We start from the raw sequence: 72,089 nt of genomic DNA on the forward strand, positions 1-72,089 counted from the left end.
ATGGATCGCCCCCAGGCGCAGGGCAGTGGGGTACTCGGTACCGGGTCCCTCTGTCTCGGTTCTGGGGATGTCACGGTGGCCCGACCCGGTCCGTGGCCCTGCTAAGGGGCGCCCAATCAAAGGAGTAGTTTGTCAAGTGTTCGTGACGCCACCTGTGGTGTTCGGTCAGGGTGACCGACACTGCTAGGGGTCCGCTGGGGTGATGGAATGGCAGCTAGATGTTATACCTTCCCACAGGTGAAGTATGTCCCCAGGGCTTCCCTTCATGAGTAGGTGGTAATGGTGGATGTTGTAAGGCGCGATGAATAACGAGGACACAAGGTTGCAGTCTCTTTACCTTTTACTGAAGACTTCAGCATCCACAGTCCAGAGCACTGTTCACAGGGCAGGCAGAGACCGGCCGGTCCGAAGGCACATCCAGAGTTCCCTCTGCAGGTGGAAATCAGTAGCCTTCCTACTAGCGCCTGTGTGTTGTAGTACCTCCCTGCTGAGCACCACGGGATAGTCCTCACAACTGTTGTGTATGTTTCTGATATTCTCTCTCCGTCCCCCAGATGGTATGGATAGGACCACCCATATGATGGGGTAGGCCTGGAGCTATTTTATAGTGACCCTAGAGACGCCCCTCTCCCACAATTTGCTTCCGTTGTCTTCATTAGGTATTAAGGTCGGGCAGCCAACTTGGAATTGAACTGCCCGGCCGTAGTTCAGAGTAATGCGTAGAGTCTATTACTTTGTCGGTGTTCCCGGCCACCGGCTACGCGCCTCAGTAGGATGTTGCCGATCTCGGGGCACGACTCCTCCTGGTTCTATCTCCTTGTGCTGTGATCTCGTTTCTCACTCTCCACAATATACTTCGCTTCTTGTCCTTTCTTAGGATGCTGCCGCAATGAGGTGCAGGCGCGGCTCTGTAACGTTCTATCTCTTGCTAAGTCTCTGCCAGGATCCCACCCCTGACAGGGACCTCTGTCTGCAGCTCAGATGTTCCTCCTCCCCTGTCTGCCTGACAGGTCTTCTCTGGGTCAAACCCAGGTAGCTTCTCTCTAACTTCCTATCCAACCCCCAGTTTTACCCGAGTGTGAGGAGTGGCCTAATAGATAGAACCTTTTGCTCCCCCTGGTGGCCGGAGTGTGAAGTGTAGTGTGTGACTGATACCTGGTCAGGTGAACTCCTTTAGTACCATCAGACGTACCATCACTCCCTCTGGTGGAAGAGTGACAATACTGCAACGACCAGGACTCTGGGGCGCTGCACAAACAGTACAGAGATATCACCAGATAAGATCTGTAGCCCCGACTAAACCAGTCAAGACCCGAAGACCTGATCTACACCAGTCGAGACTCAGAGTCAAGACTGCGCCAGTCAAGGCCCGAATTCCGGTCAAGATACCGAAGCCTGACAATGTCAGTCAAAATCCTGAGCCCAGCCCCCTCCTCTCCAGATCCAGCAAACACCCGTCATCGGTCAAGCACCGAAGTCCCTGTGGAGACTCTGCCCGGAAGAGGATGCCTGTGGTTACAGAAGGGCGACACGAGTGAGCCGGGCACTGATGTACGGCACAGGGGTCGAGCTGGGCTAGGGCAGTGTGGGGGTCAATTGGAGTGAAGGAGGCTCATCGTGCATTGGTAGACTTTGTCAGGAGGACTTGCGGCTCAATCTGATGACCACTGCTAAGGCCACTTCTTCAGGAGTAGACAACATAGTAGCTCCCACAGTGAGGGTTGTATCACCTGTCAGAGGAACACTATATAATCCCCGAGAGATTTTCCTGCCGTTCTCATTGTACTTTATAACTCATTATATGTTCTACTTGTACTTACCCTGTTTACACTATTTAACTGTTTCTTAACTACTGCAATTTCTTACCATAGCGAGGGAAATAAATAGTTAATTGGCTGTTCCAATTGTGCGTGTTGCATCCGGTTACCTGCTTTACAGATACACAGACTATTGGTGCAAATAAAGCCACCATGAAAAACGTTGCTAATTACCTCTCACTTCAGAACTTTTTGATCAGATGTAGGGGGCTGTATCTTCACTACCTTTGTAGATGCTACAACCGGCTCTTTATTAAAGAGGGTGATGAATGGAAACAACCCTCACCACTTGGGACAGTCACAGTGAATATCTGGCCAGACTCTCTGGTCTCCACAATGCTCCAGCCGTATTCCAGCATTTTCTTAATTAATTAAACTTTCTGTGATGTTCTTTACCAGAATGTCCTTGTCTACCTGGATCAAGCCATCTCACCAGGTGGACAATAGCACTAGGATCTCCTAAAATCACCAGAGGTAATACTTTGCTAAAGCACAAGAGGTGATACAAGGACCCCTTAATCTATCATAGACCACCAGGGTTGATGCCATGAACTCTTAATCTTTCAAAGAATAGGGATGAGGGAACGTGCTTGGTGCTCGGTTATCACTCGGGTATCACGGTGCTCAGATGTGCTCTTTACTCGGCGAGCATTGGGTGGTGCTTGGTGTAAAACTTGAAGCCCCGCATCTTTTGCGCCTGTTACGCAGCCAATAAGCATGTGGTGATTTTACCTTTGAGTCACTGTAATGCGGTAGCCATCTTGGTTGTGGCATTACTGTGATGGGCTGCCTGTCTGACATCGTCAGAGGCTATAAAAGGACAGGTGTCACCTGGCTGGGCACACTGACACCATTGCACAGCTCTGTGACACTTCCTTTGAAGGGAGAGAGTGCTTGTCTAGGCCTGTGTGTACACAGTACAATGAATCAGAGGCCTGTAGTGTTGGTGCTGAAGCTGAGCCATCATACTAACAGACCTGCTAAGGGCTAATTGTTTCTATGACATACATTCTGCATGTAGCCTAGGGAGGGAGTGAGAGTAGCAGGAGCAGGGAGAGTGACAGAATCCAGTCTGTAGACAAGAATTAGTCCTGGGTAGTCCATTAGCAAATATAGAGCCGCAGTTTTATTTTGTGGGCAGGCTGAGAAAAAAGGAATATATTTTGATCCATAAAGTGTTATGTGCTTTTAAGTCCATTTTTGCATTATGTAACACTCCCAAAAATCTTTGAAACATTTTCCTGGGTTAAATTTCAATTCTTACCCATACACTTCCATAATGTGCAGTACATTTCTGTGATCTCTAAAACTGAAAAAAAGCATTTAAAAATTTTGTAGAGTTACATTTCTCAGCCATACAGTAATATATGGTCTGGGGTACGTTTCTGTTATCTATAAAACTGAAAAAAGCATAAAAAAAATTGCAGGCTTAAATTTCTCAGCCATACAGTTTCATATGTTCTGTGGTACATTTCTGTGATATCTGACACTCCAAAAAAGCGTTAAAAAAATTGGCTAGATTACAGTTCTCATCCATACACTATTCCGTGGTATATATAACACACCAAAATAGCATTTCAACATTTTGCTGTGTTAAATGTCTCACCCATACAGTATTACATGCTTTGTGGTAAATTTCTGACATATAACACTCCAAAAAGCATTGAAACATTATTCTGGATTGAATTTGATTGTCATTCATACACTTTTTTATTCTGTTACATTATGGTGGTACTCAACTCCCAAAAACCTTATTGACCGCTGCAGGTGAACAATTTTTTTTATTTATTAAAAACTAACTTCGTTTCAAGAGACCTAGCCATTGCTAGAAGTGGAAGTGCTGATCATGGTGCACACAGATACCGAGGACTTTGGGCAGGTGCGATTATGCCTGTTGCTGGAGCACAAGAAACATGCCCATCTACGACACATAAGTTATTGCCCCATTTTGCAGGGAGGCACAGTACACCACTTCTGAAGCCAGAGCAGTCTGAACAGGTGGTCGGTTGGATAGCAGATAATGCTTCCAGCAGGCTTGGAAGCACTTCCCAGTCTTCCACATGGACCAGTCTCACCAACCTAAAGTTTGGATCATTTAGTCCTCACCTTGATCTTCTTTCCTTCCACCATGTTGAGTCCTAGGTGACTAGTGATCCCACACTAAGACACTCCGTGGAGCTCTATACAAGATAATTTATTGATTGTGGTCTCTCAACCTGCATGTCCAAGAGGGACAGGGGGACATGCTGTTTAGTGATGAGCAAAACTTAGAACAGCCATGGCCACAATAAAATGATTGTGGGGAACAACAAATTTTGGCTAAGGAGGAAGATGATGATGAGATACAGTAGCCGTTAAGTCTTATTTTTGTTAAGTCACAAAGTCAGGAGGACCAGGGTGCGGGGGAGGAAGATGAGGTCGTGGATGATGAAGTCATCGACCCAACCTGGTCATGAGGCCAGCAGCGCTGAGGGGGAGAATTCATCAGCACCAAAACAACAGACAGGAAGAGGCAGTGGGGTGACCAGATTTAGAAAGCGGGCAACTGTTCCGAAGAGCACCGACACTCCTGAATTTCTCCATCTAAGGGTTAAATGTTCCCCTGTCGGGAACTTTTTTAAAGAGAGTTCTGAGACTAACAAAATGACCATTTGCAACCTGTGCCATGCCAAGATTAGCAGGGGCATGACCACTAAGAACCTAACCACCACCAGCATGATCTGCCACATCTAAAGTCATCTAAGTCCCCCAACTTGGTGGGCTGAATGCCTGGCTCCACGATTGATGCCATGGGTGACACCACTACCTCTTCTCCTATGCTAGGTGCTTCCCAATCCCGTGTCCATGACACTGGGGCAGATGCCTACAGCCATGCACCTATCCTTGCACATTCTGACTTAACATCATCACACACTTCCAAATCCTTTTCCCAGCACAGCGTTCAGCTGTCTGTACCTCAGGCCTTGGAACGAAAGAGAAAGTTTGCAGCCAAGCACCCACAGGCCCAAAAGCTAAATGGACACATTTCCAGGTTGCTTGCCTTGGAAATAATGCTGTTTCGGTTTGTGAACATGGATTTCCACAGACTCATGGCGACAGCCATCCCTTGGTACTCCACTATTTTCCATGTGTCATCCCTGTCTTGTACCAGCACGTGTCCAGGAACATCAACCATGCCCTTACCAGCACATTTACTGGGATTGTCCACTTAATGACCAGCACGTGGACAAGTGCTTATGACCAGGGATGGTACAGTTCCCTGTTGACACACTGGGTTAGCATTGTGGAGGCTGGTGCCGAGTCACACCCTGGTACGGCACATGTTCTCTCAATGCTGAGGATTGCTAGCCCTACTTCAGTGTTTTTCCACCTACTACAGCAGATGACCCCTCCTGCTCCTCCTCATCCTCCATCTGTGATGTCCACATCAGCTAGAAGCTCTGCAGCACTGCCTCAGCAAAGAGGCAACAGACTCTGCTGAAGCTAATTTGTCTAGGAGACAAACTGTACATCGCAGCAGTTATTTAGAGGAATAACAAACCAGACAGATTTGTGGGTTTTGCCACTGAACCTCCAACCAGTCATGGTCGTGTGTGATAATGAGCGTGTGGTGGCTGTGAAGCTTGGCAAGCTCACACACGTACCATGCTTGGCATATGTGCTCAACTTGGTAGTTCAGCGGTTTCTGAAGACCTATCCAGATTTGCCAGAGCTTCTAGTCTAGGTACGCCACATCACCACCCATTTCCTCAAGTCGGCTACAGCTGCCACTGCTCTGGCAGTGCTGCAACAGCGCATGCAAGTGCTAGCGCACCGACTAGTGTGTGGCGTTACCATGTTCAGGAACTCCACACCGCACATGCTTGCAAGTCTTTGTGAGCAGCACAAGCTAGTGATTGAGTACCAACTGCAACACAATTGTCGGTATTATGGTCAGACACCACACAAAAAAACTGAAGAGTGGGCATGGATGTCTGACATTTATGTGGTTCTCTAAGACATTGAGGACTCCACAAAAATGGTTAGCGGTTATGATGCCATAGTCTGCGTAACGTTCTCGCTTCTCTGCCTACTTAAATAGTTGCTGCTCACAATTACACATGAAGCTTTGCATGCGGACCAGGTGGAGATGGAAGACATAACATAGATTGGAGCGAGCCCAGCCTCATCTTATGGGCTCATTTCCACTGGCGAGGAAAACGGACGAGTGCAATCCGATAAAAAATCGGATTGCACTCGGACCAATGTTATTCAATAGGTGTCTTTTCATTTGCGATTTTTTTCTCAGCCGAAATCGGACTGAGAAAAAAATCGCAGCATGCTGCGTATTGCTGCGATTCTCGGACGAGACTCGCCAATGCAAGTCAATGGGTGCGAGAAAAAAATCGCACAGCACTCGCACCATGCGAGTTCTGTCCGATTTTTACGCACCGGAGTCCTTTGAAAAGCCGGTAATTCAGCGCGGTGTACAGTAAAATCACACTGACAGGTTAGAATAGAATAGATATATACACATAGAATAGGTATATATACATATATATATATGTCAGTGAGACACCTATATATGTATATTTATATTTAATGCAGCGCTAGATAGCATTAAAGCCGCTAATTCAATTGCCGGCTTTTCATTTCTCCTTCCCAAACCCGACAGGATATGAGACATGGTTTACATACAGTAAACCATCTCATATCCCCCTTTTTTTTGCATATTCCACACTACTAATGTTAGTAGTGTGTATGTGCAAAATTTCAGCGCTGTAGCTATTAAATTTAAGGGTTAATTCGCGGAAAAAATTGGCGTGTGCTCCCGCGCAATTTTCTCCGCCAGAGTAGTAAAGCCAGTGACTGAGGGCAGATATTAATAGCCAGGAGAGGGTCCACGGTTATTGGCCCCCCCGTGGCTACAAACATCTGCCCCCAGCCACCCCAGAAAAGGCACATCTGGAAGATGCGCCAATTCTGGCACTTGGCCACTCTCTTCCCACTCCCTGTAGCGGTGGGATATGGGGTAATGAAGGGTTAATGCCACCTTGCTATTGTAAGGTGACATTAAGTCAGATTAGTAATGGAGAGGCGTCAATTATGACACCTATCCATTATTAATCCAATTGTATGAAAGGGTAAAAAACACACACACACATGATTAAAAAGTATTTTAATGAAATAAACACACAGGTTGTTTTAATATTTTATTGCTCGCTCAATCCATGTGAAGACCCTCGCTTGGAAAAAAAATAAACCAACAATATACATACCCTCAGCTGAACCGTCACGTCCCACGAGGTAATCCATCTGAAGGGGTTAAAATATTTTACAAGCAGGAGCCCTGCTAATGCAGCTGTGCTCGTGCTTGTAAGCCCCGGGGAATGAAGGAAATGTAGGTCAATGACCTATAGTTACCTTCAGTCGCGGTGATGCGCCCCCTGGTGGATGTCCTCATGAACAGCAGCCTGGGAACTTTTTCCCACGCTCGAGGTCATATGAGGACATTGACCTACATTTCCTTCATTCGCCGGGGCTTACAGGCACGGAGCACAGCTGCATTATAGCAGGGCTCCTGCTTGTAAAATATTTTAACCCCTTCAGATGGATTACCTCGTGGGACGTGACAGGTCATCTGAAGGTATGTATATTGTGGGTTTATTTTTTTCCAAGCGAGGGTCTTCACATGGATTGAGCGAACAATAAAATATTAAAACAACCTGTGTGTTTATTTCATTAAAATACTTTTTAATCATGTGTGTGTTTTTTTTACCCTTTCATACAATTGGATTATTAATGGGTAGGTGTCATAATTGACGCCTCTCCATTACTAATCTGGCTTAATGTCACCTTACAATAGCAAGGTGGCATTAACCCTTCATTACCCCATATCCCACCGCTACACGGGAGTGGGAAGAGAGAGGCCAAGTGCCAGAATAGGCGCATCTTCCAGATGTGCCTTTTCTGGGGTGGCTGGGGGAAGATGTTTGTAGCCAGGGGGGGCCAATAACCGTGGACCCTCTCCTGGCTATTAATATCTGCCCTCAGTCACTGGCTTTACTACTCTGGCGGAGAAAATTGCGCGGGAGCCCACGCCAATTTTATCCGCGAATTAACCCTTAAATTTAATAGCTACAGCGCCGAAATTTTGCACATACACACTACTAACATTAGTAGTGTGGAATATGCAAAAAAAAAAGGGGATATGAGATGGTTTACTATATGTAATCATGTCTCATATCATGTCGGGTTTGTGAAGGAGAAATGAAAAGCCGGTAATTGAATTAGCGGCTTTTCTGCTATCTTGCGCTGCATTAAATATAAATATACATATATAGGTGTCTCACTGACATATATATATATGTATATATACCTATTCTATGTGTATATATCTACTCTATTCTAACCTGTCAGTGTGATTTTACTGTACACAGCACTGATTTGCCGGCTTTTCAAAGGACACCGGTGCGTACAAATCGGACAGTAATACGGATGTCATACTGATGTCATACGGATGGTGCGATTAAAAATCACATTGCACTCGCATGACACTCGCATGACAATCGCATACGCTACATCCCTTTTTTCGGTCCAGATTACGGACCGATTTGTCTCTCGCCAGTGGAAATGAGCCCTATCTCCTCATTACGGATTGGTTAAAAATGAGGTAGACACTAAGGAGGAGGAGGAATAGGAGCTAGTGGCAAGCACAATAGAGGCTGGTAGCAACACAACCTTTGTCCTGTCTCTCCTACGTGGATGGGAATGAGGAGGAAGAGAGGGGGAGTAGGAGGAGATGGAGAGTCATCATCGTGGTGGAGACAGTGCAGTGTTGGCTGTATGGAGCTTGGCACATATGGCTGACTTTATGTACCTCTGCCTTTCCCGTGAACCTCGTGAATTACATTCATCTTGGCCAAAAAAAAGTACAGGTTGTTCACCCAGCTAGACTCATGCTACAAGGAGAACTTTGCAAATCTTCTTCCTGAGGTGACGTAAATTTTTCATTTCATTTGGAAACCAAGGTCCCAGAGTCTGGAGGGAGAGAAGAGAGCCACACAATCCAAGCTGCTGGAGGTCTAGTGTGAAGTCTCCACAATCAGTGATGGTTCGGGGAGCCATGTCATCTGCTGGTGTAGGTCCACTGGGTTTTATCAAGACCAAAGTCAGCGCAGCCGTCTACCAGGACATTTTACAGCACTTCATGCTTCCCTCTGCCGACAAGCTTTATGGAGATGGAAATGTCATTCTCCAGCAGGACTTGGCCCCTGTCCACACTGCCAAAAGTACCAATACCTGGTGTAAAAACAACAGTATCACTGGGCTTGATTGGCAGCAAACTCGCCTGACCTTAACCCCATAGAGAATGTACTGTATAATAATAATCTTTATTTTTATATAGCGCTAACATATTCCACAGCGCTTTACAGTTTGCACACATTATCATCGCTGTCCCCGATGGGGCTCACAATCTAAATTCCCTATCAGTATGTCTTTGGAATGTGGCATGAAACCGGAGTACCCGGAGGAAACCCACACAAACACGGGGAGAACATACAAACTCTTTGCAGATGTTGTCCTGGGTGGGATTAGAACCCAGGACTCCAGCGCTGCAAGGCTGCAGTGCTAACCACTGCGCCACTGTATGGGTTATTGTAAAGAGGAAGATGAGACACCAGACCCAACAATGCAGACGAGCTGAAGGCTACTATCAAAGCAACCTGGGCTTCCATAACCCCTCAGCAGTGTCACAGGCTGATCACCTCCATGCCACGCCACATTGATGCTGTAATTGATGAAAAAGGAGCCCAGGCCAAGTATTGAGTGCTCCAAAAACAAAAGAAAAAAAGTGGTCAGCACTCACCAAACCCGATGCTGTAAAATGTCTTTATTTGGACATGGACAGGGAGAACATGGTGTCCAAGGATGACAGCTGTTTCGCGCTACATGCGCTTCCACAGATCCCGATGTCCGAGGGGGGAAGTGAGGCAAATAATAAATGATTGACATTTTACAGCATCGGGTTTGGTGAGTGCTGACCACTTTTTTTCTTTTGTTTTTGAATTATAAATATCTTTTTGGTTGAGCACCCCTTATGCCCATGCATTGAGTAGGAGGTATAGGAGCTGGTGCAGCGTATTGTAGCACGCCGATAGGTGATCGCAAAGGACAGCAGTGCGGGTATATATTGTTTCTTTTTTTGGACAAGTATTGAGTGCATTTACTGAGCATACTTATAAGGATAAGGAGGGGCCCTTTGCTGGGTGATGGAAGCGCGAGGCCCCCAGGGAAGTGGCCTTGTTGACGTCTCACCGTCTCCTGTTTGCTGTCACTGACCGCGCTCTCCCCAGGCCCGCTGTATTCTTCCACAGTTGCGGCTGCACACTCCGATGTTGACTGAAGTTCCGACTCGGCCTTCACTTCCGGCGTGAGCTCCTCCGAGGCGGTCGCTGTTTCCGGTCCCCGCTGAGTTAACAACTTTGGTTCCGGATGACGAGGTTCCTCTTTCTGGCACCGCAGCGCTGGCTCCGCAAGATGTTCTGGCTCCAGTGAACGTGAGGAGGACTGCTCTGCTCTCGATGTCTCTGGCCTGCGCGATGATATGGACTTTGCCGGCTGCAGACTCCGCGCTGAAGAACTCTCCGGGCACTGTTAAGTGGGGTGCTCTGCGATTTCTTCCCACTGTCTGACGGGCCGAGTTCTTACAGTCATGGCCAAAAGTATTGACACCCCTGCAATTCTGTCAGATAATACTCAGTTTCTTCCTGAAAATGATTGCAAACAGAAATTCTTTGTTATTATTATATTCATTTTATTTGTCTTAAATAAAAAAACACAAAAAGAATTGTCCTAAAGCCAAATTGGATATAATTCCACACCAATCATAAAAAAGGGGGTGGACAAAAGTATTGGCACTGTTCGAAAAATCATGTGATGCTTCTCTAATTAGTGTAATTAACAGCCCCTGTAACTTACCTGTGGCACCTAACAGGTGTTGGCAATAACTAAATCACGCTTGCAGCCAGTTGACATGGATTAAAGTTGACTCAACCTCTGTCCTGTGTCCTTGTGTGTACCACATTGAGCATGGAGAAAAGAAAGAAGACCAAAGAACTGTCTGAGGACTTGAGAAACCAAATTGTAAGGAAGCATGAGCAATCTCAAGGCTACAAGTCCATCTCCAAAGACCTGAATGTTCCTGTGTCTACCGTGCGCAGTGTCATCAAGAAGTTTAAAGCCAATGGCACTGTGGCTAACCTCCCTAGATGCGGACGGAAAAGAAAAATTGACAAGAGATTTCAACGCAAGATTGTGCGGATGTTGGATAAAGAACCTCGACTAACATCCAAACAAGTTCAAGCTGCCCTGCAGTCCGAGGGTACAACAGTGTCAACCCTTACTATCCGTCGGTGCCTGAATGAAAAGGGACTGTATGGTAGGAGACCCAGGAAGACCCCACTTCTTACCCCGAGACATAAAAAAGCCAGGCTGGAGTTTGCCAAAACTTACCTGAAAAAGACTAAAACGTTTTGGAAGAATGTTCTCTGGTCAGATGAGACAAAAGTAGAGTTTTTTGGGCAAAGGCATCAACATAGAGTTTACAGGAGAAAAAAAGAGGCATTCAAAGAAAAGAACACGGTCCCTACAGTCAAACATGGCGGAGGTTCCCTGATGTTTTGGGGTTCCTTTGCTGCCTCTGGCACTGGACTGCTTGACCGTGTGCATGGCATTATGAAGTCTGAAGACTACCAACAAATTTTGCATCATAATGTAGGGCCCAGTGTGAGAAAGCTGGGTCTCCCTCAGAGGTCATGGGTCTTCCAGCATGACCCAAAACACACTTCAAAAAGCACTAGAAAATGGTTTGAGAGAAAGCACTGGAGACTTCTAAAGGTGGCCAGCAATGAGTCCAGACCTGAATCCCATAGAACACCTGTGGAGAGGTCTAAAAATGGCACCCTTCAAATATCAGGGACCTGGAGCAGTTTGCCAAAGAAGAATGGTCTAAAATTCCAGCAGAGCATTGTAAGAAACTCATTGATGGTTACCGGAAGTGGTTGGTCGCAGTTATTTTGGCTAAAGGTTGTGCAACCAAGTATTAGGCTGAGGGTGCCAATACTTTTGTCTGGCCCATTTTTGGAGTTTTGTGTGAAATGATCAATGTTTTGCTTTTTGCTTCATTCTCTTTTGTGTTTTTTCATTTAAGACAATTAAATGAAGATAATAATACCAAAGAATATGTGTTTGCAATCATTTTTAGGAAGAAACTGAGTATTATCTGACAGAATTGCAGGGGTGTCAATACTTTTGGCCATGACTGTACGTCCTCCTGCCACCACCTCCATCCAATGCAGCCTAGGCTGCAGCAGCTGCATGCAAGGTTTTCTTCTGGGCTCCACCTGTTCCAGAATGGGGTCCCTTCCAGTCGATCCACCCATTCTCTCTCCAGTTGTCTCAGGAAGCGTGGGGCTAAGTGTCTTCGGCGCATTCTCCAGAGGCGCCGCCTGAAGGATCTTCATGCCATTTCCACGCAGTTACACCCACAAAGGGTGCAGGCACTGCAGTGACCTCCCATTTTGGCACCATTCTCCACCACCTCAGCCGCCATCTTAGTCATATCAGTCCTCTGTAAATTGGTAGTCACATCCAGGTTTCTGGTCACCTCCAGGGCATTCGTTCCTTTGGTCACATTCAGTAAAGTCTTTTCTCTCCTTTCTTCCGCTTTGGCTTCACCGCCATATGGGGCAGTGAGATCCTGCCGACTATGCCAAGTGTAGGATGGTGGGGCCAGGGCTGTAGTCATGGCCGACAATAATCCCTGTATCACCCTCTTGTCCCATCCCTCCTGAGTACCTCGGTACTGCTCCTCTGTACCATCTGGGCTCTCCCGGTACGAGGTTGTTTCCCCTGCAGATGGTTCCACAAAGAGTCACAGTCAGGCTTCACGTTAACTTCAACTTCTTTACTCAGCACAACATCATCCGAGGCACAATCACAGCCACAACGCTTTCTCTTGCCTCTTCTCTTTGTCACAAACCGTTCTTCCGGTCCCTCAGTGTCCTCAATGCCCACAACTTCTGCTTCTCGTGGGGGTATTCTCTGCCATCTCACCCCAGTCCTTAGAATAGCGGCCCACGCAAAAATCTGTAACATGTTGGATAACGTGCTCCCGTTCTGCTTAGCCTTCTACTAGCTACTTCAGTCCCACTAATACTGCACCGCTAGCACTGCTACTGCTGGACTCTCTTCTGTCCTCTGGCCTCCTTTATGCTGGATGCTGGGCCCCACTCTTAATGGTGCGGAGCTGCTGCTGTGTCCTGGGCCTATAGCCCATGTGGATCCTTTGGGCGCTCCCACCCTACTGAACTATTCCAGGAACTATTCCCTGGCTCACCAAACAGCAGCCCCTCCTATTGTTAACGATGTACTGTACTACAATTCCCCCATCTAATGACCCAGCTGAGGTAATGTTCTCTTCCCCCATCTAGTGGCTGACCTGGGGTAGTAAACTGTCCCTATTTAATACATACAAATACAGTAAATGGTAATACATATGAGATGTAGCAATACCAATATTACAAACAACGGTAACACATCTTAGTGGTGTAGCAGTACCACAGTGTATATATGTGTCAATTATTTGTAAACAAAGAACATTTGACAAAAATATAAATACAGTTTATCATATCCCCTACATCTGCACAGCCCCTCAGTTTACTCCCCCATCTGCTCAGTCCCTCAATTTATTCCACCATCAGCACAGCCCCTCATTTTATTCCCCCATCTGCACAGCCCCTCATTTTATTCCACCATCTGCACAGCGCCACATTTTATTCCCCCATCTGCACATCCCCTCATTTTATTCCACCATCTGCACAGCGCCACATTTTATTCCACCATCTGCACAGCCCCTCATTTTATTCTCCCATCTGCACAGCCCCTCATTTAATTCTCCCATCTGCACAGCCCCTCATTTAATTCTCCCATCTGCACAGCCCCTCATTTTATTCCACCATCTGCACAGCGCCACATTTTATTCCACCATCTGCACAGCGCCACATTTTATTCCCCCATCTGCACAGCCCCTCATTTTATTCCACCATCTGCACAGCGCCACATTTTATTCCCCCATCTGCACATCCCCTCATTTTATTCCACCATCTGCACAGCGCCACATTTTATTCCACCATCTGCACAGCCCCTCATTTTATTCTCCCATCTGCACAGCCCCTCATTTAATTCTCCCATCTGCACAGCCCCTCATTTAATTCTCCCATCTGCACAGCCCCTCATTTTATTCCACCATCTGCACAGCGCCACATTTTATTCCACCATCTGCACAGCGCCACATTTTATTCCCCCATCTGCACAGCCCCTCATTTTATTCTCCCATCTGCACAGCCCCTCATTTAATTCCTCCATCTGCAGAGCCCTCAGTTTATTTCCCCATCTGCACAGCCCCTCATTTTATTCCCCCATGTGCACAGCCCCTCGTTTTATTCCATCTGCACAGCCCCTCATTTTATTCCACCATCTGCACAGCCCCTCATTTTATTCCACCATCTGCACAGCCTTTCATTTTATTCTCCCATCTGCACAGCCCCTCATTTTATTCTCCCATCTGCACAGCCCCTCATTTTATTCCACCATCTGCACAGCGCCACATTTTATTCCCCCATCTGCACATCCCCTCATTTTATTCCACCATCTGCACAGCGCCACATTTTATTCCACCATCTGCACAGCCCCTCATTTTATTCTCCCATCTGCACAGCCCCTCATTTAATTCTCCCATCTGCACAGCCCCTCATTTAATTCTCCCATCTGCACAGCCCCTCATTTTATTCCACCATCTGCACAGCGCCACATTTTATTCCACCATCTGCACAGCGCCACATTTTATTCCCCCATCTGCACAGCCCCTCATTTTATTCTCCCATCTGCACAGCCCCTCATTTAATTCCTCCATCTGCAGAGCCCTCAGTTTATTTCCCCATCTGCACAGCCCCTCATTTTATTCCCCCATGTGCACAGCCCCTCGTTTTATTCCATCTGCACAGCCCCTCATTTTATTCCCCCATTTGCACAGCCGCTCAGTATATTCCCCCACCTGCACAGCCCCACATTTTATTCCCCAACCTGCACATCCCCTCAGTTTATTTCCCCATCTGCACAGCCCCTCATTTTTTTCCCCTATCTGCACAGCCCCTCATTTTATTTCCCATCTACGCAGCCCCAAATGTTATTTCCCCCATTTGCCCAGGCCCTTATTTTATTCCATCTGCACAGCCCCTCATTTTATTCCCCCGTCTGCACAGCCCCTCATTTTATGCCTCCCTGCACAGTAATATTAGAATTAATAAAACAAACAAACAAATGAGGCCCCATCTAATGTCTCCAACAGGGTGCAGGCCACGTCCATCCTGTGCCTTGCTGGAGATCCTGGCGGAACAGGTGGGATTACGTATCCTCTGCTCCAGTTCTGGACGGTGATCACAGCAATTGTATTCGCTTCTGACAGACGGGAATACAACTGAGGACTGGGAATAGTGACAGTGCCAGTGTCTGACATTATTCCCCTGTGCCCGCACCGGTCCTCACTGTGTCGGATGTGTGCGGTTGGAGGAAGGTGCTGGCCTCCTGCAGGGATTTAGCTATTTTTTTCCAAAGTGCGCTCCCTCGGGCAAGCAGGAGGTAGCACCCTAGGCAGGGGCCTTCTCTGCCTACGTCTAGTTCCGGCCCTGGTTGTCAGCCTCGCCCCTAGTGATGACATCACTGACATAATGACATCACACACGAGATCGCACCACTTTCTCTTCAGCACCAGTTCCTCATCTAGTACTGCTGACAACCAACCTGTATGCATGTAAGTGAGGTTGTCAGCCCTGCCCACCGGTGATGACATCACTGACATATAATGACATCACACACAAGGCCGCACCCTACACTGAGGACACCAGTGATTATCAGGCTGCTCCCTTTGGGGTGCGCCACCACCGATGCTATGTGATCTGATATATTAGGCAGTGCCCCCTGGTGGCTGGTGAAGGCTGTACAGAAGTCACATAGACTGGAGTTTTCCTCTCTGCCCATATTTATATGGACATTGGCATCAGACTTTCTGTAGTTTGGGGTTTTCTGACAATTCTGAACTAAGGAACCAAAAATCCTTCTCCTTTAAAAACCTGAAGATAAATAATAAATCTGCTCTCAGTTGTTCAGTGTTCAGCTGGCATAGAGAGGGCAGCGGGCACAGGGCGTGCGGCAGAGACGGGCAGTCATTGCGGGAGAGAACGCTGCTGATTGCTTGGTGTGAAATGATGGAAGAAGTCATAAAATGTGAGAAATAACGAGACCTCACAGTGCGAAACCCCGAAATATCCCGACACGAGAAGGTGCATAATATATACCGGCTGTACATCATTATATACAGGAGATGCCCAGGTTATACCGGCTGTACATCATTATATACAGGAGATGCCCAGGTTATACCGGCTGTACATCATTATATACAAGAGATGCCCAGGTTATACCGGCTGTACATCATTATATACAGGAGATGCCCAGGTTATACCGGCTGTACATCATTATATACAGGAGATGCCCAGGTTATACCGGCTGTACATCATTATATACAGGAGATGCCCAGGTTATACCGGCTGTACATCATTATATACAGGAGATGCCCAGGTTATACCGGCTGTACATCATTATATACAAGAGATGCCCAGGTTATACCAGCTGTACATATATAATTATATACAGGAGATGCCCAGGTTATACCGGCTGTACATATATAATTATATACAGGAGATGCCCAGGTTATACCGGCTGTACATAATTATATACAGGAGATGCCCATGATATACCGGCTGTACATAATTATATACAGGAGATACCCAGGTTATACCGGCTGAACATATATAATTATATACAGGAGATTCCCAGGTTATACCGGCTGTACATATATAATTATATACAGGAGATAACCAGGTTATACCGGCTGTACATATATAATTATATACAGGAGATGCCCAGGTTATACCAGCTGTACATAAATAATTATATAAAACACAAGATAGGGAGTACAAAAGTCCAAACCATTATTTAAAACAAAAACAACCTTTATTGATCAAGTAACAAACAATTTTAAAATACACATATCATAATCATATATAATAATAAAGCAGAGAAATCAAGAGGGAGACTCTGAAGGTAGCCGGGTCAGATGCACGCTGCAATGTACATCCCAGGTCTGAGTACTGGTGCAAATGGTGGGAAAAATTAATTAATTAACCTATGCCAGCTAGGACACAATCATAAATGTCCACTAACCATATAAAACGCTGTATACATAGCCCACCATTATAATGTCCTAATAGTAATAACTGCACACTCACCCATTGGTAATTCTAGCGGGGCGCAGCCTGCACTTCACCCGGCGGCCCTGGACGCGCGTTTCGCGGAAATGGCTTTCTCAACAGGGTTCACTTGTCTCTTAGTCCCCTGTGCTTATATCTACCGCGCACCGGAAGTGTGCTTGGCGATCGGCGCATGCGCAGTGGCTCCCCACATCAGCAGCACCTGAGGACCGTCAACACAGGACGCACAGGGGGCGGAAGTCCGCCGTGTGACGTCATGAACTGTGCGCCCCGCATGTAAGAGACGGTCGCCAGGGGAAGCCGATGCTAGGGGTATCCACCGCGCATGCGCACATACCAACGGCCATCTTAAAGGAGCCTAAAAGACGTGGCTATATCTGTAAAGGTATGGGAGCCTGGATCGAACTAAAGGAGACCAACTGTGAACTACCAATGTGGTAAAGTGTATTAACAGTGCAATCACAATATACATATGATAACAATACAAATCCTGGCATATTAATGTTACCAGCAAAGAGAGAAACGTATTAGAGTGCAGTGTTATATCTCCATAAGAAATATATAAATATATGTGCTATAAAAATGGAATGCAAAAATCATTTAAGACCATAATAACATATAAACATAATTAAACATAATTAAACAGTGCCATTGTGATAATAAGGTCTCCAAAGATCTTCAGCCTCCATCCAAAATCATCCAATAACATAGCCAACGTCCATAAAAAACATAGGGCTCAGGGCCGTCATGTGTCATGATAACAATATGCTAAAAAACACAAAGAACAAAATAAGCAAGTTAAAATGAGAACGGGGATATAAAAATCATAGAACTAGAGATAGGACATCCATATCCATCCCCAACTGGATTTAAACAACCTATACAGGACGGACGAAGCGGCGGTTGGAAAAGGGGACACACTGGCCTCCCAAGCATCATAGGAAAGGAGCAAAGCTGAGCTGTTCATTCAGCCCTTTTGGGGCCATGGTGTCCAGGGTGATGATCCACTTGCACTCACGCTGTGCAAGGATCATAGCCATATTACCACCCCTAATACCACCATGAACCCTATCAATACCTCTTACTTTAAGGCCGGCGGGATTGGACCCGTGACACAGGCGAAAATGCCTAGGAAGAGTTTTTAAACCGGATACATCCAAGGCCTCCTTTCCTGCCACTATATCCCGTACATGTTCGCGTGTCCTAACTTTCAATTCCCTAGATGTGAGACCAATGTAAATAAGAGAGCAGGGACATGTCGCATAATATATCACATGGGTGGTACTACATGATATATATTCGCGTATCTTAAATTCCCTGCTCCCATTAGATGTTTTAAAGGTCCCACATCTCAGGATGTTAGGACACGCGACACATGACCCGCACGGGAAACAGCCCTGTCTCGGGCCCCTTGTACCAAAAGGGCATCTGGTTTGAGCCACATAGTGGCTACTTACCAGATTATCCCTCAAATTTCTCCCCCTGCGTTGTGTCATCAGAGGGTACTTGGTTAGTTGGGAGGCCAAGATATTGTCCGTGAGTAAAATAGGCCAGTGTCTAGTGAGGCTATCACGGATCATCTCCCACCGACAGTTAGACGTTGAGATAAACCTTACTTCTGAATCCCGAACAGGTTTTTTAGATTTAGCTTGGCACAATAAATCCTCCCTACGTGCGCCTCTCGCCCTTCTATATCCTGCCCTAATGCACCGATTGCTGTATCCCCGGGCTTTAAAGCGTTCGGCAAGAATTGTAGACTGCCTCTCGAAGCGGGTCTCCGTCGAGCACACCCGTCTGTTCCTCAAGAATTGTCCAACTGGGATGGCCTTAATCACTGAATAGTTGTGTGCCGAGGAGGCATGTAGCAGGGCATTCACAGATGTCTCTTTCCTGTATAGATCTGTCTCAATAGAACCATCCTCGGCCACACATAGAGTAATGTCTAAAAAATCAATTTTACTCCTATGCCAAGTGTATGTGAATTTTAAGTTGAAACTGTTGTCATTAAGTTCCTGCATAAATTTGGTTAGGCTGGCCTCGCCACCGTTCCAAATCATAAGAACATCATCAATGTAGCGAAACCAGCCCACCACTGGGTCTGCGGCATGTGCCCCGTCACCCTGAAAAATATGCCGTTCCCAAAAACCCAAAAATAAATTTGCATACGACGGGGCACATGCCGCACCCATTGCAGTACCTTGTATCTGTAAATAAAACCTGTCCTTAAACACAAAAAAATTGTGAGTTAAAACAAATTCCAGCAGTTCCAAAATAAATTCCAAAAAATGGCCATCCCAGTTGGTACTCTCGAGGAAGAAACGGGCGGCCCTCAGACCATCCTCATGTCTTATTGATGTATACAGGGACTCTATATCAATAGTGACCAAAATCATCCCCGCCTCCAGAGACAGTCCCTCAACTCTCCTCAACACGTCGGTAGTGTCTCTGACATAGGAGGGCAAAGTCTCCACCAATGTCTTCAAATAAAAGTCTATAAATTTACATGCATTTTCACATAACCCTCCTATGCCAGAGACAATAGGGCGGCCCGGTGGATTCACAGCATCTTTGTGCACCTTGGGCAGGACATAGAAGGTGGCAATCTTAGGAAACCTAGGTAGTAATCCCTCTAATATCTTTTTGGGTATCAAACCTAATTCATAGGCTGGTGTCACGATGCGCTCCAATTTCCCCAAGAAAATCTGAACAGGGTTCTGAGTTAAGACACGATATGTATCCTTATTTCTGAGCTGCCTCAAAGCTTCTCTCTCATATTTCTCGACAGGCCAGACCACCACGTTCCCCCCCTTGTCCGCCGGTTTAAACACTACCGTGTCGAGGGATTGTAATTCCTCTAATGCCTCCCTTTGAACTGATGTTAAATTATCTCTATAGAGGCCTCTGGGTATCTTCATAAGGTCCTCAGAGACCAACTTACAGAAGATGTCTATCTGAGTACACATGGACAAAGGGGGAAAGGCGGTGGATCTGGACATAATAGATGTCGGAAAATTACCTACATGGTCAGGCTGTTGCTCCTTCAAGAGATCTTCTAATGCCAAAAGTGCCGTAGCCTCCACCTCATTTGATATATCACAGCCGGCATTTCTCTGACCATGTAGTCTCCTAAATAATTATATACAGGAGATGCCCGGGTTATACCAGCTGTACATAAATAATTATATACAGGAGATGTCCAGGTTATACCGGCTGTACATATATAATTATATACAGGAGATACCCAGGTTATACCAGCTGTACATATATAATTATATACAGGAGATGCCCAGGTTATACCGGCTGTACATATATAATTATATACAGGAGATGCCCAGGTTATACCAGCTGTACATATATAATTATATACAGGAGATGCCCAGGTTATACCGGCTGTACATCATTATATACAGGAGATGCCCAGGTTATACCGGCTGTACATCATTATATACAAGAGATGCCCAGGTTATACCAGCTGTACATATATAATTATATACAGGAGATGCCCAGGTTATACCGGCTGTACATATATAATTATATACAGGAGATGCCCAGGTTATACCGGCTGTACATAATTATATACAGGAGATGCCCATGATATACCGGCTGTACATAATTATATACAGGAGATACCCAGGTTATACCGGCTGAACATATATAATTATATACAGGAGATGTCCAGGTTATACCAGCTGTATATATATATATATATAATTATATACAGGAGATTCCCAGGTTATACCGGCTGTACATATATAATTATATACAGGAGATAACCAGGTTATACCGGCTGTACATATATAATTATATACAGGAGATGCCCAGGTTATACCAGCTGTACATAAATAATTATATACAGGAGATGCCCGGGTTATACCAGCTGTACATAAATAATTATATACAGGAGATGTCCAGGTTATACCAGCTGTATATATATATATATATAATTATATACAGGAGATTCCCAGGTTATACCAGCTGTACATATATAATTATATACAGGAGATGCCCAGGTTATACCGGCTGTACATATATAATTATATACAGGAGATGCCCAGGTTATACCAGCTGTACATAAATAATTATATACAGGAGATGCCCGGGTTATACCGGCTGTACATAAATAATTATATACAGGAGATGCCCAGGTTATACCGGCTGTACATAATTATATACAGGAGATGCCCATGATATACCGGCTGTACATAATTATATACAGGAGATACCCAGGTTATACCGGCTGTACATAATTATATACAGGAGATACCCAGGTTATACCAGCTGTACATATATAATTATATACAGGAGATGGCCAGGTTATACCAGCTGTACATAAATAATTATATACAGGAGATGCCCAGGTTATACCGGCTGTACATATATAATTATATACAGGAGATGCCCAGGTTATACCACCTGTACATATATAACTATATACAGGAGATGCCCAGGTTATACCGGCTGTACATATATAATTATATACAGGAGATGCCCAGGTTATACCGGCTGTACATATATAATTATATATAGGAGATGCCGAGGTTATACCAGCTGTACATATATAATTATATACAGGAGATGCCCAGGTTATACCGGCTGTACATATATAATTATATACAGGAGATACCCAGGTTATACCAGCTGTACATAAATAATTATATACAGGAGATGCCCAGGTTATACCGGCTGTACATATATAATTATATACAGGAGATGCCCAGGTTATACCACCTGTACATATATAACTATATACAGGAGATGCCCAGGTTATACCAGCTGTACATATACAATTATATACAGGAGATGCCCAGGTTATACCGGCTGTACATATATAATTATATACAGGAGATGCCCAGGTTATACCGGCTGTACATATATAATTATATACAGGAGATGCCCAGGTTATACCGGCTGTACATATATAATTATATACAGGAGATGCCCATGATATACCGGCTGTACATAATTATATACAGGAGATGCCCAGGTTATACCAGCTGTACATAATTATATACAGGAGATGCCCAGGTTATACCGGCTGTACATATATAATTATATACAGGAGATGCCCAGGTTATACCGGCTGTACATAATTATATACAGGAGATGCCCAGGTTATACAGGCTGTACATATATAATTATATACAGGAGATGCCCAGGTTATACCAGCTGTACATATATAATTATATACAGGAGATGCCCAGGTTATACCGGCTGTACATATATAATTATATACAGGAGATGCCCAGGTTATACCGGCTGTACATATATAATTATATACAGGAGATGCCCAGGTTATACCAGCTGTACATAATTATATACAGGAGATGACCAGGTTATACCAGCTGTTTAAGAGAATTCTTAGGTTATACCTGCTCTACATAAATAATTATATATAGAGGATACCCAGGTTATACCAGCTGTTTATATATCATTATATACCGATGATGCCCAGGTTATACCGGCTGTACATATATAATTATATACAGGAGATGACCAGGTTATACCGGCTGTACATATATAATTATATACATGAGATACCCAGGTTATACCAGCTGTACATAATTATATACAGGAGATGCCCAGGTTATACCAGCTGTACATAATGATATACAGGAGATGCCCAGGTTATACCAGCTGTTTATATATCATTATATACTGATGATGCCCAGGTTATACCAGCTGTACATATATAATTATATACAGGAGATGCCCAGGTTATACCAGCTGTTTAAGAGAATTCTTAGGTTATACCTGCTCTACATAAATAATTATATATAGAGGATACCCAGGTTATACCAGCTGTACATATTTAATTATATACAGGACATTATTAACACCAAGAATGAACACCAGGCCATAAAATATGAAAAGTACAAACTTTATTTTGAACATATCTAAAACCATATACCACACATAAAATTATGGAGCAACCAAAATACAGAGACAACTGACAGGTATGACTGGAACAGAGGCAAAGAACGATATATATATAATAGGAGTAACCTTCCAATCATTCATATAGTGCGTATATACACACCCACAAAGGATCCTGCAAGTGTAACCAGCCGTATCCCCAATGCAGCGGTCATAGATGACAATGCACAAAAATTATTTAAATAGAATATAAGAAATATGCATGTATTAGTGTTGATCGTTAATATATAAAAAGACTAATGAGAAATAAATACATGTTAATAACGAGTGCAGTGTCACTGACAACCGCAGCATCATGGACAACCGCCGTGCGGTCACCAAAATGTTCACAGTACATATAAAGGAAGACTGTGGAGACCTGGTGTCGTAACCAGTGCCTTCCCCCCTCCCATCAATCCCGTAATGAAACACACATAATCCTAGGTGGGTTGAACAGGTCGGTCACAGTTTATTAATTAAATAAGCTGAAAAGGGCAATTACATGTCGTAACGGCCGCTCGCGCCGAGCTCCTGTCCGTGATCGACAGGGTAATTGGACCAACGAGCGACTACGACCTTTGCCCTCCTCCGCTTCTTCCGCTGTGACTTAATAAAGGTTACCAGCATTAGTTATATCACGTACAAATATAATTTTTTTTTTTTTTTTTTTTTAAAGTAAAATATTACAATAGCATTTACACATTTACATCATCCCGCAGGTTAGTCTCATCTTTAGCCTTTAAAAAGGGAGGGTGGGTGGGACAATGCTTCCAGGTGTCCGCCGGGAGGAAAAGAGAAAGTTCCCGGCCGGACACCTGGATTTAACCCCTGTAGGAGTGGCCGTAGGACCCCTCCCCTCCAGTGCCCACTGGCCGGCCAGGGGTCTTCCAATTAGTGCATCACTAAAGGGGAGTGATGCCAGGGGGGAACAGGCACCGACAACCTTTCTGTGCTGCTCTATCTAGGTGCTCCCCAGTCAGAGACGCGCACCTTATACAGTACCGCGTCTGCCAGACTGTGGAGACCTGGTGTCGTAACCAGTGCCTTCCCCCCTCCCATCAATCCCGTAATGAAACACACATAATCCTAGGTGGGTTGAACAGGTCGGTCACAGTTTATTAATTAAATAAGCTGAAAAGGGCAATTACATGTCGTAACGGCCGCTCGCGCCGAGCTCCTGTCCGTGATCGACAGGGTAATTGGACCAACGAGCGACTACGACCTTTGCCCTCCTCCGCTTCTTCCGCCACGGAGGATCCCGTGTATTACCTACGCGGGACTCCGACCCCACCCATCACTTTTAGGGCCTGTTCAACCCCATCCTGTAAACCAGACAGAAAAATATCGAGGCCAATGTCTGTTAGGTGAACTCCGTCCGGTCGCAATTGTGGCGTGTTTTTCTTTTGTAGGTATTGGTGATGAATCACTATACCGCCTCTTCCTCTCACATATTTTCCGATTCGAGCGTTGAATTTCACCCTTGTCCGCTCTATGGCTCTCTTATCTCTTGCACCACGCCATTCGGCCCGTGGTGTTATCTCCGACCACACCAGTATCATGTTCCTGAACAGCCAGCTGAACCGTTCCATATCCGTTGTCACCCATTTGTACAACTCGGCCACCTTTTGTTTGCCCAGGTCATTGCCACCTGCGTGTAACACCAATATCACCGGGCGTTCCGCCATCCTTGCTATGCCCACCATCTCCTTGAACACCTGGTTCCACCGGAGGCCTCTGATACCCCTCCAGTTAACTTTTATTCCCGGGATGTAGAGATTTGTTCCTCCTGGCCGCAGTTTGGCCCTCTTTTCGGCCCAGTGTACGTAGGAATCTCCTACCACCCAAACATCAACCCCTGTAAGAGACAATACATGTTAATTAAGCAAGTCGGGCCTGATGTATCTGGCGAAGCATGCGGACTTCCAACGACCCATTCTCTGCACCTCAGCCTCTGACACTCCTGCCCTAGCTGCCTCTGTGGCCGCCCCTATCCGGAACGAATGTGTTCCGTACTCCTTTGGATTTGCGCCGGTTTCTTTCAAGCATCGCTTGAACATTGCCTGGAATTGGTACTTGGTCAGAGGGGACCCGTCTGTATGAGTGAAGAAAAATCTACCCTCGTGTCTTATTACGGCGTATCTTTTAACCATTTTTAGTGGGCAAGCTGGGCCCTCTGTAGCGTTAACCAGGACCCATGTGCCCCTACCGGTGGGATCGCATTTGGATTTTCTAACCCTGATGCGCAGGGCGCCGCTGCATATAACTATATCCTCATTAATTAAGCCTCCTTCCGATGCGGTTTTTGACCGCGGTAGCAATTCGCTAATACGCAGTGCTCCGAAAAAGACGGTCGCAAACGCTGCCGATATGAGGGCCGCCTCATATTGCGATGAGCAGACTGACGGGGATATCGCAATTAGGTCCTGCAATAGACTCAGAGAAATGGGGCGGCGACATTCTTGACTTGGCTGAAGCCTTTTCCAACCTTTTATGGCTTATTTTATGCAGAAGGATTTAGTTACGTCAACCCATCCCAATAATTGAAAGAAAAATGCAAGCCCCGATAATTTCCGTTGTGCCGATGTGCCCGACGACCCGCTTTCCCTCATCCGTAAAAGGAAATCAGTTGTCACTGCGCTTCGCGCTCCGTCGCTTTCGTCGACCGGCCTACCCTGAATTAGGGAGCACCACTCCTCCCAAGCCTTACCATACACCTGCCAGGTAGCTGGCGAAACGGATGCCCGGATTAAGGGCATCAATGATTGGCCACTGTGTCCCACAGGAACAGTGGACACAGAATACCACGGGGTTGCGAGTTGGGCTGCTGGATTCTGAAAGCCTGCCAATTAGAAAATAACAGTGGGTTAATGATATTATCATCTACTTCCGCCACCACTGTGGCTCTACACCAAATATTGTTTTCAAGGCAAATCAGCGCTAGTCGGCGCAAAAGAGCGAGTATGGGCAGGGATGAAGAAGACGTGATTTAAACTCTTTGCCGTTTTCGTATTTTTTGTTTGGAAACGAATGTTCGTGTTTCTCAACTGATCGGCCCATATGTCTATCGCAGCAACAACCGCAAATAATTCCCATAGGGACGGGTCTTGACCCCATTTTGTTGTCGTCCATCTCTCTGGCCAACCTGATTTGCACCATTGGTTTTTAAAAATTGCTGCAAAACCCTCTTTTTTATTCCACCCTACTGTCAGCCCTAAATCCTTGCTTGCGATCTCTCTCGCCATAATGCACGTGTGACCGTTGTATGATTGCAGGAACGTTTTCCACACTAGCCGATCTGCTTTTAGCGAACGGGTGAGCCTAATTCTATGGCCGGGCTGAGAAGCGCCTTTTGTTGCCAAAGATAGTCTGCGCGAGAATGCTCTGCCGACCGGCATTACGCGACAAGCGAATGTCAGAAGGCCCAGTAATGCCTGCATTTGCTGGAGGGTTACCTTGTTCACTTCTAGAAAGCCTTTCAACATTTGTAGGGTTTTTAATATTTTATCCTCTGGTAAACGGAAAACCATTAACGTGGTATCTATTTCGATGCCCAAGAAAGGCAATACATTACATGGTCCCTCCGTATTTTCGGGCGACAGTGGCACGCCGAATTTGAGTGCGATAGCTTTGAATGTTTCTAGCAGCTCGGAGCAAAGTTTAGAGTTTCTAGGGCCGACAAACAGGAAATCATCGAGGTAGTGAATTAGGGATTTACTGCCCGTTTCGTACCGAACTACCCAATCTAGGAAGGTGCTGAATAGCTCAAAATAGTGACATGAGATGGAACATCCCATCGGAAGGCACATGTCGAAGTAATAGAGCTGATCCACTTTGCAGCCCAGAAGGTGGAAACATTCGGGGTGCACGGGTAGTAAACGGAATGCCGATTCGATGTCAGATTTGGCTAGCAGGGCGCCGGGTCCGGCAGCCCGGACTAATTCCACCGCCTTATCGAAAGACGCGTATGAGACAGAGGCTTCTTCTGGGGAAATTGCGTCATTAACTGATTCGCCCTTTGGGTGAGATAAATGATGAATTAAGCGGTATTTACCGAGTTCTTTTTTTGGTATAATGCCTAGCGGTGATATTTTCATGTTTTTGAAGGGGAGCGACTGGAAGGGGCCTGCTATTCTACCCAATTCTACCTCCTTTTCAATTTTTTGTCTAAGTATTTCGGGGAATTCGCGAGCCGATTTTAGGTTATCGGATAGGGTTGGCGTTCTTGTTAGCCTAAAGGGAATAAAAAACCCGTCGGAGAATCCTGCTTGCAGCTGCTGAGCCGCTTTCTTATTGGGGTAGAGCTTTAGCCAGGGGGCCATCGCGGTTACGCTCACTGGGGTTCTGCCTTGTAGGTGCTTTGTAAGGCTGACGAGTGCACCTTGACGCTGGGTGTCCCCCCCCGCAAGCGGAGCAATCATGTCTGAATTTGCATAATGCGTGGAAGCGGCAGTTTCCCTCATTGAACAACCAGCAGGCCCCGGGTTTTCGCACGACCACTGAGTTTTGACCTGCGACTGCGGAGTAATTAGTGGTCGCGGCCGAAAAGGGGGGCTGTTTTTGGGACAGCATCAACCGCAACCATACGTCTGTTGCTTTAACTCCCCAGCCTAGCTCGGGCTGTAGGGCCAGACGCCTGCGGAACTCCTCATCATACCGCCGCCAGGCTGAACCGCCGTGCGACTTGTATGAACTATATATCATGTCCTGATATATAAACAATTCGGAGCAGCGTTCCGGATGTTTCTGGCCCATAATACAGCCCATTACTGCGAAGGCCTGGAGCCAATTATTCATGGTTAATGCAATTCTCGATCTCCCCCTATCGAAACCCCTCTCGTTAGGTTTATCCACCGTTTGTTGGTCCGCTGATAACAGCGACCATATATCAATATAATCGTTGCTCCAGATTTTCTGTCTCGTTTCCTGGTCTATATGGGCGCCTAGCGGGCTGATCCCGCAGAAGAAGGCGTCTTTGTGTAGATTAGCTGATTGTGGTGTTGCATTGTTCACCACCTTTCCGCTCGAGTGTGATAGTTGTAAGATTAACTCCTTTACCGCTGTGTCATGATCTCTGCAGGCAGAGATCATAGCAAGCCTATAGAGGGACAAGCTCTCGGAAGATGGAACTATACTGACCATGAACTAAGCCTGCCGCGCAACTAGAAATAGCCAGGTAGCATTTCCTATTTATCGCTAGATGCCCAGCTCTGGCCTAAGACCTAAATAGCTAGCAGAGGGAAATATAAGACCTGGCTCACCTCTAGAGAAATATTCCAAAGAAGACAGTAGCCCCCCACATATAATGACGGTGAGTTCAGATGAAACAACAAACGCAGCAGGAAAATAGTCTTAGCAAATTTGAGGTCCGCTTACTAGATAGCAGAAGACAGATAGTATACTTTCATGGTCAGCAGAAAAACACTAACAAAACACCATCCAGAGATTACCTTAAACTCTGGCATTAACTCATAACGCCAGAGTAGCGATCCCTGATCAACGAGAGCTTTCCAGACACAGTAACAAAACTTCAGCTGTGAACTGGAACAAATAGGCAAAACAAAACATGGACAAAAGTCCAACTTATCTAGTAGTTGTCTAGAAGCAGGAACAAGCACTGAGAGGCATCAGATAACATTGTTGACCGGCAAGAAACCACCAGAGAAATGAGCTTAAATAGCGACACCCACTACTGATGGAACCAGGTGAAACAGGAAAGAGGATGACAAGTCCAATTCCACAAGCGGCCACCGGGGGAGCCCAGAATCCAAATTCACAACAGTACCCCCCCCTCAAGGAGGGGGCACCGAACCCTCACCAGATCCACCAGGGCGACCAGGATGAGCCCTATGGAAGGCACGAACAAGATCAGAAGCATGAACATCAGATGCATTGACCCAAGAATTATCCTCCTGGCCGTAACCCTTCCAGTTGACCAGATACTGGAGTTTCCGTCTGGAAACACGAGAGTCCAAAATTTTCTCCACAACGTACTCCAACTCACCCTCAACCAACACCGGAGCAGGAGGCTCAACTGAAGGTACAACAGGTACCTCATACCTGCGCAATAACGACCGATGAAAAACGTTATGAATGGAAAAGGACGCAGGGAGGTCCAAACGGAAAGAAACAGGATTAAGAATCTCCAATATTCTATAAGGGCCGATGAACCGAGGTTTAAACTTAGGAGAAGAGACCCTCATAGGGACAAAACGAGAAGACAACCACACTAAATCTCCAACACAAAGCCGAGAACCAACACGACGATGACGGTTGGCAAAACGCTGAGTCTTCTCCTGGGACAACTTCAAATTGTCCATAACCTGCCCCCAGATGTGATGCAATCTCTCCACCACCGCATCCACTCCAGGACAATCCGAGGATTCCACCTGACCGGAGGAAAATCGAGGGTGAAACCCCGAATTACAGAAAAACGGGGACACCAAGGTGGAAGAACTGGCCCGATTATTGAGGGCGAACTCTGCCAATGGCAAAAAAGCAACCCAATCATCCTGGTCAGCAGAGACAAAACACCTCAGATATGTCTCAAGGGTCTGATTAGTCCGCTCGGTCTGGCCATTAGTCTGAGGGTGAAAAGCAGATGAAAAAGACAAATCTATGCCCATCCTAGCACAGAATGCCCGCCAAAATCTAGACACAAATTGGGTACCTCTGTCAGAAACAATATTCTCAGGAATACCGTGCAATCGGACAACATTCTGAAAAAACAGAGGAACCAACTCAGAAGAAGAAGGCAACTTGGGCAGAGGAACCAAATGGACCATTTTAGAGAAACGGTCACAGACCACCCAGATGACAGACATCTTCTGAGAAACAGGCAGATCTGAAATAAAATCCATCGAGATGTGTGTCCAAGGCCTCTTAGGAATAGGCAAGGGCAACAGCAGTCCGCTAGCCCGAGAACTACAAGACTTGGCCCGAGCACAAACGTCACATGACTGCACAAAGACTCGCACATCTCGTGACAGGGAAGGCCACCAGAAGGATCTTGCCACCAAATCCCTGGTACCAAAAATTCCGGGATGACCTGCCAATGCAGAAGAATGTACCTCAGAGATGACTCTGCTGGTCCAATCATCCGGAACAAACAGTCTATCAGGCGGACAACGATCCGGTCTATCCGCCTGAAACTCTTGCAAGGACCGCCGCAGATCAGGAGAAACGGCCGACAAAATTACTCCCTCCCTAAGGATACCTGTGGGTTCAGAATTACCAGGAGAGTCCGGGTCAAAACTCCTAGAAAGGGCATCTGCCTTAACATTCTTAGAACCCGGTAGGTATGACACCACAAAATTAAAGCGAGAAAAAAATAAAGACCAGCGCGCCTGTCTAGGATTCAGGCGTCTGGCAGTCTCAAGATAAATCAAATTTTTGTGGTCAGTCAATACCACCACCTGATGCCTAGCCCCCTCGAGCCAATGGCGCCACTCCTCAAACGCCCACTTCATGGCCAAAAGCTCCCGATTCCCAACATCATAATTCCGCTCTGCGGGCGAAAATTTGCGAGAAAAGAAGGCACAAGGCCTAATGACGGAGCAGTCGGAACCTTTCTGCGACAACACTGCCCCAGCTCCGATCTCCGAAGCGTCAACCTCAACCTGAAAAGGCAGATTCACATCAGGCTGACGCAACACAGGGGCAGAGGCAAAACGGCGCTTAAGCTCCTGAAAGGCCTCTACAGCATGAGGGGACCAATTAGCAACATCAGCGCCTTGTCTGGTCAAATCAGTCAGTGGTTTAACGACATCCGAAAAACCAGCAATAAATCGGCGGTAAAAGTTGGCAAAGCCCAAAAATCTCTGAAGACCCTTAAGAGAGGAGGGCTGAGTCCAGTCACAAATAGCTTGCACCTTGACGGGATCCATCTCAATGGAAGAGGGAGAAAAAATATACCCCAAAAAGGAAATTTTCTGGACCCCAAAAACGCACTTAGACCCCTTCACACATAAAGAATTAGACCGCAGAACCTGAAAAACTCTCCTGACCTGCTGGACATGAGAGTCCCAGTCATCAGAAAAAATCAGAATATCATCCAGATATATTATCATAAATTTATCCAGAAAATCGCGGAAAATATCATGCATAAAAGACTGGAAAACTGAAGGGGCATTAGAAAGACCAAAAGGCATGACCAAATACTCAAAGTGGCCCTCGGGCGTATTAAATGCGGTCTTCCACTCATCCCCCTGCCTGATCCGCACCAAATTATACGCCCCACGAAGATCAATTTTAGAGAACCACTTAGCACCCTCTATACGAGCAAACAAATCAGTAAGCAATGGCAATGGGTATTGATACTTAACAGTGATCTTATTCAGAAGCCGATAATCAATACATGGTCTCAAAGAGCCGTCTTTTTTTGAGACAAAGAAAAACCCAGCTCCCAAGGGAGAAGAAGAGGGACGAATATGTCCCTTTTCCAAAGACTCCTTTATATATTCCCGCATAGCAGCATGTTCCGGCACAGACAAATTAAACAAACGACCCTTTGGATATTTACAACCCGGTATCAAATCTATGGCACAATCGCACTCACGGTGCGGAGGTAACGACCCAAGCTTGGGTTCGTCAAAGACGTCTTGATAATCAGAGAGGAACTCAGGGACTTCAGAGGGAATGGACGACGAAATAGAAACCAAAGGTACGTCCCCATGAATACCCTTACATCCCCAGCTCAACACAGACATTGCTCTCCAGTCCAAGACTGGGTTGTGAGACTGCAACCATGGCAATCCCAGTACCAAATCGTCATGTAAATTATACAGCACCAGGAAACGAATAATCTCCTGGTGATCCGGATTGATACGCATGGTTACTTGTGTCCAGTATTGTGGTTTATTATTAGCCAATGGGGTGGAGTCAATCCCCTTCAGAGGAATAAGAGTCTCCAAAGGCTCTAAATCAAAACCACAACGATTGGCAAAGGACCAATCCATAAGACTCAGAGCGGCGCCAGAGTCAACATAGGCGTCCGTGGCAATGGATGACAAAGAGCAAATCAGGGTTACAGACAAAATAAACTTAGACTGAATGGTGCCAATGGAAACAGACTTATCAAGCTTCTTTGTACGCCTAGAGCATGCTGATATAACATGAGTAGAATCCCCACAATAGAAACACAATCCATTCTTCCGTCTAAAATTCTGTCGCTCGCTCCTGGACAGAATTCTATCACACTGCATACTTTCTGGCGTCTTTTCCATAGACACCGCCAGATGGTGCACCGGTTTGCGCTCCCGCAGACGCCTATCAATCTGAATAGCCATTGTCATGGACTCATTCAGACCTGCAGGCAAAGGGAACCCCACCATAACATCCTTAACGGCATCAGAGAGACCTTCTCTGAAAGTTGCCGCCAAGGCGCACTCATTCCACTGAGTAAGCACAGACCATTTACGGAATTTTTGGCAGAAAACTTCAGCTTCGTCTTGCCCCTGAGATAGTGCCATCAAAGTTTTTTCTGCCTGAAGTTCCAAATGAGGTTCCTCATAAAGCAAGCCCAAGGCCAGAAAAAACGCATCCACATCGCGTAACGCAGGATCCCCTGCTGGCAATGAGAAGGCCCAATCTTGAGGGTCACCCCTGAGCAAGGAAATCACAATCCTAACCTGCTGAGCAGGGTCTCCAGCTGAACGAGACTTCAGGGACAAATAAAGCTTACAATTATTTCGGAAATTCTGGAAGCTAGCTCTATTCCCTGTGAAGAACTCCGGCAAAGGAATTCTCGGCTCAGATACCGGAGCATGTACCACAAAATCTTGTAAATTTTGTACTTTCGTGATGAGATTATTCAAACCCGCAGTTACACTCTGGAGATCCATTATTGTCAGGTGCACACAGAGCATACAGAGATTAGGAGGAGAGAGAGAAAAAAGACTGCAGCAAGGCAGACTGGAGGAAAAAAAAAAAAAATTCCAGCAGACTTCTTATAACTCTCCTTTCTCAACCTGGGTCTTTAACACTTTATTGGCCGGTCAAACTGTCATGATCTCTGCAGGCAGAGATCATAGCAAGCCTATAGAGGGACAAGCTCTCGGAAGATGGAACTATACTGACCATGAACTAAGCCTGCCGCGCAACTAGAAATAGCCAGGTAGCATTTCCTATTTATCGCTAGATGCCCAGCTCTGGCCTAAGACCTAAATAGCTAGCAGAGGGAAATATAAGACCTGGCTCACCTCTAGAGAAATATTCCAAAGAAGACAGTAGCCCCCCACATATAATGACGGTGAGTTCAGATGAAACAACAAACGCAGCAGGAAAATAGTCTTAGCAAATTTGAGGTCCGCTTACTAGATAGCAGAAGACAGATAGTATACTTTCATGGTCAGCAGAAAAACACTAACAAAACACCATCCAGAGATTACCTTAAACTCTGGCATTAACTCATAACGCCAGAGTAGCGATCCCTGATCAACGAGAGCTTTCCAGACACAGTAACAAAACTTCAGCTGTGAACTGGAACAAATAGGCAAAACAAAACATGGACAAAAGTCCAACTTATCTAGTAGTTGTCTAGAAGCAGGAACAAGCACTGAGAGGCATCAGATAACATTGTTGACCGGCAAGAAACCACCAGAGAAATGAGCTTAAATAGCGACACCCACTACTGATGGAACCAGGTGAAACAGGAAAGAGGATGACAAGTCCAATTCCACAAGCGGCCACCGGGGGAGCCCAGAATCCAAATTCACAACACGCTGAGGTTAGCTCCATTTCCTTTAAGTTAACACCGTAGCGTAACCCTTCCTCGCTACCCTTGTAACACTCACCGCTGTGTGACTCTGGACGAGTGTACTCCGATCCTGGAGGAACCCCTGCAGATGTAGACGGGGTGATGTCGCAGGACGGGGAAACTCTGGCTCCCGCTACAGCGTGGGACCGGCCGATGTGCTGGCCGATGCCCTGCGTATCGTGCGTTGGAGCCCGATTACAACCACATAGTGGCGGATTAATGGCTCTGTCTTCGGCGCCTGCACGGTTGTTGTTGTTGTGGCTGGAAGCCGTGGGGGATTGTTCTCCCCGGCTGAAAGCCCTAGAGGGTGCGCGTGATTTTGAAGTCTTGTCCCGTGCCCGATGACTCCTATCCGGGCTCTGCGATACATCGGACCCCTCGGATGTTGCTGATGGCAGCCATTCTGAGGCCCGCGATCTGCGGCGGCTCCTATGGGAGCTGCGTCTACGTTGGTAACGGGAGGGGCGTTTAGAGGGGTAGCCCGAATGGCGACGGGAGTTATTGGAGGAAGATTGGGAGGACGTGCGGCGTCTACGCCTTCGTTCGCCCTTACTATGCGGTGTCATGGGAGGGATTCTTTCGGTAGCCGGAAGGGGATCATTGGCCGTAGACGGTCCTGTAGTGCTACTTAGGAGGGGGGGCGTTAGGAGGCCACCGTATTCGACTCCATTATTGGTATTTAACAGGGCGGCAGCGATTGGATAATTTTTATTGGGCATGTGGGCGCTGTGGGGTGGTATGAGTGTGTCCGTGATTGGTGCCGTTAACAAAAATTCACAGTAATTGTTATTGTGCAGCTGTTGAGCGCCTTGATCGGTCCTTGCGGACCGAACAATGCGCTCCTCAGCTGCCCTGTACCCTGTACTGCCCGACCCCTGATACCCCCGTGCAGGCACCAGTGCTGCGTCTGCCGGGGGTATGCTGGAGGTCGGACCTGGTGGGGGATCTGCGCACTGATCGGTCAGAATCGACCGATCAGAGCATTCTGGGGGCTGCATGGCATTGATGCCAGCCTCCCGATTACCCCCTGCGGGCGGTGTATGTGTGCCCGCAGGGAAGGTAATGGGGGACCGGCCGGCGCCGCCATTGCTGGTTATTTGCAGTGACCGGAAGTCGGGGGGCGGGGACCGGAAGTGCCCGGCCGGAGCCTTTGCAGAGTCCCGTGCCGACACTGAGGGCGCCGGAAGCCGCCGGCTGCAGCGAGGCGGCGAGGACGCCCCCTCCCCTACCCGGAGACGCTCCGGGGCGCGGGGTAGGCGGGCAGATCGCCTTCCCCCCGGCGCCGCCGCCAATGTCTCCGGAGCGGCCGGGGAAAGGGGGGACGCCGCGCTACGCCTGGCGCTGCCGGGCTTGGCCACCCCAGCCTGGGACGGAGCCTCCGGCGCCGGACACATAACGCCTCCTTCCGCCCCAGCAGGGGCCTGCACAGACGCCGCCCGCGATGGGACGCAGCCCTCCCTCTGACGGGTGCGACGCCCGGCCCTGCACCGCCTCTTTCGCGAGGTCCCCAGGCCCTCTGCAGCCGCGAGCCCTGGTGCCTGCAGCGGCGCCGAGAGGGGCCTCCGCCTACGGCTCTGTGCCGCTCCACCCTCCGGCCCCCCGGGTGCTGGCGTTACAGCAGGCAGCGAAGGTGAGCTAGACCCGAGGGGACCAGGGGGCGAAGGGGAGAGAGAGGCCGAACCTAGGGGACCCGGGGGCGACGCGGTGAGGGAGGACGGACCGGGGGGACCCGTGGGCGGAGGGGTGAGTGAGCACAGCTCGGGGGGACCCGGGAGTGACGGGATGAGGAAGGACAGGCCGGGGTCGGGAGAAGGCCCAGGGAGGTGAGCCCTGACACCGGTAATAATGGCCTGAAGCCAGTGCTCACCTCTCTGTTCCACTCCTTTCAGCAGGGCCTCGACCAGGGGGTCCGACATAGCTATGCAGGGGACAATGCTTCCAGGTGTCCGCCGGGAGGAAAAGAGAAAGTTCCCGGCCGGACACCTGGATTTAACCCCTGTAGGAGTGGCCGTAGGACCCCTCCCCTCCAGTGCCCACTGGCCGGCCAGGGGTCTTCCAATTAGTGCATCACTAAAGGGGAGTGATGCCAGGGGGGAACAGGCACCGACAACCTTTCTGTGCTGCTCTATCTAGGTGCTCCCCAGTCAGAGACGCGCACCTTATACAGTACCGCGTCTGCCAGGACCATAGTTACCAAATATAAGCCACCAGTCAGGGACCCACACACCCGACGCGCGTTTCGCTGAGGAAAGCTTCGTCCAGGGGTGGTGGGTAGCTGAAAAAGAGGCTTATTTATACTTCTCATTGGCCAATGACAGAGAGGCGCACTGACTCTCCGTAAAATATACCCCAAAAGATCCATTACTAAGTATCTTACTGATCGCGCATTCCAGACATGATGTACAAATACTTTAAACATACATAATGATCGCATTATCCCTCATATCATGATGAAATTCTCACTGATACTAGGAGATCCCTTCCGGAGCCTCCCGCTTTACTTCCGGGTTACGGGCATCTGGTTGTTGATGTAACCATGGCGATGAGGCACCGATCACATGATTAGAATGTTAACCGTTCATACACCATCTCCAGATGACCAGCTAATAATGGAGCATGGAGCAAAGCATATCACTCTGAGACATCCGCCGTTCTCAGTGGGCAAAAATAAGCGGATTCCAAGGTCTTCATAGCAGCCCAGCTCCAATCATATACGCCGTATAGGTATAAAATTCAACGTATCTTCTGACAAGGAGAGATACATGATGACGCCAGTTGTCATAGGAACAAGGCGCGCTTCCATTTAGGAATCAGAAGCCAAAATACAGGGCCCCATTCATCTTATAGTGAGGCGCAACACCCAAGGCGGCTTCTGTCCGCTGTGTTACCCAACGACAGTTGGTTCGAGTCCAACCTGAGAATCCACCATAAATGGTAAGATAGATACATAGATAATGCTCAGAAGACTGCTTTTAAAAAATGTGCTGAACCGTCGGACTCGCATATGGTGGAACAGGACGTTCCTTGAGAACTATATTACTAGGGGGCTGGTACCCAGAGGTCTTCGTGGGCAGATTTTCCCCTCGTTCCCAGTTGAGGATGACAGTCTGAGGCTGAGGTGGGAATCAGCGAGCGATTTATGTTCTGTTACATTTATGCAATTACTAGTTGAGATGAACAGTAAGAACTTGGAAAGTTTGAATATAGAGATAGACGAGATACAGAACAAATTACAAGCACAATGTACCGTATTTTCCGGCGTATAAGACGACTGGGCGTATAAGACGACCCCCCAACTTTACCAGTTAAAATATAAAATCTTCTTAAAAGTCGGGGGTCTTCTTATACACCCTATGTCGTCTTATAGGGCCGGTGAATATGTGCCTTTTGGGGGGGGGGGGGGAGTGATCCTGATGACGAGGGGGCGTCTCACAGGAAAGTGAGTATCCCCCATTACCTTATCGTAGCGGTGCAGCGTGGGGGTCTCAGTGCTGGGAGTGGCGGCGGCGGCTGCTGTGCTCTGGTGCGGCGGCTGCTGTGCTCTGGTGCGGCGGCTCCTCTTCTGTGTGGGGCCTCTGTGCTGTGGGGTGGCGGTGGCATATCTTTATCCAGTTGGGGCTCCTCCGGCATCTCCTTAGCCCTGGAGGCCCCGCCGCAACTCCATCGGTGCAATGCAGCGGCCATTTTCCCGGAGGCAGCTCAATAGGTGCGATGCGGTGGCCTCCGGGAAAATGGCCGCTGCTCAGATTCAGATCTCGTCCCGAAATCTCGGGACACGAGATCTGAATCTGAGCAGCGGCCATTTTCCCGGAGGCCACCACATTGCACCGATGGAGTTGCGGCGGGGCCTCCAGGGCTAAGGAGATGCCGGAGGAGCCCCAACTGGATAAAGATACGCCGCTGCCGCCGCCACCCCACAGGACAGAGGCCCCACACAGAAGAGGAGCCGCCGCACCAGAACACAGCAGCCGCCGCCGCTCCCAGCACTGACACCCCCACGCTGCACCGCTAGGATAAGGTAATGGGGATTACTCACTTTCCTGTGAGACGCCCCCTCGTCATCAGGATCACTCCCCCTCCCCACCCACCATATACACCGGCGTACAAGTCGATTCCCGGCGTATAAGACGACCCCCGACTTTTAAGAAGATTTTCGGGGGTTAAAAAGTCGTCTTATACGCCGGAAAATACGGTACTGCTGAAGAAATTAACGAATATAAAACTGAAATGGACAAATGGTTTGTTGAATGGGAAACACAAATTTCTGAAACGAAGACCAAAAAATTCCAAAGGGACTTGAGTGATAAAGAAAATAACAGGATTTTCAGATGGCAGCATGGGAAGAATTCTACCATGGATAAAATGATGTCGGAGTCCACTGCAACATCTACCGCCGGCACTTCTCAGAGCTCTTTTTCGGATAATGGTAGATATCCACTAAGATATGGAATACAGAGATTTGAACCGTATCGCCGTTATGACAATAAGAAGCGCTCTGGGAAGGGCAATGCCATGGATAATCAGACGGACAATACCTCCAAGGTAATTAACCTATCTAATGTAATTCTTACTCCAGACCAACTTTCCGTACTTAATAAAGGCTTGTCTTTTTCGCCAGCATCTAAGTTCAATTGTTTCTCTGTAGTGAAAGATTTACACCTTTTTGCCAGAAAATTAATCTATAAAAAGATGTTTTTTGATCACACAATTGATAATATGTTTCCATCGGCAGCAGAAAAATAAACACTAAGAGATTTGGAGGAATTGGCGGCAGAATCTGAGGCTCCTGTCATAAGTAAGTTTCCAGCTAGTTTATTGCCTAAATTTAAGAAGTTCTCACAGATTTCTGCTTATCCAGAAGTAGATTTATTTGTTAAACTAGTGACACAGGAGATCCAGGCGATACCTGAAACCATTAAATGGGACAATTTAAATCAGACGGAAAGAAGTGCCTTGAAGGAACTTGAACAAATGAAGGAAGTGATTGTGAAACCCTCAGATAAGGGTGGGAACATTGTAATCTGGCCATCATGGATGTACGAAAAAGAAATGTATAGACAGCTTAAAACGGATTGTTATCGCAAACTAACTTTCAATCCCCTGTCTAAATTCAGAACTGAACTACAGATTATATTATCGGAGGCTGTAGATAGAGGGATATTAACAGATGAACAAAGAAGAGGGCTTTGGATTGATGAACCTACCATTGCAACTATTTACCTCCTTCCGAAGATCCATAAGGATGCAGTTACACCGTAGGCCAATTGTATCAGGGATGAACAATATCTGTGATCCCCTGTGTAAATGGATTGACCATTATTTAAGACCCATGGTGGATACCCTTCCGTCTTACCTCCGTGATACTTCTGACGTTTTGAGAAGATTAGATGGGATTCAGATGGAGCCAGACATGTATCTAGTGACTTGTGATGTTGAGGCTCTATATACCTCAATTCGTCATGAGGATGGGCTAAATGCTGTGAAATGTTACCTGGATATGAGTGATCTGGATAGGGAACTATTTCAATTTATCTTGATTGCGCTAAGGTTCATACTCACCCACAATTTTTTCATGTTTGGTGATGCCCTCTACCTACAGCTCCAGGGGACAGCTATGGGGGCGTCTTGTGCACCCTCGTATGCTAATCTCTTCCTGGGGCTGTGGGAAAGGGCCATCTTCCAGACTGATCCAGTAGCCTTGTGTGAGAAGGCCATTTTTTGGGGCCGGTATATTGATGATGTGCTGATGATCTGGCATGGATCCCAGTCAGAATTGGAGGAATTTTTGGTAGCTTTGAATCAAAACACTATTAATGTGAGACTTACACATAAATTGAGTAAGACGGAAATCGATTTTCTGGATGTTTTTATTCAGGTGGACCATGATGGATATTTACAGACGGACTTATTCAGGAAGCCTACCTCCACAAACACCTTGTTACATGCCTCGTCACAGCATCCTAGACACCTTGTCAGAAATATTCCAGTAGGACAATTCCTGAGAGCACGAAGGATATGTTCCAATGAATTCAACTTTGCTAAACAAGCAGCTGATCTCCAACAACGGTTTTTGAACCGTGGCTATCAACCTCGATGTATTCAGCAGGCTTATAGATGAGCACTTATGAGCAATCGATCTGATCTCTTGAAAAAGCGGGCAGCGAAATCTTAAAGTGATTTAAAGGTTAGATGTATTCTGGATTTTCACTCTAGAAGTGATGAGGTGAACAATATCTTAGCCAAACACTGGAATGTCCTACGAATGGATAATACTATTGCCAAAGTTATTGATACTGTTCCGTCGGTTACATACAGAAGGGCGAGTAATCTCCGTGACAAATTAGTTCATAGTCACTATAAAAAGGAAAGTACTAAATACCTTTTCAAATCAAAAGGCCCCTCCTGGGGATGTACCGTATGTGGGAAATGCGTCGCATGCAAGAATATTCTGAAGGTCAAGGATTTTATTGAGTCCTCTGGTTCTAAAAAATTTATTATCACTCATTGTATCAATTGTACAACAAAGGGAGTTATATATTATGGTACATGCCCATGCAACCTTATATACATTGGCATGACATCAAGAGAATTACGGCGTCGTGTCCGGGAACATATCCTTGACATTGAAGCCGCAGTTGAAGTTAAAGACATCGGTAGTCTCAAGACAATCCAGCGCCATTTCAAGAAGTATCACGGCTGTGATGCATCTCAATTTTTGATTAGAGGTATCGACAGAGTCTTTCCATGTACACGAGGAGGCAATTGGAAGAGGATTCTGGCACAAAGAGAATCATCATGGATTTTCAAATTGAACACAATTGCCCCACATGGTCTGAATGACCATAATAGCTTTGTCCCCTTCCTTCCTATGTAAATTGGCCATCCCTTACTCCTTTTTCCTCTTTTATGGGTTATTATTGTAACATTTTTCTCACTTGATGGTTGTTTCCATCTGTGGACATCCTAGTTTTTCCGTGTGCGGCTTGACGGTTGCAGTATTTTATGCACATATATACATATGTTTAATTGGGTTTTTAGCTATGTATGTGAGAATGAATGTATGTGTATGATTGTCCCCGTTGGATGTTTATGGCTAGTCCTCTGTTTTGTGGGTGGCTGTTCATATATTTCTATACTGGTGTATGTTGTTTTTTCTTAATGTTGTTGTTTTTGGTCTTTTTTCATAGAGGCATATTTTTGTCATTTGCTGCTGTACCCCACAAGTTGATCCTGGGATGATCGCTACAGTCCTATTATCAAGATGTCACGTGTCACACAGATTAGTATAATTCCTTTATATTTTTTATCACTGTTGTTTATTTTTCACTTATATAATCATTTTTTGTTTATTTTGTTCACTGTTTTACTTGCACTTTAATATAATGTATTGTTTTTTATTCATGATTTTTTCTTATGTATATGTTCATGGCCATGATCTTACCACTTCTATAGTGCTGGTTGCTATATTTATTCTCTATTTTCAATATAACATTATTTTGTCACCTGTGTTTTTGGTGTTCACACAATGGTATATTTCTGTGACAAAATTGTTATATATACTAATTTCATTCTTCTAGGAATTAAGTACAAGCTGATCGCATTATCTATGTATCTATCTTACCATTTATGGTGGATTCTCAGGTTGGACTCGAACCAACTGTCGTTGGGTAACACAGCGGACAGAAGCCGCCTTGGGTGTTGCGCCTCACCATAAGATGAATGGGGCCCTGTATTTTGGCTTCTGATTCCTAAATGGAAGCGCGCCTTGTTCCTATGACAACTGGCGTCATCATGTATCTCTCCTTGTCAGAAGATACGTTGAATTTTATACCTATACAGCGTATATGATTGGAGCTGGGCTGCTATGAAGACCTTGGAATCCGCTTATTTTTGCCCACTGAGAACGGCGGATGTCTCAGAGTGATATGCTTTGCTCCATGCTCCATTATTAGCTGGTCATCCGGAGATGGTGTATGAACGGTTAACATTCTAATCATGTGATCGGTGCCTCATCGCCATGGTTACATCAACAACCAGATGCCCGTAACCCGGAAGTAAAGCGGGAGGCTCCGGAAGGGATCTCCTAGTATCAGTGAGAATTTCATCATGATATGAGGGATAATGCGATCATTATGTATGTTTAAAGTATTTGTACAACATGTCTGGAATGCGCGATCAGTAAGATACTTAGTAATGGATCTTTTGGGGTATATTTTACGGAGAGTCAGTGCGCCTCTCTGTCATTGGCCAATGACAAGTATAAATAAGCCTCTTTTTCAGCTACCCACCACCCCTGGACGAAGCTTTCCTCAGCGAAACGCGCGTCGGGTGTCGTGGGTCCCTGACTGGTGGCTTATATTTGGTAACTATGGTCCTTCCTTTATATGTACTGTGAACATTTTGGTGACCGCACGGCGGTTGTCCATGATGCTGCGGTTGTCGGTGACACTGCACTCGTTATTAACATGTATTTATTTCTCATTAGTCTTTTTATATATTAACGATCAACACTAATACATACATATTTCTTATATTCTATTTAAATAATTTTTGTGCATTGTCATCTATGACCGCTGCATTGGGGATACGGCTGGTTACACTTGCAGGATCCTTTGTGGGTGTGTATATACGCACTATATGAATGATTGGAAGGTTACTCCTATTATATATATATCGTTCTTTGCCTCTGTTCCAGTCATACCTGTCGGTTGTCTCTGTATTTTGGTTGCTCCATAATTTTATGTGTCGTATATGGTTTTAGATATGTTCAAAATAAAGTTTGTACTTTTCATATTTTATGGCCTGGTGTTCATTCTTGGTGTTAATAATAATTACACAGGTCAACAAAAAAAAAATTTTTTTTTCTGGTGTCCAAAATATTTTAATGAATTTGGGGTATTTTTGGGGTGCTGATTCTGAATATGTCATCAGTTTTGCCAGATTGGCTCAAGTTTTTGAGATTTTTGGTATCTTATTTATAGCACTTGTTGGTAAATGCGACGCATCATCTCATTAATTTCTTTGGATTAGTACTTGAACTGAGCAGTTCTCAATATAGTTTTGTGTTAATTAGTGTTCTAAAAGTTTGTTCATAGCTTGATTTTTGCACTAACTTTATGTTGTTGTCTGTTTTCCAGTGAAAAGCATGAACTCATCAAGAAGAAGTTGTCTTAACGATCCAGACTCATTCTGTTACATTTGTGGTGAATACACACTGCCAAAACATAGAAGAAACATAACAGACTTCGTAAAAAAAGTGTATTTTGCCTATTTTGGGGTTATGCTTGGGGACCAAGACAAGTTTTGGGCACCACACATAGTGTGCAAAGCATGTATCGAATTATTACGAAAATGGAGCAAAGGACAAAGAAAAAGCTTCAAATTTGGTGTTCCAATGGTGTGGAGAGAGCCAAAAAATCATCATGATGACTGTTATTTATGGTAAACACAGGTACAGGCACATCTTCACAATGAGGGACAGGCCTTCTTGCAGATTCCATGTTACTCCCATTTTCGTTTCTTATGCTTATTGAATCCTTGCACTTGCACTGCACAGAAATAACAGTCATCATGATGATTTTTTGGCTCTCTCCACACCATTGGAACACCAAATTTGAAGCTTTTTCTTTGTCCTTTGCTCCATTTTCGTAATAATTCGATACACGCTTTGCACACTATGTGTGGTGCCCAAAACTTGTCTTGGTCCCCAAGCATAACCCCAAAATAGGCAAAATACACTTTTTTTACGAAGTCTGTTATGTTTCTTCTATGTTTTGGCAGTGTGTATTCACCACAAATGTAACAGAATGAGTCTGGATCGTTAAGACAACTTCTTCTTGATGAGTTCATGCTTTTCACTGGAAAACAGACAACAACATAAAGTTAGTGCAAAAATCAAGCTATGAACAAACTTTTAGAACACTAATTAACACAAAACTATATTGAGAACTGCTCAGTTCAAGTACTAATCCAAAGAAATTAATGAGATGATGCTTCGCATTTACCAACAAGTGCTATAAATAAGATACCAAAAATCTCAAAAACTTGAGCCAATCTGGCAAAACTGATAGCATATTCAGAATCAGCACCCCAAAAATACCCCAAATTCGATGAAATATCTTTGGCACCAAAAATGCTGTTGACCAGTGTTATCACTTGGCTTAATTTTGATTAAAGGCGATATTATAGGTGTTAATATATACAGGACATACCAAGGTTATACCGGCTGTACATATATAATTATATACAGGAGATGCCCAGGTTATACCGGCTGTACATATATAATTATATACAGGAGATGCCCAGGTTATACCGGCTGTACATATATAATTATATACAGGAGATGCCCAGGTTATACCGGCTGTACATATATAATTATATACAGGAGATGCCCTGGTTATACCAGCTGTACATATATAATTATATACAGGAGATGCCCAGGTTATACCGGCTGTACATATATAATTATATACAGGAGATGCCCAGGTTATACCGGCTGTACATATATAATTATATACAGGAGATGCCCAGGTTATACCAGCTGTACATGTATAATTATATACAGGACATACCCAGGTTATACCAGCTATACATAAATCTGGACATCTTCTGTATGTAATTATACATATATACAGCTGGTATAACATGATATAACCTGGGTATCTTTTGGTATATCTTTATAAATGTACAGCTGATATAGCCTGGACATCTTCTATATATTATTGTATATCAGCTGCACATATACAATTATATACAGAAGGTTCCCAGATTATACCAGGACGGTATGGAAATATGCCTTCAAGAGAATTGTTAAGATATTCTGTTTTGGGCTTTGAGACAATTGAGTTTTTTATTTTAGTGAATTAGTGAGTGATCATACAGAAACCTCATGATGGAAAATGGACAAGGAGATCTCCAAGTCTTACTAATGAGAAGCAGCGACATAAGGGGCTCAGTGTGTTCACCATCTGCAGATTTTCTTCATGTACCTGAAGCCAGAGTGATGTTTCTGCAGCTAGAGATGTTAATGGGTTTAGTGATGCTCTTGGGTTTAAAGATGTTTCTGTGGTTAAAGATGATCCTGGGTTAGAGATGCTACTGGGTTAGAGATGTTCCTAAGGTTAAAGATATCCCTGAGGTTAGAGCTGTTCCTGGGGTTAGGCTAGGTTCACATTGCGTTAATGTGTGCACGCTAACGGACAGCGTTTCACGGCGAAAATATCGCAATTAACGCCATGCAACGTGTTGTGAATTCTGCTCTTGGGTTCCCTCCGGTGGTTGTTGGTAGTAATGCAGTTGTCCCTGGGTTGCAATCCTGGGCAGGTGTCCCTGCTGATTGCAGCTCTGACTGGGATATTTAGGTGTGCAGGATTCATAAGTCCTTGCCAGTTGTCCATTGTTCATGGAGGTTTTGTATCTCTGTCTGGTTCCTCCTGCCCTGCTTCCAAATCAGCAAAGATAAGTGTCTGGTTTTTGTTTCTATGGCACACATGCTGTGTGCTTTACAATTCAGTACTATTCAATGTTTTTTCTTGTCCAGCTTAGACTGTGTTTGGATATTTCAGTCTAGTTGGATTCTCTGGAGTGGCAGATATACTTTCCATGTCTTTAGTTAGATGGTGGAATTTTTGTATTATCTGCTGTGGATATTTTTAGGGTTTTAATACTGACCGCTTAGTATTCTGTCCTATCCTTTCCTATTTAGCTAGCGTGGCCTCTTTTGCTAAATCCTGATTTCTGCGTGCGTGTGTCTTTCCTCTAATACTCACAGTCAATATTTCTGGGGGGCTGCCTATCCTGTGGGGTTCTTCTCTGAGGCAAGATAGAATTCCCATTTCCATCTATAGGGGTATTTAGTCCTCCAGCTGTGTCGAGGTGTCTAGGATGTGTTAGGTACACCCCACGGCTACTTCTAGTTGCGGTGACAGTTTAGGGTTTGCGGTCAGTACAGGTTCCACCTACTCATGAGAAAGTCTCATGCGGCTCCAAGGTCACCGGATCATAACAGTACAACTGGCCCATAATGAGTTAAATGCATCTCAGAAGAAGGGAAGAAAGAGCCATTTTCTTCTGTAGCCTGCTTTGTCTGTTCTTCCCTCTTTTTCTCTGGGTGGCTGAGGAGTCTTGTGCTAGCATGGATGTTCAGGAATTAGCTTCTTGTGTAGACCAGCTCGCTGCTAGGGTACAGGGTATTTCTGATTATATTGTTCAGACTCCAGTTTTAGAGCCTAAGATTCCTACTCCTGATTTGTTTTTTGGGGACAGGTCCAAATTTTTGAGTTTTAAAAACAACTGTAAACTGTTTTTTGCTCTGAGACCTCGATCCTCTGGTGATTCCATTCAGCAGGTTAAAATTGTCATCTCCCTGCTGCATGGTGATCCTCAGGATTGGGCATTTTCCCTGGAATCTGGGAATCCAGCCTTGCTTAATGTAGACGCCTTTTTTCAGGCTTTAGGATTATTATATGATGAACCAAATTCTGTGGATCAAGCGGAGAAGACCTTGTTGGTCCTGTCTCAGGGTCAAGAAGTGGCAGAATTGTATTGTCAGAAATTTAGAAAATGGTCTGTGTTGACTAAATGGAATGATGATGCTTTGGCGGCAATTTTCAGAAAGGGTCTTTCTGAATCCGTTAAAGATGTTATGGTGGGGTTTCCCACGCCTTTCGGTCTGAGTGATTCTATGTCTCTGGCCATTCAGATTGATCGGCATTTGCGGGAGCGCAGAACTGTGCGCGCTGTGGCGTTGTTCTCAGAGCAGATGCCTGAGCCAATGCAGTGTGATGGGATTCTGTCTAGAACGGAACAACAAGGATTCAGACATCAGAATAGGTTGTGTTTTTATTGTGGCGATGCTTCTCATGTCATTTCAGTCTGCCCTAAGCGTACAAAGAGGATCGCTAGTTCATTTACCATCAGTACTGTACAACCTAAATTTCTGTTATCTGTGTCCTTGATCTGCTCATTGTCATCATTTTCTGTCATGGCGTTTGTGGATTCAGGCGCCGCCTTGAACTTAATGGACTTTGAGTTTGCCAGGCGTTGTGGTTTTCCCTTGCAGTCTTTGCAGAACCCTATTCCTTTAAGGGGCATTGATTTGTCTTTTTCTTCCGCATTTCATCCTCAGACAAATGGCCAGACCGAGCGAACTAATCAGACTTTAGAAACTTATCTGAGATGCTTTGTGTCTGCTGATCAGGATGATTGGGTGGCTTTCTTGCCATTGGCCGAGTTTGCCCTTAATAATTGGGCTAGTTCAGCTACCTTGGTTTCGCCCTTCTTTTGTAATTTTGGTTTTCATCCTCATTTTTCTTCGGGGCAGGTTGAGCCTTCTGACTGTCCTGGTGTGGATTCTGTGGTTGACAGGTTGCAGCAGATTTGGGCTCATGAGGTGGACAATTTGGTATTGTCTCAGGAGGAGGCTCAACGTTTTGCTAACCGTCGTCGGTGTGTTGGTTCCCGGCTTCGGGTTGGGGATCTGGTCTGGTTGTCTTCCTGTCATGTTCCTATGAAGGTTTCTTCCCCTAAGTTTAAGCCTCGCTTTATTGGTCCTTATAGGATTTCTGAGATTATTAATACGGTATCTTTTCGATAGGCCCTTCCGGCTTCTTTTGCTATCCATAATGTCTTCCATAGATCTTTATTGTGGAAATATGTGGTGCCCGTTGTTCCCTCTGTTGATCCTCCGGCCCCTGTGTTGGTTGATGGGGAGTTGGAATATGTGGTTGAGAAGATTTTGGATTCTCGCTTTTCGAGGCGGAGGCTTCAGTACCTTGTCAAATGGAAGGGTTATGGCCAGGAGGATAATTCTTGGGTTTTTGCCTCTGATGTCCATGCTGCTGATTTGGTCCATGCCTTTCATCTGGCTCGTCCTGATTGGCCTGGGGGCTCTGGTGAGGGTTCGGTGACCCCTCCTCAAGGGGGGGGGGTACTGTTGTGAATTCTGCTCTTGGGTTCCCTCCGGTGGTTGTTGGTAGTAATGCAGTTGTCCCTGGGTTGCAATCCTGGGCAGGTGTCCCTGCTGATTGCAGCTCTGACTGGGATATTTAGGTGTGCAGGATTCATTAGCCCTTGCCAGTTGTCCATTGTTCTTGGAGGTTTTGCATCTCTGTCTGGTTCCTCCTGCCCTGCTGCCAATTCAGCTAAGATAAGTGTCTGGTTTTGTTTCTGCAGCACACATGCTGTGTGCTTTACAATTCAGTACTATTCAATGTTTTTTCTTGTCCAGCTTAGACTGTGTTTGGATTTTTCAGTCAAGTTGGATTCTCAGGAGATGCAGATATACTTTCCATATCTTTAGTTAGATGGTGGAATTTTTGTATTATCTGCTGTGGATATTTTTAGGGCTTTAATACTGACCGCTTAGTATTCTGTCCTATCCTTTCCTATTTAGCTAGCATGGCCTCTTTTCCTAAATCCTGATTTCTGCGTGCGTGTGTCTTTCCTCTAATACTCACAGTCAATATTTGTGGGGGGCTGCCTATCCTTTGGGGTTCTGCTCTGAGGCAAGATAGAATTCCCATTTCCATCTATAGGGGTATTTAGTCCTCCGGCTGTGTCGAGGTGTCTAGGATGTGTTAGGTACACCCCACGGCTACTTCTAGTTGCGGTGACAGTTTTGGGTTTGCGGTCAGTACAGGTTCCACCTACTCCTGAGAAAGTCTCATGCGGCTCCAAGGTCACCGGATCATAACAGCAATGGGTCCGTTAGCGCACCCATTGACAGCAATGTGAAGTTTCCCTGTAGCGCATCGCTAGCGCATGCCTTTTTCGGCTCGCGCTAGCGATGTGCCGTTCTTCTGTGGCGCGCCTTGGACGCTGCTTGCAGCGTCTGCGGCGCGCCCGAGGTCCGTTCCTCGGGGGATCTGCGATAGCGGGGACGTTACCGCAACCCCTAACGCGGCCCCTAAATAAACATTGCGTTAGCGCAATCCGCTAGCGCTAGCCCTAAACGGATTGCCCTAACGCAATGTGAACCTAGCCTTACAGATATTACTGTAGTTAGAGCTGTTCCTAGGGTTAAAGATCTTCCTAGGATTAGAGATATTACTGTGATTAGATATGTTCCTGGGGTTAAAGATGTTCCTGGGGTTAGTGATGCTCCTGGATTTAGAGAAATTTTTGTGGTTAAAGATGTTCCTAAAGTTAAATATGGGTCAGGGATATTTCTGGGGATGGCAATATTGTTGTGGTTAGAAATGTTCTGGGTTAGCGATGTTCATTGGGTTAGCGATGCTCCTGAGTTTAGTGATGTTCCTGGGGTTACAGATATTCCTGTAGTTAGAGATGTTCCTCGGCTTAAAGATGGTCCTGGGATTAGCAGTGTTCCAAGGGTTAGAGAAATTACTGGGTTAGAGATGTTCCTGTATTAGAGATGTTCTTGAGATTAGAGCTGTTCATGGAGTTAGCAATGCACCTGGGGTTAGTAATGTTTCTGGGGTTAAAGATGTTCCTGTGGTAAAAGATGTTCCTGGGTTTACAGATATTCCTGTATTTAGAGATCTTTCTGGGTTTAAAGATGTTCCTGGGATTAACAATGTTCCCTGGGATACAGATGTTCCTAGGTTAAAGATGTTCCAGGATTAGATGTTCCTGGGGTTAGAGATGTTCGAGATGTTCATGGAGTTATAGTTGTTCCTGGGGTTAGATATGTTCTTGGGGCTAGAGATGTTCCTGGGTTAAACATGATCTTGGATAGAGAAGTCATTGGGGTTAGAGATGATCCTGGTTTAGCGATGTTCCTGTGGTTAGAGGTGTTCTTGAGCTGGAGATGTTCCCGGGTTAGAGATTTTCCTGGTGTTATCTATGCAATTGGAGTTAGAGACGTCCCTGTGGTTATAGATGTTTCTGTGGTTACAGATATTCCTGTAGTTAGAGATGTTCCTGGGGTTAAAGATTTTCCTGGGATTAGCAATGTTCTCAGGGTGAGAGACGTTAGTGGGTTAGAGATGTTCCCGGGCTAGGGATGTTCCTGGATTAGAAATTTTCTTGGGGTTAGAGATATTCTTGAGGTTAGAGCTGTTCTTGGAGTTAGCAATGCTTTTGGGGTTAGCAATATTCCAGGGGTTAAAGATGTTCTTGATTAGAGATGTTCTTGGGGTTAGAGATGATCGTGGGTTAGCAATGCTCCTGTGGTTAAAGGTGTTCTTGGGTTAGAGATGTTCCTGGGTTAGAGACGTTCCTAGAGTTAAATTCCCGGATTTAGAGACGTTTCTGAGGGTATTGATTTTCCTGGCACAAATGATGTCATTTTTGTTTTTTGTATCCAACAATCCTCTCTTGAGCACTAGATGAAATGGACTAGCTATATGGTCTGCAACTTAACCTCTAACATGAACAACTCTAACCTCAGGAACATCTCTAACCCCGGGAACATCTCTAACCCTAGGAACTTCTCTAACCCAAGTAACTACTCTAACCCAAGGAACTACTCTAACTAGGGTTGAGCGACTTTTGCTTTTTTAGGATCGAGTCGGGTCTCGTGAAACCCGACTGTCTCGAAAGTCGGATCGTGTGAAGTCGGCCGATTATTGTGAAAAGTCGGGGGCCAACCGAAACACGAAACCCAATGCAGGTCAATGGGGATTATTTATTCTCTCTCTCTCTCTCTCTCTCTCTCTCTCCCTCCTCCGTCCCTGCAAAGTTTGTGTTTCACTGTGCAAATCGCTATATCCCAAACGTTAAGATGGCGGTTTTACCCCCTGTGACGCCGCACAAAGCAAGCCGGAACCTATGTCATCACGCTGCCCACACTCCTTCATTGGCTGAAAAAATGGCGGGGAAAGCGTCATATGAAACGCGACTTTGGCGCGAAGATCGCCGACCACATGGCCGATCCCACAGTGGGATCGGGTCGGGTTTCATGAAACCCGACTTTGCTGAAAGTCGGCGACTTTTGAAAATGTCCGATCCGTTTCGCTCAACCCTAACTCTAACACCAGGAACGTCTCTAATCTCAGGAACGGCTCTAATTAGAGGAATATCTCTAACCTCAAGAAAATCTCTAACCTCCAGAATATTTCTAATCCGGGAACATCTCACTGTGATAGATTTAGTGACAGCTACGGTTTCCTGATTCAGTAAAACTGGGTGAATTGACATGTCTACAACACCATAATTGACTAATTTATCTAAATACTATTTCCAATGAATGATACAATGAAGTCATTCTGGAAGTTTCAGCAGGGAAAGACGTCAATGTTCAGTTTACTTCATTCATGGACGAGGCAACAGTGAGAGTGGATAATCAGATAATGGAGAAGATCTGCTGACCTTAAAGCCATAGCTGAGTGATCACTATAGATGATCTCTTTAGATGAGTGATCACAGATGATCTCCATGGATGAGTGATCACAGACAACTGTTTCTTCTCTTTCTGCAGCTTTAGAAGATCCAGGTCTAGGGTTAGGATTTGGGATGGATGAGAATCCTATTCACAAGGACTGGAGGATTAGTGATACACAAGGTCCTAATCCAGGGAATTGGTTTAAGGGATTAACATTAACCACTCTTGACTGAACAACTGGAGGACATCCCATGGACACCAAGATCATGGAGGGGATTACTTCATCTAATTGGTTTCTCACTTTGACTTTTAAAAACCAAAAAAGGCCAAAAGACAGAGGGGCTGGGAGAGAATTACTGTTGATAGTACTTTAAATATAATATAGCACATATAGGACACTGCTGCTCTGTACCCAGAATAGTTATCGAGAAGATAGAGACTCGGAGGAAATTCAGAATGCACATAATCCATTTTCTGCTCAACATTGAGGCTTCATCACCAAGAGAAGTGGTGGATGATGGAAATCACAGGACTGAATCTTCGGTCAACTGCAAATGGTGGAAACATAGAAACAACATAACGACCTTTATATTCTCTAGTCTGGAGCCTGAGCCTTGCGCAGAAATCCAGACACCTCCAACTTCGGCTGCTGTCACTGAGGGCAATAATGGTTGTCTGAGGAAGGTTCTGCTGCTGATTGAACAAATCATCATTATCTGCTGCCGGCAGCTGCGACCAATGATGTTCCTGATGTGCTCAATGGAGACAAGTCCGTAGACACTCCCGGCAGCTCCTGTGTAATCTCCAACCAATGAAGTCCTCGATATACCCGATAGAGACAAGTCTAGAGACGCTGCCGGCTGCTCCTGTGTGATCACCGACCAATGAAGTCCTCGATATACCCGATAGAGACAAGTCTGGAGACACTGCCGGCAGCTCCTGTGTGATCACCGACCAAAGATGTCCCCGATGTGCTTGATAGAGACAAGTCTGGAGACACTGCAGCCATGGGAGAAGGTTCAGGCCACACAGGCTGCTCACAGATGCTTTCTTGAGATGATAGCAGGGAAAGTTATGTAACTGACTGGATTCATGTTTTAAAAAATAAGTATATAAGGGAAAGGAAAAAGGAAAATATTCAGCTCACCAATCTCAACAGGAATGCAACCTAATAGCATGCACAAGGGCGTAAGTCTTGGTAAATTGTGAAAGTAATGCACGCACGGAGGTGCCCTCATCAGAGGCGTTGTCCACAACAAGGAAAAAAGGAAGGAGGAAGAGTGATCTCCAGCGTGAAGACTTGGATTAAAAGTCCAGTTTATTGACGATGGTACCATGATTAAGACCTTAACAGGTCGAAACGCGTTGGTTGTACCAGGGACCCAGTCCATTTGTTGTTTCACCATGTATCTTGAATTTTAAACTCTTTTTTTAATAAACTGGACTTCTAATCCAAGTCTTCACGCTGGAGATCACTCTTCCTTCTTCCTTTTTTCCTTTTAAAAAAATATGTTTCCATTTTTTCATAATTTCCATATCAACATCATGTGTATCCACCCTGTGATTTCCATAATTTACAGCTCCATACACCGTGTAGTGGCCGTTCTCAGTACTGCAGCTCCTCACAGCTCCATACACCATGTAGTGGCCGTTCTCAGTACTGCAGCTCCTCACAGCTCCATACACCGTGTAGTGGCCGTTCTCAGTACTGCAGCTCCTCACAGCTCCATACACCGTGTAGTGGCCGTTCTCAGTACTGCAGCTCCTCACAGCTCCATACACCATGTAGTGGCCGTTCTCAGTACTGCAGCTCCTCACAGCTCTATACACCATGTAGTGGCCGTTCTCAGTACTGCAGCTCCTCACAGCTCTGTACACCATGTAGTGGCCGTTCTCAGTACTGCAGCTCCTCACAGCTCTGTACACCATGCAGTGGCCGTTCTCAGTACTGCAGCTCCTCACAGCTCTGTACACCATGTAGTGGCCGTTCTCAGTACTGCAGCTCCTCACAGCTCCATACACCGTGTAGTGGCCGTTCTCAGTACTGCAGCTCCTCACAGCTCTGTACACCGTGTAGTGGCCGTTCTCAGTACTGCAGCTCCTCACAGCTCCATACACCATGTAGTGGCCGTTCTCAGTACTACAGCTCCTCACAGCTCTGTACAACATGTAGTGGCCGTTCTCAGTACTGCAGCTCCTCACAGCTCCGTACACCATGTAGTGGCCGTTCTCAGTACTGCAGCTCCTCACAGCTCTGTACACCATGTAGTGGCCGTTCTCAGTACTGCAGCTCCTCACAGCTCCATACACCGTGTAGTGGCCGTTCTCAGTACTGCAGCTCCTCACAGCTCCGTACACCATGTAGTGGCCGTTCTCAGTACTGCAGCTCCTCACAGCTCCGTACACCGTGTAGTGGCCGTTCTCAGTACTGCAGCTCCTCACAGCTCCATACACCGTGTAGTGGCCGTTCTCAGTACTGCAGCTCCTCACAGCTCTGTACACCATGCAGTGGCCGTTCTCAGTACTGCAGCTCCTCACAGCTCTGTACACCGTGTAGTGGTCGTTCTCAGTACTGCAGCTCCTCACAGCTCCATACACCATGTAGTGGCCGTTCTCAGTACTGCAGCTCCTCACAGCTCTGTACACCATATAGTGGCCGTTCTCAGTACTGCAGCTCCTCACAGCTCCGTACACCGTGTAGTGGTCGTTCTCAGTACTGCAGCTCCTCACAGCTCCGTACACCGTGTAGTGGTCTTTCTCAGTACTGCAGCTCCTCACAGCTCCGTACACCGTGTAGTGGCCGTTCTCAGTACTGCAGCTCCTCACAGCTCCATACACCGTGTAGTGGTCGTTCTCAGTACTGCAGCTCCTCACAGCTCCATACACCGTGTAGTGGTCGTTCTCAGTACTGCAGCTCCTCACAGCTCTGTACACCATGTAGTGGCCGTTCTCAGTACTGCAGCTCCTCACAGCTCTGTACACCATGTAGTGGCCGTTCTCAGTACTGCAGCTCCTCACAGCTCTGTACACCATGTAGTGGCTGTTCTCAGTACTGCAGCTCCTCACAGCTCCATACACCATGTAGTGGCCGTTCTCAGTACTGCAGCTCCTCACAGCTCTACACACCATGTAGTGGCCGTTCTCAGTACTGCAGCTCCTCACAGCTCTGTACACCGTGTAGTGGTCGTTCTCAGTACTGCAGCTCCTCACAGCTCCATACACCATGTACTGGCCGTTCTCAGTACTACAGCTCCTCACAGCTCTGTACACCATATAGTGGCCGTTCTCAGTACTGCAGCTCCTCACAGCTCCGTACACCGTGTAGTGGCCGTTCTCAGTACTGCAGCTCCTCACAGCTCTGTACACCGTGTAGTGGTCGTTCTCAGTACTGCAGCTCCTCACAGCTCCGTACACCGTGTAGTGGTCGTTCTCAGTACTGCAGCTCCTCACAGCTCCGTACACCGTGTAGTGGCCGTTCTCAGTACTGCAGCTCCTCACAGCTCTGTACACCATGTAGTGGCCGTTCTCAGTACTGCAGCTCCTCACAGCTCCATACACCGTGTAGTGGTCGTTCTCAGTACTGCAGCTCCTCACAGCTCCATACACCGTGTAGTGGTCGTTCTCAGTACTGCAGCTCCTCACAGCTCTGTACACCGTGTAGTGGCCGTTCTCAGTACTGCAGCTCCTCACAGCTCCGTACACCGTGTAGTGGCCGTTCTCAGTACTGCAGCTCCTCACAGCTCCATACACCATGTAGTGGCCGTTCTCAGTACTGCAGCTCCTCACAGCTCCATACACCGTGTAGTGGCCGTTCCCAGTACTGCAGCTCCTCACAGCTCCATACACCGTGTAGTGGCCGTTCTCAGTACTGCAGCTCCTCACAGCTCCATACACCATGTAGTGGCCGTTCTCAGTACTGCAGCTCCTCACAGCTCTGTACACCATGTAGTGGCCGTTCTCAGTACTGCAGCTCCTCACAGCTCTGTACACCGTGTAATGGCCGTTCTCAGTACTGCAGCTCCTCACAGCTCTGTACACCGTGTAGTGGCAGTTCTCAGTACTGCAGCTCCTCACAGCTCCGTACACCACGTAGTGGCCGTTTTCAGTACTGCAGCTCCTCACAGCTCCGTACACCACGTAGTGGCCGTTCTCAGTACTGCAGCTCCTCACAGCTCCGTACACCATGTAGTGGCCGTTGTCAGTACTGCAGCTCCTCACAGCTCTGTACACCGTGTAGTGGCCATTCTCAGTACTGCAGCTCCTCACAGCTCTGTTGTGAATTCCGTTCTTGGGCTCCCTCCGGTGGTTGTAAATGGCACTTTTGTGAGTTCTGCCCTTGGGCTCCCTCCGGTGGTTTTGAGTGGAACTGCTGCTCTTTGGGTTTAGCATTGCAGCTGCTTCCACTGATCGTCTCTACTGGCTCTGCTATTTAGCCTGGCTCTAGTCTTCAGCCAGTGCCAGCTGTCAATGTTTCTTGGTTGGATTCAGAGCTCTCCTTGGATTTCTCTGATAGCCTGTCCATTTCAGCAAAGATAAGTCATTGCTTTTCTTTTGGTTGTCTACTTGCTGTGGACTTAATCGTTCAGCTCATGTTGTGTTTTTTCTTGTCCAGCTTGTCTGTATGATATATTCAGCTTAGCTGGAAGCTCTGGGGAAGCAGATTTGCCCCTCCACACCGTGAGTCGGCGTGGAGATTTTTTGTAAACTCTGCATGGATTTTTAGCTTTTAATACTGACCGCACAGTATCCTTTTCTATCCTGTCTATTTAGTTATAATTGGCCACCTTTGCTAAATCTTGTTTTCATTCTGTGTATGTCATTTCCCTCTCCACTCACAGTCAATATTTGTGGGGGGCTATCTTTCCTTTGGGGTTTTCTCTGAGGCAAGATAGCTTTCTGTTTCCATCTTTAGGGGTAGTTAGTTCTCAGGCTGTGACGAGGTGTCTAGGGAGTGACAGGAACATCCCACGGCTACTTCTAGTGTTGGTGTTAGGATTAGGAACTGCGGTCAGTACAGATACCACCTCCTCAGAGCTCGTCCCATGTTGCTCCTTAACCACCAGGTCATAACAGTACAGCTGGCCAGCAATGTGTTGAATGCATCTCAAAAGAGGGAAAAAAAAAGTTCTGAGCCATTTTTTTTTTCTTTGCAGCCTGTTTTGTCTTTTTTTCCCCTTACCTCTGGGTGGCTCAATGGTTAGGTGCTAGCATGGATATTCAGGGATTGACGTCTCGTGTGGATCATCTTGCTGCTAGAGTACAGTGTATTTCGGATTATATCATTCAGACTCCTGTTTTAGAGCCTAGAATTCCTACTCCTGATTTGTTTTTTGGGGATAGATCCAAATTTTTGAACTTTAAAAATAACTGCAGATTGTTTTTTGCTTTGAGACCCCGTTCCTCTGGTGACCCCATTCAGCAGGTGAAGATTGTCATTTCTCTGCTGCGCGGAGACCCTCAGGACTGGGCATTCTCCCTTGAGTCGGGATCCTGCATTACTCAATGTAGACGCATTTTTTCAAGCACTCGGATTGCTGTATGACGAACCTAATTCTGTGGATCAGGCAGAAAAAACCTTGCTGGCTCTGTGTCAGGGTTTGGAGGTGGCAGAATTATACTGCCAGAAATTTAGAAAGTGGTCTGTGCTCACAAAATGGAATGAGTATGCCCTGGCAGCAATTTTCAGAAAGGGTCTTTCTGAAGCCCTTAAAGATGTTATGGTGGGGTTACCCACGCCTGCTTGTTTGAACGAATCAATGTATCTAGCCATTCAGATTGATCGGCGCCTGCCGAGCGCAAGGTGGTGCACCATATGGCAGTGTCCTCTGAGCAGAGTCCTGAGCCTATGCAATGTGATAGGATTTTGACTAGAGCAGAATGGCAGGAATTCAGACGTCAGAATAGTCTTTGTTTTTACTGTGGTGATTCTGCTCATGCTATTTCTGGGTGCCCTAAGCGTGCTAAGAGGGTCGCGAGGTCTGTTACCATTAGTACTGTACAGCCTAAGTTTCTCTTGTCTGTTACCCTGATTTGCTCATTATCATCCTTTTCTGTTATGGCATTTGTGGATTCAGGCGCTGCCCTGAACTTAATGGACTTAGAGTTCGCCAGACGCTGTGGTTTTTCCTTGCAGCCTTTGCAGAGCCCTATTCCCTTAAGGGGGATTGATGCTACACCATTGGCCAAGAATAAACCTCAGTACTGGACACAGTTGACCATGTACATGGCTCCAGCACATCAGGAAGATTGTCGTTTTCTGGTGTTGCATAATTTGCATGATGTTGTTGTGCTGGGTTTTCCATGGTTACAGGTGCATAATCCTGTGCTGGATTGGAAATCGATGTCTGTGACTAGTTGGCAGGGCCGGTTTTAGACAAAGTGGGGCCCTAGGCAAAAGTTTAAAATGAGGCCCCCAATGCTCACATACATATTGTCGTTTGGCTCTTGTTTCTCGGCCTCTTTACATCGTCTGAGGACGAATCGAATGATGGGGACAGAACACTAGTAGATCAATCTGTCCCCATATAGTATCATGCTATAAGCAGCAGGGCTGTGTGTGTGTGTGTGTATATAATATATATATATATATATATATATATATATATATACACACACACACACACACACACACACACACACACACACACACACACACACACACACACTCTAGTCTGTTCAACCATTATTTTAAAATGTGCATGGAACACACACACGATCACTGTATGTTTATATAGAATAATGCAAAAAATTATATATATATATATATATATATATATATATATATATACACACACACAATTAAACACACACGCACATGACACATGCTTATACACACACACTTATACACACATTCATACATGTACATGGCACGCACGTATACACACATACACGGCACACACTTATATACACACACACATATATATGGCATGCACTTATACACAGACACATACATAGCATTCTTATACATACACACATACATAGCGTATATATATATATATATATTACACACACATAAACACACATATGGCACGCACTTATACACACAAATATATACATGGCACGTACTTATACACACACATATATACATGGCACGCATTTATACACATACATGGCACGCATTTATACACACATACATACACTCACATATATATACACATAGATACACACACATTATATATATATATATATATATATATATATATACACACACACACACACACACACACACACACGGCAAGCAAAGACACACTTATACATGCACACATACACGGCACACACATGCAGCACAACAAATGCTCATTTGATACATGTGATTCACATAAGCACACACTACACATGACACACGCTATACACATCACACACACACACACACCTTTATGCTGGAGGGAATGAGATGATGCACACTATCAGCTGCAGCTCCTCCTGCTCCCAGCAGACACCTTTCTGCCCTCTCCTCTGCTGGGACTGCCGACAAGAGCAGGAGTTGCTGACAGCAGGACAGGAGCCATCATCACCAGGAGCAGCACACACAGTGGGACGGTGCTCTTTACTTATCTGCCGGCTCAGGTTGTTACTGGTGCTGGGTCTCTCTCCCTTCCCCTCAGAGGCTCCGTTCAGCAGGACAGGGCGCTGGCCAATGAGCACTTCTGTCACGCTGATGGGGGAGGTTCAGTGGCCGCTGCTCCTGTGCTTCACTGCAGGCTCCTATTTTACTGCTACAAACATTCCCAGAGTACATGGCCTGTGGTGACATCACGGTCACATGGCAGGTCACCTGATCGTGATGTCACTACAGGTCCTTAACCAGTCTCTACTCGGAAGCTTCACTGATAATGCTATTATCAGTGAAGCTTCTGCTGTAGATGCTGGGGGCCCCCAAGGGAGTGGGGGCCCCAGGCAGCTGCCTAGTCTGCCTGGCCCTAACGCCGGCCCTGCTAGTTGGGGTTGTCAAGGGGTACATTGTGATGTTCCTTTAATGTCAATTTCCTCTTCCCCCTCTTCTGAAGTCCCTGAGTTTTTGTCGGATTTCCAGGATGTATTTGATGAGCCCAAGTCCAGCTCCCTTCCTCCTTATAGGGACTGCGATTGTGCTATTAACTTGATTCCTGGCTGTAAGTTCCCTAAGGGCTGACTTTTCAATCTGTCTGTGCCAGAGCATGCAGCCATGCGGAGTTATGTAAAGGAGTCTTTGGAGAAGGGGCATATTCGCCCATCTTCGTCACCGTTGGGAGCTGGATTCTTCTTTGTTGCCAAGAAGGATGGCTCCTTGAGACCCTGTATAGATTATCGCCTTCTCAATAAGATCACGGTCAAATTCCAATACCCTTTACCTTTGCTTTCTGATTTGTTTGCTCGGATTAAGGGGGCTAGTTGGTTTACTAAGATTGACCTTCGAGGGGCGTATAATCTTGTTCGTATTAAACAGAGTGACGAATGGAAAACAGCATTTAATATGCCCGAAGGCCATTTTGAATACCTTGTGATGCCATTCGGGCTCTCTAATGCTCCATCTGTGTTTCAGTCCTTTGTGCATGATATCTTCTGGAATTATCTTGATAAATTCGTGATTGTATATTTGGATGATATTTTGTTTTTTTCCGATGATTGGGAGTCTCATGTGAAACAGGTAAGGATGGTGTTTCAGATCCTTCGTGCTAATGCTTTGTTTGTGAAGGGGTCTAAGTGCCTTTTTGGAGTTCAGAAGGTTTCTTTTTTGGGTTTCATTTTTTCTCCCTCGGCTATAGAAATGGATCCTGTTAAGGTCCAGGCCATTCATGATTGGATTCAACCCACATCTGTGAAGAGCCTTCAGAAATGTTTGGGCTTTGCTAATTTTTATCGCCGTTTCATTGCTAACTTTTCCAGTGTGGTTAAGCCCCTGACCGATTTGACGAAGAAAGGCGCGGATGTGATGAATTGGTCCTCTGCGGCTGTTGAGGCCTTTCAGGAACTTAAACGTCGTTTTACTTCTGCCCCTGTATTGCGTCAGCCGGATGTTTCTCTTCCTTTTCAGGTTGAGGTTGACGCTTCTGAGATTGGGGCAGGGGCCGTTTTGTCTCAGAGAAGTTCTGATGGTTCTTTGATGAAACCGTGTGCCTTCTTCTCCAGAAAGTTTTTGCCTGCTGAGCGTAATTATGATGTCGGCAATCAGGAGTTGTTGGCTATGAAGTGGGCATTTGAGGAGTGGCGACATTGGCTTGAGGGAGCCAAGCATCGCGTTGTGGTCTTGACCGATCATAAGAATCTGATTTACCTCGAGTCTGCCAAGCGGTTGAACCCTAGACAAGCTCGATGGTCCCTGTTTTTCTCCCGTTTTGATTTTGTGGTCTCGTATCTTCCGGGATCTAAGAATGTGAAGGCTGATGCCCTCTCTAGGAGTTTTTTGCCTGATTCTCCGGGAGTCCTTGAGCCTACTGGTATTCTCAAGGAGGGGGTGATTCTTTCTGCCATCTCTCCTGATTTACGGCGGGTGCTTCGTGAGTTTCAGGCTGATAAACCTGACCGCTGTCCAGTGGGGAAACTGTTTGTTCCTGATAGATGGACTAGTAAGGTAATTTCTGAGGTTCATTGTTCGGTGTTGGCTGGTCATCCTGGGATTTTTGGTACCAGAGATTTGGTTGCTAGGTCCTTTTGGTGGCCTTCCTTGTCGCGGGATGTGCGTTCTTTTGTGCAGTCCTGTGGGACTTGTGCCCGGGCCAAGCCTTGCTGTTCCCGTGCTAGTGGGTTGCTTTTGCCTTTGCCGGTCCCTGAGAGGCCCTGGACGCATATTTCCATGGATTTTATTTTGGATCTTCCTGTTTCCCAGAAGATGTCTGTTATCTGGGTGGTTTGTGACCGGTTTTCTAAGATGGTCCATTTGGTACCTTTGCCTAAGTTGCCTTCCTCCTCTGATTTGGTTCCATTGTTTTTGCAGCATGTGGTTCGTTTGCATGGCATTCCGGAGAATATTGTGTCTGACAGAGGTTCCCAGTTTGTTTCTAGGTTTTGGCGGTCCTTTTGTGCTAGAATGGGCATTGATTTGTCTTTTTCTTCAGCATTTCATCCTCAGACAAATGGCCAAACGGAGCGAACAAATCAGACCTTGGAAACCTATTTGAGATGCTTTGTGTCTGCTGATCAGGAAAATTGGGTGACCTTCTTGCCGTTGGCCGAGTTTGCCCTTAATAATCGGGCTAGTTCGGCTACCTTGGTTTCGCCTTTTTTTTGTAATTTTGGTTTTCATCCTCGTTTTTCTTCAGGGCAGGTTGAGCCTTCTGACTGTCCTGGTGTGGATTCTGTGGTGGACAGGTTACAGCAGATTTGGACTCATGTGGTGGACAATTTGACGTTGTCTCAGGAAAAGGCTCAACGTTTTGCTAACCGTCGTCGGTGTGTTGGTCTTCCGGCTTCGTGTTGGGGATTTAGTCTGGTTATCTTCTCGTCATGTTCCTATGAAGGTTTCTTCCCCTAAGTTCAAGCCTCGCTTTATTGGTCCTTATAAGATTTCTGAAATTATCAATCCGGTATCTTTTCGTTTGGCCCTTCCAGCTTCTTTTTCCATCCATAATGTTTTCCATAGATCTTTATTGCGGAGATATGTGGTGCCCGTGGTTCCCTCTGTTGATCCTCCTGCTCCGGTGTTGGTTGAGGGGGAGTTGGAATATGTGGTGGAGAAGGTATTGGATTCTCGTTTTTCGAGGCGGAAGCTTCAGTATCTGGTCAAGTGGAAGGGTTACGGCCAGGAGGATAATTCTTGGGTTGTTGCCTCCGATGTCCATGCTGCCGATTTGGTTCGTGCTTTTCACTTGGCTCGTCCTGATCGGCCTGGGGGCTCTGGTGAGGGTTCGGTGAACCTTCCTCAAGGGGGGGTACTGTTGTGAATTCCGTTCTTGGGCTCCCTCCGGTGGTTGTAAATGGCACTTTTGTGAGTTCTGCCCTTGGGCTCCCTCCGTTGGTTTTGAGTGGAACTGCTGCTCCTTGGGTTTAGCATTGCAGCTGCTTCCACTGATCGTCTCTCCTGGCTCTGCTATTTAGCCTGGCTCTAGTCTTCAGCCAGTGCCAGCTGTCAATGTTTCTTGATTGGATTCAGATCTCTCCTTGGATTTCTCTGATAGCCTGTCCATTTCAGCAAAGATAAGTCATTGCTTTTCTTTTGGTTGTCCACTTGCTGTGGACTTAATCGTTCAGCTCATGTTGTGTTTTTTCTTGTCCAGCTTGTCTATATGATATATTCAGCTTAGCTGGAAGCTCTGGGGAAGCAGATTTGCCTCTCCACACCGTGAGTCGGTGTGGAGATTTTTTGTACACTCTGCGTGGATTTTTAGCTTTTAATACTGACCGCACAGTATCCTTTTCTATCTTGTCTATTTAGTTAGAATTGGCCACCTTTGCTAAATCTTGTTTTCATTCTGTGTATGTCATTTCCCTCTCCACTCACAGTCAATATTTGTGGGGGGCTATCTTTCCTTTGGGGTTTTCTCTGAGGCAAGATAGCTTTCTGTTTCCATCTTTAGGGGTAGTTAGTTCTCAGGCTGTGACGAGGTGTCTAGGGAGTGAAAGGAACATCCCACGGCTACTTCTAGTGTTGGTGTTGGGATATGGAACTGCGGTCAGTACAGATACCACCTCCTCAGAGCTCGTCCCATGTTGCTCCTTAACCACCAGGTCATAACACAGCTCCATACACCATGTAGTGGCCGTTGTCAGTACTGCAGCTCCTCACAGCTCTGTACACCATGTAGTGGCCGTTCTCAGTACTGCAGCTCCTCACAGCTCCATACACCGTGTAGAGGCCGTTCTCAGTACTGCAGCTCCTCACAGCCCCATACACCATGTAGTGGCAGTTCTCAGTACTGCAGCTCCTCACATCTCCATACACCATGTAGTGGCCATTCTCAGTACTGCAGCTCCTCACAGCTCCATACACCATGTAGTGGCCATTCTCAGTACTGCAGCTCCTCACAGCTCTGTACACCATGTAGTGGCCGTTCTCAGTACTACAGCTCCTCACAGCTCCGTACACCGTGTAGTGGCCGTTCTCAGTACTGCAGCTCCTCACAGCTCCATACCTCATGTAGTGGCCGTTCTCTGTACTGCAGCTCCTCACAGCTCCATACACCATCTAGTGGCCGTTCTCAGTACTGCAGCTCCTCACAGCTCCATACACCATGTAGTGGCCATTCTCAGTACTGCAGCTCCTCACAGCTCTGTACACCATGTAGTGGCCGTTCTCAGTACTACAGCTCCTCACAGCTCCGTACACCGTGTAGTGGCCTTTCTCAGTACTGCAGCTCCTCACAGCTCCATACCTCATGTAGTGGCCGTTCTCTGTACTGCAGCTCCTCACAGCTCCATACACCATCTAGTGGCCGTTCTCAGTACTGCAGCTCCTCACAGCTCCGTACACTGTGTAGTGGCCGTTCTCAGTACTGCAGCTCCTCACAGCTCTGTACACCGTGTAGTGGCCGTTCTCAGTACTGCAGCTCCTCACAGCTCCATACACCGTGTAGTGGCCGTTCTCAGTACTGCAGCTCCTCACAGCTCCATACACCGTGTAGTGGCCGTTCTCAGTACTGCAGCTCCTCACAGCTCCATACACCATGTAGTGGCCGTTCTCAGTACTGCAGCTCCTCACAGCTCTGTACACCATGTAGTGGCCGTTCTCAGTACTGCAGCTCCTCACAGCTCTGTACACCATGTAGTGGCCTTTCTCAGTACTGCAGCTCCTCTGTCATGATCTCCATGGCCAGAGAACTAGCATAAGCCTCTATAGGAACAAGCTCTGGGAAGATGTAACTGTACTGACCATGAACTAAACCTACCGCATCATCTAGAAGTAGCCAGGTAGCATGTCCTACTTTTTATCCCTATATGCCCAGCGCCGGCCGGAGAACTAAATAATGCTAGCAGAGGGAAATATAAGACCTGACTCACCTCTAGAGAAATGCCCAAAAGGAGACAGAAGCCCCCCACATATATTGGCGGTGATATGAGATGAAACAACAAACGCAGCAGGAAAATAGTTTTAGCAAATTTGAGGTCCGCTTTCTAGATAGCAGAAGACAGAAAGCATACTTTCATGGTCAGTAGAAAACCCTAACAAAACACATCCAGAAATTACTTTAGGACTCTGGCATTAACTCATAATACCAGAGTGGCAATTCCTGATCAACAAGAGCTTTCCAGACACAGTAACGAAACTGCAGCTGTGAACTGGAACCAAAATACAAAAACAAAACATGGACGAATGTCCAACTTATCTAGTAGATGTCTGGGAGCAGGAACAAGCACAGAGAGGCTTCTGATAACATTGTTGACCGGCAAGCATCTAACAGAGAAGCCAGGTTATATAGCGACACCCAGATCTAATCAGAACAGGTGAACAGGGAAGATGATGTCACAAGTTCAATTCCACCAGTAGCCACCGGGGGAGCCCAGAATCCAAATTCACAACAGTACCCCCCCCTCAAGGAGGGGGCACCGAACCCTCACCAGAACCACCAGGGCGATCAGGATGGGCCCTATGAAAGGCACGAACCAGATCAGAGGCATGAACATCAGATGCAGTGACCCAAGAATTATCCTCCTGGCCGTATCCCTTCCACTTGACCAGATACTGGAGTCTCCGTCTGGAAACACGGGAGTCTAGGATTTTTTCCACAACGTACTCCAACTCACCCTCAACCAACACCGGAGCAGGAGGCTCAACGGAAGGCACAACCGGTGCCTCATACCTGCGCAATAACGACCGATGAAAAACGTTATGAATAGAAAAGGATGCAGGGAGGTCCAAACGGAAGGAAACAGGGTTAAGAATCTCCAATATTTTATACGGACCGATGAACCGAGGCTTAAACTTAGGAGATGAGACCCTCATAGGGACAAAACGAGAAGACAACCACACCAAATCTCCAACACAAAGCCGAGGACCAACACGACGGTGACGGTTGGCAAAAAGCTGAGTCTTCTCCTGGGACAACTTTAAATTGTCCATCACCTGCCCCCAGATATGATGCAATCTCTCCACCACCGCATCCACTCCAGGACAATCCGAGGATTCCATCTGACCGGAGGAAAATCGAGGATGGAACCCCGAATTACAGAAAAACGGGGAAACCAAGGTGGCAGAGCTGGCCCGATTATTGAGGGCGAACTCCGCCAATGGCAAAAAAGCAACCCAATCATCCTGGTCAGCAGACACAAAACACCTCAGATATGTCTCCAGGGTCTGATTAGTCCGCTCGGTCTGGCCATTAGTCTGAGGGTGAAAAGCAGACGAAAAAGACAAATCTATGCCCATCCTAGCACAAAATGCCCGCCAAAATCTAGACACAAATTGGGTTCCTCTGTCAGAAACGATATTCTCAGGAATACCATGCAAACGAACAACATTTTGAAAAAACAGGGGCACCAACTCGGAAGAAGAAGGCAATTTGGGCAGGGGAACCAAATGAACCATCTTAGAAAAACGGTCACACACCACCCAGATGACAGACATCTTCTGAGAAACAGGCAGATCTGAAATAAAATCCATCGAGATGTGTGTCCAAGGCCTCTTAGGAATAGGCAAGGGCAACAATAATCCACTAGCCCGAGAACAACAAGGCTTGGCCCGAGCACAAACGTCACAAGACTGCACAAAGCCTCGCACATCTCGTGACAGGGAAGGCCACCAGAAGGATCTTGCCACCAAATCCCTGGTACCAAAAATTCCAGGATGACCTGCCAACGCAGAAGAATGCACCTCAGAGATGACTTTACTGGTCCAATCATCAGGAACAAACAGCCTATCAGGCGGACAACGATCCGGTCTATCCGCCTGAAACTCCTGCAAGGCCCGCCGCAGGTCTGGAGAAACAGCTGACAAGATAACTCCCTCCTTAAGAATACCTGTGGGGTCAGAGTTGCCAGGTGAATCAGGCTCAAAACTCCTAGAAAGGGCATCCGCCTTAACATTCTTAGAACCTGGTAGGTACGATACCACAAAATTAAACCGAGAAAAAAATAATGACCAGCGCGCCTGTCTAGGATTCAGGCGCCTGGCGGTCTCAAGATAAATCAAATTTTTGTGGTCAGTCAATACCACCACCTGATGTCTGGCCCCCTCAAGCCAATGGCGCCACTCCTCAAACGCCCACTTCATGGCCAAAAGCTCCCGATTCCCAACATCATAATTCCGCTCAGCGGGCGAAAATTTACGGGAAAAGAAGGCACAAGGCCTCATCACGGCGCAGTCAGAACTTTTCTGCGACAACACTGCCCCAGCTCCGATCTCAGAAGCGTCGACCTCAACCTGAAAAGGAAGAGTCACATCAGGCTGACGCAACACAGGGGCAGAAGAAAAACGGCGCTTAAGCTCCTGAAAGGCCTCCACAGCATCAGGGGACCAATTAGCAACATCAGCACCCTGTCTAGTCAAATCGGTCAATGGCTTAACGACATCCGAAAAACCAGAAATAAATCGACGATAAAAGTTGGCAAAGCCCAAAAATTTCTGAAGACTTTTAAGAGAAGAGGGCTGCGTCCAATCACAAATAGCTTGAACCTTGACAGGATCCATCTCAATTGAAGAGGGAGAAAAAATATATCCCAAAAAGGAAATTCTCTGAACCCCAAAAACGCACTTAGAACCCTTGACACACAGAGAATTAGACCGCAAAACCTGAAAAACCCTCTTAACTTGCCGGACATGAGAGTCCCAGTCATCCGAAAAAATCAGAATATCATCCAGATACACTATCATAAATTTATCCAAAAAATCGCGGAAAATATCATGCATAAAGGACTGGAAGACTGAAGGGGCATTAGAAAGACCAAAAGGCATCACCAAATACTCAAAGTGGCCCTCGGGCGTATTAAATGCGGTTTTCCACTCATCCCCCTGCCTGATCCGCACCAAATTATACGCCCCACGGAGATCAATCTTAGAGAACCACTTGGCCCCCTTTATGCGAGCAAACAAATCAGTCAGCAACGGCAATGGGTATTGATATTTAACCGTGATTTTATTCAAAAGCCGATAATCAATACATGGTCTCAAAGAGCCGTCTTTTTTTGACACAAAGAAAAAACCGGCTCCTAAGGGAGATGACGATGGACGAATATGTCCCTTTTCCAAGGACTCCTTTATATATTCTCGCATAGCAGTATGTTCAGGCACAGACAGATTAAATAAACGACCCTTTGGGTATTTACTACCCGGAATTAAATCTATAGCACAATCGCACTCACGGTGCGGAGGTAGTGAACCCAGCTTGGGTTCTTCAAAGACGTCACGATAATCAGACAGGAACTCAGGGATTTCAGAGGGAATAGATGATGAAATGGACACCAAAGGTACGTCCCCATGAGTCCCCTTACATCCCCAGCTCAACACAGACATAGCTCTCCAGTCAAGGACTGGGTTGTGAGACTGCAGCCATGGCAATCCCAGCACCAAATCCTCATGTAGATTATACAGCACCAGAAAACGAATAGTCTCCTGGTGATCCGGACTAATACACATAGTCACTTGTGTCCAGTATTGTGGTTTATTATTAGCCAATGGGGTGGAGTCAATCCCCTTCAGAGGAATAAGAGTCTCCAAAGGCTCTAAATCATACCCACAACGATTGGCAAAGGACCAATCCATAAGACTCAAAGCGGCGCCAGAGTCGATATAGGCGTCAGTAGTAATAGATGACAAAGAGCAAATCAGGGTCACAGACAAAATAAATTTAGACTGTAAAGTGCCAATGGAAACGGATTTATCAAGCTTTTTAGTACGCTTAGAGCACGCTGATATAACATGAGTAGAATCCCCACAATAGAAACACAACCCATTTTTCCGTCTAAAATTCTGCCGCTCGCTTCTGGACAGAATTCTATCACACTGCATGCTTTCTGGCGTCTTCTCAGTGGACACCGCCAGATGGTGCACAGGTTTGCGCTCCCGCAGACGCCTATCGATCTGAATGGCCATTGTCATGGACTCATTCAGACCCGCAGGCACAGGGAACCCCACCATAACATCCTTAATGGCATCAGAAAGACCCTCTCTGAAAGTAGCCGCCAAGGCACACTCATTCCACTGAGTAAGCACAGACCATTTACGGAATCTTTGGCAGTAAATTTCAGCTTCATCTTGCCCCTGCGATAGGGACATCAAAGTTTTTTCTGCCTGAAGTTCCAAATGAGGTTCCTCATAAAGCAAGCCCAAGGCCAAAAAAAACGCATCCACATTGCGCAACGCAGGATCCCCTGGTGCCAATGCAAAAGCCCAGTCTTGAGGGTCGCCGCGGAGCAAGGAAATCACAATCCCAACCTGCTGTGCAGGGTCTCCAGCAGAACGAGATTTCAGGGACAAAAATAGCTTACAATTATTTCTAAAATTCTGAAAGCTAGATCTATTCCCTGAGAAGAATTCCGACAAAGGAATTCTCGGCTCAGATACCGGAGCATGAATAATAAAATCTTGCAAATTTTGTACTTTCGTGGTGAGATTATTCAAACCTGCAGTTACACTCTGAAGATCCATTATTAACAGGTGAACACAAAGCCATTCAAAGATTATAAGGAGAGAGAAAAAAAAAGAAAGACTGCAGCATAGACAGACTGGCAAGTGATCCAATCAAGAGCACAGAGGAAAAAAAAAAAAAAAAAACTCTCAGCAGACTTCTTATTTCTCTCCTTTCTCAGCCAAGGATTTTAACCCTTTAGTGGGCCGGTCAAACTGTCATGATCTCCATGGCCAGAGAACTAGCATAAGCCTCTATAGGAACAAGCTCTGGGAAGATGTAACTGTACTGACCATGAACTAAACCTACCGCACAACTAGAAGTAGCCAGGTAGCATGTCCTACTTTTTATCCCTATATGCCCAGCGCCGGCCGGAGAACTAAATAATGCTAGCAGAGGGAAATATAAGACCTGACTCACCTCTAGAGAAATGCCCAAAAGGAGACAGAGGCCCCCCACATATATTGGCGGTGATATGAGATGAAACAACAAACGCAGCAGGAAAATAGTTTTAGCAAATTTGAGGTCCGCTTTCTAGATAGCAGAAGACAGAAAGCATACTTTCATGGTCAGTAGAAAACCCTAACAAAACACATCCAGAAATTACTTTAGGACTCTGGCATTAACTCATAATACCAGAGTGGCAATTCCTGATCAACAAGAGCTTTCCAGACACAGTAACGAAACTGCAGCTGTGAACTGGAACCAAAATACAAAAACAAAACATGGACGAATGTCCAACTTATCTAGTAGATGTCTGGGAGCAGGAACAAGCACAGAGAGGCTTCTGATAACATTGTTGACCGGCAAGCATCTAACAGAGAAGCCAGGTTATATAGCGACACCCAGATCTAATCAGAACAGGTGAACAGGGAAGATGATGTCACAAGTTCAATTCCACCAGTAGCCACCGGGGGAGCCCAGAATCCAAATTCACAACACTCCTCACAGCTCCATACACCGTGTAGTGGCCGTTCTCAGTACTACAGCTCCTCATAGCTCCATACACCATGTAGTGTCAGTTCTCAGTACTGCAGCTCCTCACAGCTCCATACACCATGTAGTGGTCGTTCTCAGTACTGCAGCTCCTCACAGCTCCGTACACCGTGTAGTGGCCGTTCTCAGTACTGCAGCTCCTCACAGCTCTGTACACCGTTTAGTGGCCGTTCTCAGTACTGCAGCTCCTCACAGCTCCATACACCGTGTAGTGGCCATTCTCAGTACTGCAGCTCCTCACAGCTCTGTACACCATGTAGTGGCCGTTCTCAGTACTGCAGCTCCTCACAGCTCCATACACCGTGTAGTGGCCGTTCTCAGTACTACAGCTCCTCACAGCTCCGTACACCGTGTAGTGGCCGTTCTCAGTACTGCAGCTCCTCACAGCTCCGTACACCATGTAGTGGCCGTTCTCAGTACTGCAGCTCCTCACAGCTCCGTACACCATGTAGTGGCCATTCTCAGTACTGCAGCTCCTCACAGCTCCATACACCGTGTAGTGGCCGTTCTCAGTACTGCAGCTCCTCAGCTCTGTACACTGTGTAGTGGCCGTTCTCAGTACTGCAGCTCCTCACAGCTCTGTACACCATGTAGTGGCCGTTCTCAGTACTGCAGCTCCTCACAGCTCTGTACACCGTGTAGTGGCCGTTCTCAGTACTGCAGCTCCTCACAGCTCCGTACACCGTGTAGTGGCCATTCTCAGTACTGCAGTTCCTCACAGCTCCGTACACCGTGTAGTGGCCGTTCTCAGTACTGCAGCTCCTCACAGCTCTGTACACCATCTAGTGGCCGTTCTCAGTACTGCAGCTCCTCACAGCTCTGTACACCATGTAGTGGCCGTTCTCAGTACTGCAGCTCCTCACAGCTCCATACACCGTGTAGTGGCCGTTCTCAGTACTGCAGCTCCTCACAGCTCTGTACACCATGTAGTGGCCGTTCTCAGTACTGCAGCTCCTCACAGCTCCATACACCATGTAGTGTCCGTTCTCAGTACTGCAGCTCCTCACAGCTCCATACACCATGTAGTGGTCGTTCTCAGTACTGCAGCTCCTCACAGCTCCGTACACCGTGTAGTGGCCGTTCTCAGTACTGCAGCTCCTCTCAGCTCTGTACACCGTTTAGTGGCCGTTCTCAGTACTGCAGCTCCTCACAGCTCCATACACCGTGTAGTGGCCGTTCTCAGTACTGCAGCTCCTCACAGCTCTGTACACCATGTAGTGGCCGTTCTCAGTACTGCAGCTCCTCACAGCTCTGTACACCATGTAGTGGCCTTTCTCAGTACTGCAGCTCCTCACAGCTCCGTACACCGTGTAGTGTCCGTTCTCAGTACTGCAGCTCCTCACAGCTCCGTACACCATGTAGTGGTCGTTCTCAGTACTGCAGCTCCTCACAGCTCCGTACACCGTGTAGTGGCCGTTCTCAGTACTGCAGCTCCTCACAGCTCCATACACCGTGTAGTGGCCGTTCTCAGTACTGCAGCTCCTCACAGCTCTGTACACCATGTAGTGGCCGTTCTCAGTACTGCAGCTCCTCACAGCTCCATACACCATGTAGTGGTCGTTCTCAGTACTGCAGCTCCTCACAGCTCCGTACACCGTGTAGTGGCCGTTCTCAGTACTGCAGCTCCTCTCAGCTCTGTACACCGTTTAGTGGCCGTTCTCAGTACTGCAGCTCCTCACAGCTCCATACACCGTGTAGTGGCCATTCTCAGTACTGCAGCTCCTCACAGCTCTGTACACCATGTAGTGGCCGTTCTCAGTACTGCAGCTCCTCACAGCTCCGTACACCGTGTAGTGGCCGTTCTCAGTACTGCAGCTCCTCACAGCTCCGTACACCGTGTAGTGGCCGTTCTCAGTACTACAGCTCCTCACAGCTCTGTACACCGTGTAGTGGCCGTTCTCAGTACTGCAGCTCCTCACAGCTCCGTACACCGTGTAGTGGCCGTTCTCAGTACTGCAGCTCTTCACAGCTCTGTACACCGTGTAGTGGCCGTTCTCAGTACTGCAGCTCCTCACAGCTCCGTACACCATGTAGTGGCCGTTCTCAGTACTGCAGCTCCTCACAGCTCCATACACCGTGTAGTGGCCGTTCTCAGTACTACAGCTCCTCACAGCTCCGTACACCATGTAGTGGCCGTTCTCAGTACTGCAGCTCCTCACAGCTCCATACACCGTGTAGTGGCCGTTCTCAGTACTGCAGCTCCTCACAGCTCCGTACACCATGTAGTGGCCGTTCTCAGTACTGCAGCTCCTCACAGCTCCATACACCATGTAGTGGCCGTTCTCAGTACTGCAGCTCCTCACAGCTCCATACACCATGTAGTGGCCGTTCTCAGTACTGCAGCTCCTCACAGCTCCATACACCGTGTAGTGGCCGTTCTCAGTACTGCAGCTCCTCACAGCTCCATACACCGTGTAGTGGCCGTTCTCAGTACTGTAGCTCCTCACAGCTCTGTACACCGTGTAGTGGCCGTTCTCAGTACTG

At 46.5% G+C, this 72,089-nt stretch overlaps 1 protein-coding gene across 1 annotated transcript; it reads right to left on the reverse strand.

The window, feature by feature from the left end:
* Positions 1–12,318: 12,318 nt before the first annotated feature.
* LOC143782045 (uncharacterized) lies at positions 12,319–34,695 on the reverse strand. The gene is made up of 3 exons (XM_077269133.1): positions 33,889–34,695; positions 24,531–24,953; positions 12,319–12,710 (listed from the first exon to the last, which is right to left on the reverse strand). The coding sequence occupies exons 1-3, from the start codon at positions 34,568–34,570 to the stop codon at positions 12,319–12,321; spliced, it is 1,497 nt and encodes a 498-aa protein (XP_077125248.1). The 5' UTR covers positions 34,571–34,695.
* Between the last annotated feature and the right edge of the window lie 37,394 nt (positions 34,696–72,089).

The sequence above is a fragment of the Ranitomeya variabilis genome, chromosome 6 (genome assembly GCF_051348905.1).
Source record: "Ranitomeya variabilis isolate aRanVar5 chromosome 6, aRanVar5.hap1, whole genome shotgun sequence".
In the NCBI taxonomy this organism is placed as follows: Eukaryota; Metazoa; Chordata; class Amphibia; order Anura; family Dendrobatidae; genus Ranitomeya; species Ranitomeya variabilis.

Bases quoted from the DNA above. Each gene is read 5' to 3' on its own strand.
- LOC143782045 (XM_077269133.1), bottom strand. From the start codon at position 34,570: ATGCCCAATAAAAATTATCCAATCGCTGCCGCCCTGTTAAATACCAAT. The intron at 24,954-33,888 runs GTGAGTGTTACA...TGTCTCTTACAG, and splicing joins TCGTCCAGAGTCACACAGCG to GGGTTGATGTTTGGGTGGTA. The intron at 12,711-24,530 runs GTATAGTGATTC...AACCATCTGCAG, and splicing joins ATATGTGAGAGGAAGAGGCG to GGGAAACAACCTCGTACCGG.